The sequence below is a fragment of the Lathyrus oleraceus genome, chromosome 7 (assembly GCF_024323335.1).
Source record: "Lathyrus oleraceus cultivar Zhongwan6 chromosome 7, CAAS_Psat_ZW6_1.0, whole genome shotgun sequence".
Classification (NCBI taxonomy): Eukaryota; Viridiplantae; Streptophyta; class Magnoliopsida; order Fabales; family Fabaceae; genus Lathyrus; species Lathyrus oleraceus.
Genome location: NC_066585.1, coordinates 458,354,440 through 458,426,528, shown reverse-complemented (window position 1 = coordinate 458,426,528; position 72,089 = coordinate 458,354,440). Strand labels below are relative to the sequence as shown.

Here is a 72,089-nt window from a genome sequence, read left to right as displayed (position 1 = left end):
CAAAGTGAAAACAAGAATTTGTATCTCTAAAAACAACATTGTTAAACCCGCGGGTTTTATCCAGACCAGTTATTGGGGAAGTTTTGTTCCGTTATTTAGTCATCTCCTATAAAGCAATCAACATCATCCTCATCCAAGAAGTACACTCCACTCTGAGACCGATATATTTCACATCCAAAGCATTAGCCTGACTTGAAACATGCTACCAAAAGATAGAGAAAATGGTATTGACATTGGTAACTATATCAATGAAGTTCTGAGGATACCTCTTAGCCATTGCCATCGTTGTTCGCACTGATCTTCCTTTCAAACAAATCCTCCACAGTCCATTCCTTTTGGACGATTGACAAAATGGTATATGGAGATATGTGAGATTGACGTCTCTTTCACGTTCAGGAAAGTGTTGAAATCCCAGTTGTTCACGGACTTCATAGCAGAAATAACTGCAGACGTACCCGAACGAGCTCACACCTGGGTCGCATTCCCAGATGAGTCATCTAATAATAGAAAAAGTGGGACCAACCTCATATTGGAGAATAAAGTTGGGTTGATAACTGAAGTATCTATATGTTTTGAATTCCTAACTACCAAAAGTCATGTTGAATATGAAGCTTTCATCGCCAGTCTCTCTCTGGCAGACAAGATGGGGGAAGAAAAAATAAGTTGTGTACATACTCACAACTAGTGGTATCATAAGTGAATGGGGAGGCTCAAGCTAAGGAGCCGTTATTACAAAATTATGTAAACTTGATTAAAGAAAAGTTAACAAATTTTAAGTCTTACAAAATCCAGTACGTGCCAAGAGAGTTGAATATCAGAGAAGACATCATTTCTAAACTCTCCGGTAGAAAAAACTATGGCATCAACCACTCCTTCATCCTGGAAACCCTTGAGATATTCAAGCATTAAAATATCGAGGTGATGATGACAAGGGTGACCTAAAAATCTTGACCTTGTTGGATCATGTTCATCACGATATACATTTAACATTGCACACTTCCTACGAATCTCGTTGAAGAGGCTTATAAACCCATATACTAAATGCCTTAAAGGAATCAAGCCCATATACATCCTTGTTAAAGTGAATAAAGGGATTGTTGGGCAACACCTGAGAGGTCGGGCTCTATCTAAAAATATTTTTAGGTCTGAGTATTATTCGCCATTCGCGGTCCAAGACACCAAGGAATATGTGGAGAAGTGTGAACATTTCCAAAAGCACATGAATGTTCATAACACCCCCCCATCCGAACTACATGTATTGACATCACCACAACCTTTCTCACAATGGGACATGTAGATCCTTGTTCCCTTCCTTATGGCTCAAAGCCAATTTAAATTCTTGATTTTAGAAGATGATTATTTTGCAAAGTGGGTTGAACTAAGGCCTTAGCCAAGATCACCACAACCAAAGTACTAGAATTCTTTAAAATAAATGTTTTGGCCAAGCATGGGATCCCCCAAGCTATCATAACAAATAATGGGACGCCATTCACATAAAAAAATTGAAAAAATTGTTGGAGGATCTGAAGGTCAAGCAATAAGTCACATAAGTTCTGCATCACCATACAAACGGGCGAGCACAAGTAGCGAAGAAGGTTTTTCTATGGGGATTCAATAAAAGGCTCGAAGTAGCTAAGGTAATATGGTCAAAGGAACTGAGGTACCATGCCCTATTCAAATACCAATGAGACACCATTACGGCTTACTTACGAGAGTGAGGTAGTCATCCTGGTCGAGATAGGGGAACTGAGTTGGAGGATGACATGCCTGTTATCAAATAATACACAAGTCATTCAGGAAGAGGTAGACCTTCTGGAAGAAAAAGGAATTTTCGCTACCCTCATTAGCATAATCTTGAAATAGAAAACAACGACCTAGTAGAACTGTTGAGTTCAATTTAGGAGTTCCAGTCTATAAATATGGTATTCATACGAGCCAACGTTAGTGGGAAAATATCGGAGACGGGAAGCTCGCAAAAAATTGGGAAGGACCATACATGATCAAGGCTAGCACATGAAACATAATGTACACTCTAGAGACCCTACACGAAGATTCAATCCTAAGGACATGGAATACTAAAGTGATATTTTATCTTAGTTCCTATGTCATACAAATATGAGTTGATAACAGATGTCTGATGTAATACTTTGATAACAATAATGCAATAAACTTTTTGAATTATATAATTTTCATTTTCAAGTGAAGAACAATATATATGTTTAACAAGGCAAACAAAGTCGATGCTGGCACACCCCATTCTTGGTAGCTAGCCACTTTATAGAATAGATGGTGGATCCATACATACGTCAGCCTCGAACTAGGTTTTCACCCGGGGGTAGGGAAAGGGAGCCAACATTTGGCTGGACACGGTCCCTAGAGACGTCAAAGCAAAAAGGAGGACTAGCTCATCCACGCCATCAATACGGAGAAATATAATCTTGAAAGACTATATGATGAAATAAAAGCATAAAAGACTATACGATGCAATAAAATTGTGAAATATTATATGATGACATAAAATTATAAATGACTATACGATGAAATAAAATCGTGGACGGCGGTAAGAACGCATAAAGGACTATGTAGCAAAATAAAATCATGCAAAGTCAAACAACAAACAAAGATAAATGAAAATGAGGATGGAAGCGCATCAAAGCTATTTGGTGAAAGAAAATAGATCAATAATAAAGTAAAATTACAAAATATCCAAGAAATATCATTAAAATCAGCAAAACTAATTGAAAATTACAACTTTAATCAACACAACAATAAGGCTCATTCCTCGGTACCAACTAATTCCCCTTTCATGACCTCCTTCTTCGGCATAGACGGAGTCAAGTGGGTGGATATGGGGCATGTGCCTCAACTATATTTAAAAAAATTATATATCATCACTATACATTTATATAATAACTAATAAAAAAATATTTATCTAAAATAGTATATTTTATTAATTAATTGAAAGATATTTTTGTTATAGGTATATTGTTGTTTATGGTCCTCTTTAAGATGTTTGTGAGTTTTTTATTTTAACTTTTTTTAAACTAAAATATATTCACTAAAATATAATCAAGTTTATTTTGTGCTTAATTTCAAAACAAATTTTCATTATATTTTCATTAAAATTAAAAATTGTTTTATATATATTAGTTTTAACACTAAAATGTCATCACAAAAGATGGTAAACAACTACTCATACCATCATTAGTTACTTATATGTAGTTACTTATATGTTTTATATATATATTAATTTTAAATATCTTTTTTAAAAAATATCTCATAAAAATTAAATACGATAATATTTTTGTTTTAAAAAAATAAATAATAAATATATCCTATGTTACATATTCATATATTAATATAATGTCACCACAACTTAAGATGTTTGGCTCAATCTCTATTCTTTGGATCAAGCTTTTCTTGAGAAATCTCTATTCAGCATTACTTCTCAACCTAACTTAAGGCATTTTGAAAACCAAATGCATGGCATTGACGTTGTCGATGAGAGAGTCGTTAAGCTCCTTCTTCATCTCTTGATTTGAAAATAATGGAATCAAATAATATTTAAAAGTGAAACCAGTGGAATTGAAGTAATAGGTTTGATAAAAGATTATTTTGGCGAAAAATTAGTGTTGTAAATTATTCTTGTTACATATATAAAAGATTGGTTTCTTAATAATACTACTACTATTATTATTATTATTATTATTATTAATAATAATAATAATAATAATAATAATAAATAATTTAAAGTTTTTATATATCTGTTGAGCTACATGAATATAAGTTGTTGGTCTATTAGTCTTTAAGGGTAACATTTCTATGTGCCTATGATATTCAAAGTCAGATTTATTCTAAAGAGACACTGAATTAGATGAAGATAGACACACTTTGTTTTAAAAATTGTTGCGCTTTAATAACAATAATTTATTTACACTTGAATTATGGAAGGGAAAATCAAAGTAATAAAAAAAATAGATGATTGTATTTTGATTTGAAAATAATGAAATTAAATAATATTTAGAAAATAGAAATCAACGGAGTTAAAGTAACCGGCTGGATAAATGATGATTTCGGAGGAATAGAAATCAACAGAGTTAAAGTAACCGGTTGGATAAACGATGATTTCGGAGGAAAATGAACTCTTGAATTTAAAACTACAACTTGAAAATATGAGACATTATGATTCATCAATTCATCTACATGATCGTAAAATCATTTTTATTTTTTGAAAAACTTTAGTCTATGTCTGTTTTTTCATAAAAACTACGGTAGCTTTTAAAAATTGGCAGAAAATATTATAATATAATCTAAATTGTGTAGATCAAATCAGAAATTAATTGGAGTTTAAGGTTTGTTATTTAATATACAAGTTAGTTATATATAAATAAATATATTTTATAATTTAGTTAGTACAATCATAATTCAATAATATCGATTTGTATTTTTATTCTCTCACATTCTTTCTCTTCTCACTAAAAGTGTTTCATGAACTAAAAAATTGACATTTAGAGCTTCAGTTAGATTATTGATCATATTTTCAAGAATCACATGTCGGTGATCGTATTTCCATGATCGTGGGTTGTTAATCAGTCGTTGCAAAGATGAGTGATACTAATGACATTCTGAATTCTCTTCAAATCCCTGACGAAAAAAATTAGAACCGATGGAACAAGCAGATGAAGTCTTTGTTCGGCTTTCATGAAACCCAATAAGTGGTTACTAATATCATCCCCGAGCTTGCTGAGAATACAACTGATGTTTAGAGAGTCGCGAACAAGGAGACGAAGAAGAAAGACTACAAAGTCACGTATTACATTCAATTAGTAGTAGATTCGGTGAATTTTGACAAGATCTCTCATGTTGAATCGGAGAATGAAGCATGCGATATTCTTGTCAAGTATTATGAAGGATGTGAGAAAGTCAAAGCCGTCAAATTGAAGACTTTGTAACGGTATTGTGAATTGTTGCAAATGTGGAAAGATGAAAAGATTGCAGGCTATATGTTGAAGGTGTGGAATCTCGTCCATCTCATCAATGGTTCTGGTGAAACCCTAACTGATAAGATGATAGTTTAGAAGGTAATGCATATGTTGACCTCTCACTTTGATCACATTATCATAGTTATTTAAGAAGCCAACAATCTTAAAATCCTGAAACTGGAAGATTTGGTCGATTCGTTAGAGACGCATGAGATTAGGATTATCGAAAGGAAATGAGTTCAAGATTCGATACAAGTACTACATGCTCATGCTTGGAAGAAGCATGGTTTTTCTGACAAGTTCAAAGGAAAATGAGACAAGACTTATAGCAAGAAGTCTTGGTCGAACCCTCAAAAGCACAAGGTCGATGATAGGGCTTCTGAATCCTCGAAATGAGAATAAGGAAACTCCTATCAAAAAGATAAAGTGAAAAAAGGTGTGCAGTGTTGTAACTGTGAAAAGTGGAGTCACTTGGCCAAGAATTATTGGTATAAGAAAGACAAGGGAGTGACAAAAGGCAAGGAGGAAGGAGCGAACCTTGCACGCCAAGATTCATATGATTATAAAGATATGGTGGTTATGGTTGTAGTTATAGATGACCATGTCGACTCCAAGATCTGGTTCCTTGATTCGGGCTTCTCGAATCACATGACTGGTCAAAAAGTAAGGTTAGCAGATTTCGACTCGTCGAAGAAAAGCAAGGTCAAACTTGCTGATAGTAGCTTGTTGCAAGCAAAAGGTACTGACGCCATAATTATTTAAAGGAGCAATGGAGTAAAAGCTATGATCAAATATATACTCTATGTACCTGGAATGAAGTGAAATCTACTAAGTGTTGGACAACTGGTCGAAAAATGTTTCTTAGTGATTATTAAAGATGGATCCTTGGAACTTTTAGACACTTAGAATAGTTTGGTCTTGAAATCTCCTTTGTCGAAGAATAGGACATTTAAGACCATGATCAGTTCAATTAAGGTACAATGTATGAAAACAGTTGTCGACCACAAGAATAATTGCTTGTGGCAATTGAGGTTTGGAAATTTGAACTTTCGATCACTCAAGCAACCGATTACTCAAGATATGGGAATTGGTATACCAAGTTTTTAGATGCCCTACAAACTCTGTGAAGGTTGCTTAGTCGGAAAGCAATCCAGAAAAACTTTCATTTCGACTATGCCAATGAGATCCTCTTGCATACTAGAAGTAGTATATTTAGATGTATGTGGCTCGTTTGAGGATCATACCATTGGTGGAAACATGTATTTTGTCTCATTTATCGATGAGTATAGTCGAAAGCTTTGGATCTATATGATAAAGCGAAAGGATGGTGTATTTTAAATTTTTAAGAGATTCAAAATACTTGTCAAAAACCAGAATGAAAAGAAGATCAAGGCTCTACAAATAGATGGAGATGGAAAATATACATCAAAGATGTTTGAAGAATTATATGCAGAACATGGTATTGATCATGAGGTAACTTCTCCTTACATGCCTCAACATAATGGAATAACATAAAGAAGAAACATGACCATATTGGACATGGAGAGATGCATGCTGAAGTAGATGAATTTGCCAAAATTCTTATGGGGTGAAACTGTTTCCACTGTTGTTTATATTCTTAACAGATGCCCTATCAAGAAGCTGAAGAACAAGGTTCCTGAAGAAATGTGGAGTGGAAAACAATCATCAGTGAGTCATCTAAAGGTGTTTGGTTGTATTTGTTACAAGCATGTTCCTGATGCGAGAAGAAGGAAGCTTGATGACAAGAGTGAACCTATGATTCTGGTAGGATATGACAAAACTGGAGCATACAAATTATTCAATCCAAGCAATGAGAATATCATGATGAGACGATATATTATTATTTATGAAAATTATGCTTGGGATTTAAATTCTGGTGATCCAATTAACAAGCCATTAATGAGTTATGGCATCGACAAAGAAATCTATGAAGTCGAAGTTGAAGCAATTATCGATATTCCAATCGAAGCAGTTGCTGACATTCCCAAAAAAGTCGAAGTCAAAGAGGGTATGGCTAGTGTAACGGTAAATTCATGACCCTCAAGATATGGATAAGCTTGACGTCAATAAAACCAGAGTCGATAGCGCGCTTTTATTGTTTCGAAAGGAAAAGGGAAAAGTATGAACAAAACCCAAAGATAAGAAGTTTTCAAATCAAAACTAATAAAATGCCAGAGATTACAGGTAAGGGTTGGTTACACAGAGGGAAGGTGTTAGCACCCAAAAGTATCCTAGGTACTCCTAGGGAGCCCTTTTTTATGTGCGTATGTGTTTTTAGTATAAATGATGTTTGATAAAAATAGAGTGTAGGGATGAGAAAAGAATTCATTGATTATATTTTTGTGTTTGACAAGACCTTCGGACTTGTGCCTACGTGCCAACATAAAAATAAGGGATCAAAACCTCATAGTTTATGGTAAAAAATTCAAAGTTAGTGAATTGCTTTTAACAAAAGGTTTAAAAGGAAAGAAAAAGGCACAAAAGGCCCAAAAGTTGAATGAAGTTGTTAGTTCATTTTGTCTTTTGAAATTTTAAGTCAATATGGTTAAGTTTATTTACAAGTTTGATTTAAGAAAAAAGGTTTGAAAATTCATTGGCATGAGGCCAAAGTTTCTAATCATTTAAATAAAGTCTAAGTTTTAAATCACAAACAAAGAAGGTTTTTGAAAAGAGGGAGAGATTTTGAAATTTAAGAAGTGGGAGGAGATGAAGAGGATATCATAAGCACAAATTTGAAAGTTAAGAGTTGAAAATATCTGACCAATGGGATGCAATCCAACAAACAAGAATGTCATATAGAAAACCCATTTTCCCTTTGGACTTTGAATCAAGCAATAAACCATAAGCAATTAGCAATATTCAGACATCATGAAGATCAAGGCATGGAATAAAGATAGCCACATCCAAGCAAGCAATTCTCATAGCTAGGAGTATTCTTTGCCTTCTCATGTATCAGATGAATTATCCCTTGGTCAACTCAAAGCAAAGCATCAGAAACAAGGTCAAAATAACAATTAAGCACAAAGAAAGAGTTGCAGATGAATTCAAACTAATCCCAAGACTTGTATCAGATGAAAGATCGGTTCACAATAGCTTGGTCTCAAAATATTGGCATTGGCCAAGTCCTTTTTTGCACATGGAATGTTGCCTAGTTCTAAGTCCAAGAGTTCATATCAAGATCGACAGTCCATCATATGTTTTTTAGGGTTTTTGTTGTTATTGGATATTTTAAGGTCCTAAGACCACAAACAGAAATCAAAGTACACAAACAATATATACAATCACAAGATATGGCTCAAATGAGAAAAGTGAAAATGGCATAATCATAAACAAGTTAAATGTAATGTAAATGATAAATGACTGAAATTTAAATTGCATGAAGTAAATGACTTGAAAGTAAAGCAATATTAACAAGAATTAGTCAAATGTTAGTTAATGGTTAGTCCAAATATTAGTGGGTTTTTTAATTGATTAAGTCATTCTTTGGAGAACACTCAACCATTCTTTCGCAAGTATGAATCCTTAAACCAAGACATCTTTCATTAGAAGGTCTCCAACTTGGATAATTCAACAAGTATGCCACTAGCTCTCATGAAAGGAAAAAAGGTCAAGTTTCCACACAATACCATGAAGAATGAGAGACTTACAATCTCACTTACTAGAATGATATTCCATTAGGATCAAATTTAGCTCTATGCTAAGCAATCGTAATTGGACTTATGTAGAAGTCACAACTATCTGAGGTCGGGCAATAAAAATTTAGGTGTTAATGCATGTTAGAGATTTGGTATGAATAACCAAACTCCTAAAACATACCATACACTAAAAGAAAAGATCAAAAGGGATGGACATATCTCAGTCATACTTGTATTGGTTAATCTGACACAAGGCTATTGATGAACCAATTAGCCTTAAGACATTAAAGATTTCATTGGTCAAATGAAGGAATGGGAAAGAATATGGATGAAGATGAAGAGGGAGGGGAAGATAGAAACACAAATTGACCAAGGGAGGATTTTATCAAATCAAAACCATTCATTCATTTTGGGAGATGAAATGTATATTTCATCAATCCCTTAAATCCAATGGTTTTGATCCAACAAAAGTCAAATCAACCTTGACCAAGGCCCAAACAGAAAGTCAAACATCACAAGACCATAAAAATGGCTCAACATAATTTTTACACATTTAATCAATTAAAAATCCAATTAAAAGTGAATTAAAATAAATTTTTATTTGGTTAAAACCTAAAATCTCTTCAAAACACCAAATAAATGGCTAAGAGATTTATCCTAGGTCAAATAAGTTCAAAGGACCTTAGACAAAAAATTTCATGATTTTTGAAAAGTCAGAAGTATTTTTAAATAATTAAAAATATGCATAAAAACATTTAATTCATGAAAAGTGTCAAAATTAATCCAAAAAATATTTTTAATTTAGAATATGAAAGAGAAAAATATTTAAAGATTTTTTGTGAAAGTCTCATATTTTTTGGATTAAAAATAAAATTAATATGAACTAAACAAACTAAAAGGATTAAACATAAAATCAGAAATTAAAATAAAATAAGAAAAAACAAGGGCCATCAAATCTCTCTCATTAATTGAGGTGGTAGATCTGATGGCCACACGTGTGCGTTCCATGGTGGACTCAAGTCAACATGTTGTACGCGTGGTAATGCAAACCAAAGGTCCAGATTATAACATCCAAACATGATCAGATGGCCAGGAAGTGTGACAACACACCACCGGAGTTACGGCTCCGGTCATCTTCTCCGATGCCCTCCACCGGACTAGTCCAACTTCATCTCAATGGAAAATGAAAAACAAGGATACTATTTCAAAGAGAAAATGCTCAGAATCACGAATCTGGCCTCAATTTTCTCCAATTCCAAGTATATGGAAAGATACAGGGATTTGAATTTTGAGGATCATGAACTGAGTTGTTTCGATTTGACCTCAAAGCAAATCAATCTTGTTGCCTACATTGGTAGGACTTTGTGAAGGAGAATTGCCATCCAAGGCGCAACGGAATTTAAAAATTTCTCCATTTAGTGATCCTTACGAATGGGCATGGTCAGTGATAGAATCGTTACCTCGTGTGGCGATTCAAACCTTTGGTGCAGATCTCTTGTAACGATCAAAACCTTGGATACAAATCCACGGAGCGATCACGAACGTTGAACGATGATAACGTCTCTACTCAGTCCACACGAACGGGTTCCTTCAATCTCAGTGCTAGCTGGTACGAATGAAGGCTTTGAGTGAGAGAGAGAGAGAGGGAAACGAAATTTCAAGTCTTCACTTGAGTTGAGTCTGAGTGACAATGCTTCTACCCAAGGGGTTCTATTTATAGAACCACTTGTGTGGGCTTCAAGCTAAAAAGCCCACTTAAGTGTATTTTGGCCCATATCTTATAATATGCCCAAAATCACTTAAGTATTTGGTACCTTACCATATTTCGTATTCCACTTAAGTGCACCGTACCTTACGATGTTCCTTAGTTATTCTATCTCTTATCAATCCGTCCTTTGTGTGTGACCCTATAGGTTTTCGCGACGTTGGCAATTATATTAAATCACGCATTTAACATAATAAACAGTGAGCGGTATCTAGCAACACATCACTGCTACCCAAGACACGAAAATGTCATGTGATCTGACAAAACCTCTTGTGATAATAATTATGTGTATAATTACCCCTTTGCCCTTATGTCTATATTGAACACAAGGTATAGACCGTGTCATCCTTGTCCAGTTCAATATTGGGCCCATAGACATTTATCCTGTTACGCTGGATGGGAAAATTCCATCTAGGTCACTCATGTCCCTCAGCATGCTTCGTGGAGTACCCATCAACTGTCTTTATGGTTATCCAGTTACGAACAACGTTGGATCAACAACAAAGCACTCAACTCTACATCTAGGATCCATAGTGGTTTCACGTCGAAGAGTGGTATACACCATTATCACCATGAGAATAACTTATGACACTTTGCATAACTTTCTATATAGTATTCTCATAGCGGGTCAATCCGGTATAAATATTACTCTTAATATTCATACTTATGTTTAAGACTTGATAACTCTTTATCCATGATCCATGAGATGTGATCATCAGTCTACAAACATAATAGTCTTAATGCTTTAATGTTATCCCACTTCACAATAAAGCTCGACTACAGATACTTTAAGAATAGTGTCCTTATGTTTAATGTGATCTCATGATTAAGTCATACTTGATACATTAAACGGACTTGCTATTCTAGGGACTTTATTAAACAACCATAATAAAGAAAAAGCCTTAAATAATTCGATACAAGTACCAAAAGTATTGGCCTCTAGGGCTTACACCAACACTTCGGCCAACCAAAAATCACAAAGGATGGTGAATAATTGTGAGAGAATTGAAGAGATGAAAATTCTGGAAAATCACCTTCGAGGGAGCTTGAAACTTGCTTGATCTTGCTTCCAATTGGCCTTGGCTTGACTTCAGAAGCTTGCAGAAGTTGAATTGGATCAAGGAAATGCTTGGATTCTTGGAGTTTCAATCTTAAAAGAGAAGGAGATTTAAAACTCGATTTTCAAATGAAAACCTTCAAGATTGTCCTCTAATGGTGAGGGTTTGGATTGCAGGTTCAAAGCTTGGGCCAGGTGATCAGTCTCAAATTCTACTTGTTTTTTGACACTCATTCTACACAATTTCACGAAGTCGGTAACACATTAGTACACCTGTTTTGTCGTTCTGTTTAGTAAATTATATGTTTTGCATTGTTATTTCAATTTGTTGATTATATTTGGTTTGCATCATTATACTCCATTTTATGTCTCTTTGTGGTAGTTTTACTGGTTTCAGGTGTAAGCAAGAATATTTGAGGGATCGCCAAGGGAATCGGACGTTCCAGGCCCATCGGAAGAGGAATTGGATGACACAGTAGCTCTGGCACGGCCGTCCGTGTTGCCCAACACGGCCCGTGTCAGGAGAGGAGAGCCAGAAGCATAAAACAGAGAGCTGACACGGGTGCCCGTGTCAGCTGACACGATCCGTGTCATCCTCCCTGGAAGGGGCGTGTCAAGCATTGATGGCCAGACAGCCAACACGGCCTGTCGTGTTGCCTGACACGACCAGTGTTGGCTTGGATACCTCATTTTCCAATTTTTGCTGTATTTTGGCACGGCTGATCCCGGAGGGTATGTTAGACTTTTGCTACATCAAACTAGTGATCAGGAACTATTTAGGGACTTTTGAATACGGAGAGGAGGACTTTTTCACGATTATAGATTTGGTACGATAAAGATTGAAGTGGTCAAAAGCGGTGAAGAACGGAGATCCTTCAAGAGCGGATGCGATTGAAGATCAACGGAATTCCCTTACTTTTGTAATGTCTAAATTTTATTTTGTATCTTATTTGAATAATATGAGAGGCTAAACCCCTCAATGCCAAGGGGGTGTCCTTGAATTGATCGTGCAATGACTCTGAATTCATAATTTCCTTAATATATGATGTTTACTGTGAATTTCACTGTGCAATGTTCATAATGCTTTTTTTTATCAGAAAAATTAGGATTGTTATATGGTTAATAATTAGCAGGATTGCAATTTTTAAGTTTTTTTACAGTGAAACCATAGTAGATATCACCTAGGACTAGGGATACCCTATGGTTACCGGTTTATTCTTGTTAATTTGTAATTGCTTGGTTTCATCATAATCGCCTAAGGACTTAGAGATTAGATTTAATGACCAAAGGTTTCCCTCTGAGGTCTTAGGGGGAAATATTATTAAGATCCGGTAATTGAAACATGTTGCATTATTAAGGAGATATACACTCAAGGGTCATTGTAGGAGATATTATTATAAACTGTGAAAAGATTTATTCTATTTTACTTTCTCTTACAGTGACTTTTTACAAAACCCCAACTATCTGTTTTGTTCAATTGAGTAACAATTTACACTTATATTGCTGCGCAATTCTCGAGATTGATCTTTGGGAAACATCCCTATTATTACTACATTGGAAAAATAATACACTTGTTATTTTCTCGATTACCAGGCCTCTCCAATTCTGAGTAATGAGGGTCTTATTTATAGGCAAGGCAATTGCTTTCTACACATTTCAAAAATTGGCCAAAAATAGCAATCTTCTTTGCATGGATGCATAGGCGTGTGATAGGCCCATGAAGTGATGCAATCAGGTCCAAAATTCCTCATGTGCAATGCTGAAAGTGTGTCATGTGATCATGCAATGGTAAATGGAATGTGATCATGAATTTCATCCAAATGAACCCTTGTGAAGAAACCATGTGCAAGTCCTCTAATTCTTGGCCAAATGAGAAGATCTTGGACTTTTTGGAAAGGTGATATCAAGGGGAAAAACTTTCATGTTGAATACGTTTCCATTTGAAGCTTGGATCATGATGAATTTTGAGGTGGAAGTTTGGAAAATCAAACATATTTGAAAATTTTCTAAGTGCCAAGTCAAATTTTCTACGTACCAAGTTTAGAAGTTTGCATAACTTTTTCTATGGGTTTCAAATGGAAAACATTCCTTCATCAAAGTTGTAGCTCTTTCAAACATATTCAATTTTATCATAAATTTGACCCCATTTGGATTTGGCATGAAGGAGTTATGCATTTTAGAAGTTGAGGAAAATCACTTGTTCAATGGTAATAGCCCAAAATGACCTATAATGTTTCCTCTTGGCACATGCCTTTGCAAGTTGAATTTGAATTTATTACAAGAATAAAAGTTGGAGAGGACATCTTGAATTTGATCATGAAACTTAAATGGATTTAATCTCATAGAAAATGAGCAAGTTATGGTCCTTGGAAGTTGACCTCCTGAGTTAGGGTTCAGACAAAATGACCTATAATCTTTCACCATAAAAATGACTTTCCAAGAAAAACTAGATCTTGAATTCAAAATGAAAGTTGTTTGGAATTTAAGAATGAGTAAATTTTCTCTTGGAATCATTTTCATATGACAAAAATTGTAGGAGATAGGGTCTAGGGAACCCCGGTTTTGACCAGTTGACTTTCTTTGGTCAACCACCATGAACCATCTTGCAAACTTGAAGCTCTCTTGATCTCTTTGACTCATGGAGTATCATATATGTATAAGATGATGTAATATTAAATATTCCTTGAAAAGTTTGATCAAATGATGAAGAAATTTGTTGAGGAAGTCACACAAGATACCTAGATGAATTATGGCTTCCAAGACAAACCAAATTCAATCTCTTGATGAATTATTGATCAAAATGATATGTGAAGACCATGAGGATCCATATATGATGTCTAGAGCCAATGTGAACCATCTCTTGATTAGTCTCCTTGCATTGAGGGTCTTAATAGTAAATACAATAAAGATCACCCAAAAAGTAGCAATAATCATAACGCATGTAAGAATAATTTGGGGACATAGGTGAAAACAAGATAACTCCGAGAAAGAACTCCAATCTCCAATACGTGCACAACATGGAAAATGGTGAGAATTTTAATTTCAAAGAAAACAAATAAAGAATATCATTCTACGTCTTTGATAACAAATAAGAACCTTACCACCCAAGACCAGCATCTCGTCACCACGACGACAATGATGGGATGAAGGATTGTAATGGGAATTATGTTAAGAGAGAAGATTAAAATAGGGATAATTTTAACAAAATAAATACTAACACAAGACATAAAGGGAAAATTAGAAGGGAATTAATGTATCAGATAAGAGTAAGGAGAAAACCCATATTGAGTAGGACATTATCAACATTGATCCTTGAAAATGTTAGACTCCACATATGAATTTCTATAGGAGAAGTTGCTGTCGAATTGTTGTAGACTAGGATTAGGGTAGAGTTGGGTTTACTAACGGTTCTAGTGTTTCATCATATACTTAGAGTTCTCATGATTATTCATATAGACGTTTAAAACAATAATCAATGATTGAGTTGTGTTGCATTGTTAGCTTTAGCCTTTATGGTAACTAGCGTGTTAGTCCTTTTGAGTATTTTGAATTTGTGATGATTCTTTGTACTTTCATGTGTGCACATAGTTAGCCCTTTTAAGTATTTTGAATTTGTGATGATTCTCTTGTACTTTCATGTGAGAGATTATATGTAGTATACAAGTTAGGTTAGTTACTTAATTATGATTATAAAATAAATGACAGTCTCTACATCACTCACATCACAATCCCTAATTTCGTCACTTATGCAAATTCACGTAATTCGACGCAATAAAGAATTCTAACTATGAATACTCAATTCTCATTTTGATAGTTTCACAAAATGAATTTTTGACCGCTTATTTTAAATAAGATGATTTAAATCAAACTTGTAATACCTAATTGAAATTTAGATATTTATAAAAAAAAAATCATCACCCTCTCTTTCTAGATTATGGTTGTGATGATACATACCGTCTCCATATACTAATTCATTAACTATAATGTTTGACCTATTCACATGTTTCTATATATAGTATATAAAATGTGCCTTCTCATCTATAGTGGAATTCAATTCCATGTGATTGTAGGATCTAAATAAAATCTTTACCGACTAGACCAATATCTAATCTATGTGGGAGCATAGTAACCGATATCTAATGTGAAAATGAAAAAAAAAAATGGTGGTTGGCCCTCATTCATGACGGCAAAGGAACCTAGAAGTAAACCTTCCAATAAAGCATGACCTTGAGATTGGTACATGTCCCAATTTTGATACTTGTTCCCACTTGACAAAGCACATGATTCTTCAATGTCAAGGACCACACACATAAAATATCAACAAACAACTTGGTTTCTCCTCAGCCACACAAGTACCAAAACCTACCCCACTTTATAGCTGTTTTTCACACGTAAATTCAAATCCTTATCTTCATTTTCCTTTTCCACGGTCCAAAACACATTCATTCACATCACTACTCACGTTTTCACCCACCTATCAACGTTTTTCCCATTCTTTGGCTTGCAGAAAGTTAATAATAATCTTGAATTAGTAGAGTTATTGGTGGATCTTTGAAGGTGTGAGGAATTAGAGAAGATGAAAATTCAGTGTGATGTTTGTGAGAAAGCTCCTGCTACGGTGATTTGTTGTGCTGATGAAGCTGCTTTGTGTGCTAAATGTGATGTTGAAGTTCATGCTGCTAACAAACTTGCTAGCAAGCATCAAAGGCTTCTCCTTCAATCTCTTTCTAATAAGCTTCCCAAATGTGATATCTGTCAAGTATGATTTTGTTTTTTTTCGATCATTTAGTTTTGATTTTGATAAAGTTATGAAATTTGTAGAATTTCATATTAGGGTTTAAAGAGGGGAAAATGTGATATTTCAATTAGGGTTTATCTGATCATGTGGGTTTATGGAGATATTTTACAAACTAACATGATTAAATAATGATATTGTGAATGATTTGATTGGATACATGTGTATGAAATATTTGATGAACATGGATGATTTTTCTAACTTTTTGCTTGATGTAACTATAGGATAAGCCAGCTTTCATATTTTGTGTTGAAGATAGAGCACTGTTCTGTAAGGACTGTGATGAACCAATTCATGTAGCTGGTAGTCTTTCTGCAAACCACCAGCGCTTTCTCGCAACAGGTATACGTGTTGCTTTGGGTTCTAGTTGCACTCAAGGGAATGATAAAAGCCAAATTGAACCATCTAATCAAGATACAAAACAAGTTCCTTTTGAAGTTCCTGCACAGCAAGTGCCTAGTTTTGCTTCCTCTTGGGCTGTTGATGACTTGTTGGAATTTACAGACTTTGATTCTTCAGACAAAGTAAGGAAACTCCATTTCATTGTTGTAGGTTCAACTTGCAGTTATATGTGCTAGGAATTTGTTGTGCTTTTGCTGATAGAATCTAGAACAGTTACGGTTACTGTTACAATGTTCTGATGTTTACTTTACTGATTCTGCCATGTGATTCATGTTTATATGAAATTTTAAGGTCTTGAATCAATACTTAGAAGTTTGAACCATATTTGCATAGTATTTCGTTAAAAGGGCAACGGTAAGGAAATTTTTATCTTTGCCACTGTGATTTTCTAACAGTCGTATAATTTTATCCATCCTTCTTTACCTTAGTTTAATATTAAGAATTTTTTCATTTCTCTTTTTTCAGAAGCAATCCCTTGAATTCGGAGAGCTTGAGTGGCTATCAGACGCAGGTCTTTTCAACGAACAGTTTCCTCATGAAGGTTTAGCTGCGGCTGAAGTTCCTCAACTTTCAGTAACACATGCTAGCAATGTTGCATCATACAAAGCGCCTAAATCGTATATGTCTTACAAAAAGCCTAGGATTGAAGTCCACCATGAAGACGATGACGATGAGCATTTCACCGTGCCTGATCTCGGATAAAGAACATGACCATCTATATATGGATGAGTTTATATGCATACTTCTCTGAAGATACCAAGTACTAAAAAGTATGTTAACTAGCTGTGTGTAGTACCGCGTTTTAGGAGCTTTGAATCGATGAAGCGTAGAATTATACTTTAAGGGTATGAATTTTTGCATGGTGTTTGTGATCATTGTTTAAAGATGCTCACAACCTCCATGCAAAATATGCAAAATTAGATGGTTTATGTTGTGTGGTTTTTTGTCTTGAAGACCATTTTGGTATATTTGCTACAATGAGGGCATGCGGTATGGTATCCTTATTGTGATTTCTAAACTTGGAGAAAATAGTCGATTATCTTGACCTGTTCTTAAGGAACACATGGCAAAATTGCAATGAATACCATGGTTATCAAATTGAGATTCAAATCATGAATTTTGGATATTTTCTTAATCGTGAACCAAATCTTGTTATAAATGGTAAGACACATTGTCAATAAAAATATGTTTTAACAACATTATAAGTTGATTATTATATGTAAACCTCAAATAATTAAGTATACAAAATAAAAATGTGGTTGTCTACACGAGTTTGTTTAGATAGTGATTCATTCTAATAGCCACAAGTCACCATAATGTTGGATTTTGGCTCGGTTTTTCTATCTTGTGAGGTATTTTTGCTCCATTCAGCTTGTTGGGTTTAGGCTCTGAGCTTTTTAATCTTGTGAGGTATTTTCACTCCATTCAACTTTTGAAGAAGTAGCATGAAGCAACAACGTTCCAAATGACTCCGAGCATTAAAAATGTAAGGGGAATGCTCTTGCCATAGGGGTGCACTCCATACCTTAGTAAATTTGAAAATGTCGCTTTTTGTCCGTAGATGTTTCTCCGGCCACACCTAAAATCACATCAGTCCCCGTAATTCAGTCAACCATTCTATTTTGAACAAAATATGGTCTGAAGACATATCTTTGTATATTATTTGAGAAATGTATGGAGATGATATTCCTAACATCTCATGTACTAATTTTTGGTGTTTTTGTTCAATGAGATGATTTATTTAATAACTTAGGATGTTTCGGAGAAGCATATCAAGAAATGTCAAACGGGAAATTAGATAAAATATCACTTTTCATAATCTTCTTCATCATACCGGAAATAAACTTGACTCTCAAAACCCTCAATTTTCTTTTCCATTCTCAATTAACTTTTCAATACCAAAATATCATTCTTGTATTTTATCACATCGAATGGAGCAAAAGAAGCTGAAATTCAAGGTAAAATTTATTCATTTTATCTCTCATTCCTTGCATTAATGTGTTTCTTGAGTTGAAAATATGAACGTTGAGCCCAAATATGCATCTCCCGAGTCAGTTTCATTTGTTCCGGAGATGAATCTCAGGATTTGTCTGATAGAGTTTTTAAACTTTTTTTCTGATATTGTTGGTATTAGATATGGTGCACTCGGATATGTTTTCCAAAGTTATTATGGGGATGGATGTTAAATCCGGCGAAGTGAAGGATGATGTTAACCTGGATGTAGTGAATGATGATGTTTAACTAGATGAGTTAAATCAGGTGCACCATATTAGATATGGTGCACTCGGATATGTTTCCCAAAGTTATTATGAGGATGGATGTTAAATCCGGCGAAGTGGAGAATGATGTTAACCTGAATGTAGTGAATGATGATGTTTAACTAGATGAATTAAATCAGGTGCACCATATTAGATATGGTGCACTCGGATATGTTTCCCAAAGTTATTATGAGGATGGATGTTAAATCCGGCGAAGTGGAGAATGATGTTAACCTGAATGTAGTGAATGATGATGTTTAATCAGATGAATTAAATTAGGTGCTAGATCGGTTATTGTCAAGGTAGATGTTTGTGAGCAATTTACAAATAAACAAGAGTTTATTGTTCGTGAACATATACTACAATGGGTCCACATTGAAGAGATGTCGCTTTTTATGCACAAATACATTGATGTTAAAGGTGACTGCAACTGTGGTTTTTGAGCTATTTCATATTTCCTCGATAAAGGAGAGTAGGACCACCAATTGTTTCACCATCAGCTTATACAAGAGATGAGATGCATAAGGAATCATACACAAAGTTATACGGGACAAAAGAAAAATATGATGCAATTCTAAATGCTCTTGTTCCTTGTGTTAGTGGTTCGACACATTTTGAAAAATGGACGCGCTTCCCGAAAATAGAACATCTTATAGCAAGTTCTTATGATTGGGTGTGTATTTAATTAACACGATATGGTTTCTCGAAAATATTTTTTCAACTTGGGAGTAGGGCACCTCAAAATCCATTCAGTTGTTTCATTTATATTTGGTGGCTTTCAAAAACACAATGTTTTGTTCAAGTTTATATGAAACCAGGATGTCCTATATTAAAGACATCACCAGAGTGAACTACACATTTCATCCAAGATGTTGATACTTGGCCAAATCATTTTCTGGAAAGGATGGAAGAGTTCACTAAGTTGAGAGACATTGAAAGAGAATTAAATAAGGAACGGTCAAACAAGGAACCACTAATAGATTTAGGTAATGACACATGTTTTAATCTCCAATTAGTGTAAATAAGGGTCTCTCATTTCATGATCTTTACAAAAACCATAATGAGTACATGTTCCCATCTTGCATTTGTATATTTCAATGACACAAATTCACCACTTCAATTTTAGGTCTCGGAGGACATACTTCTCGTTGATCTAAAATCCAAAATGAATACTCTCCTGTGATATCCATAAAATCATAGAGTTGTCAAGCTCGAGTACCGTTCACTCTCAATTGACAACGAATGGAAGATATAGTTCATCATGCTCGATCTAAAAATGGATGAGAATTTAAAGGTTATGTGGAGTACATTTTACCATTACTCAACAAAGGGTCCGATGAAGTGGATGCGAGAATTGCAATATCGACCGAAGATATTCTAAGGATGTTGCAACGTTCTAAATCACCCGTTTATAATGAAATGTATTGTCAAATTTATGTTAATGTTAACGGTTATTTATGTAATGTTTATTTTCATATTAATTTATGTTGTTTTTTCATTATTCTGCAATTTCTTCTGGTTATTTTTTGTTTAACTTAACAAAGCATATTCTAGAGATGAATCTCAAAAAAACTAACTAAATATCAAACTAAGGGTTGTTATGGAGATGCATCTCCAGACTCACCCTAATGTGTATACGGAGATGCATCTCCAGACTAAATTTTAACAAAATAAGAGTGTCTCAGTAAATTCAGCTGACGTGTGTGTGAAAGTGGTGTGTACGGAGATGCATCTCTGGATCCTAAGGAAATTTGTGATTTTTCACCGTGGTGTGGGAGCACCATATAGGATGGGATGAGTATTTCCCAAATATAATAGGTGTGCTTGACCGACCAAAAGACCCAACTGGCCAAGGCTCAATCTAGCTCAAGCCCAAACTATTTGATCCAAAATATAAAAACAACTCACACACTATGAAAATATACACATTCTCTGATCTCCAATTTCACTTTACTCATCTTGAATTATGAAATGATTTGCACGTTGTAGTGATTGCCATGCAGGTCAACCTGGCGCCAAGATCAGAGCCACCGTTCAAGATCAACAGTTATCCACTTCTCATCATTTCAGGTTCCTTCACAGAGCTGGAACGTCTATTTTTGGTTCCCAAACAGAATAATAGGAAAAAATACGGAGAAATTATTTACTTAGTTCGACCATACATTTAGGGGAGAGAGTAACTTTTTGATTCAATATACTTCAAAATGTTATAATTGATTATAATGAATTACAAGAACAAACTCTATTTTCTACCTAAGTATTTTTAAATCTCTCCAACTCTCAATAAAAGAATCACATAAACCTAAGGTGTTTAAAGTGTTTCTAAAATTCCTTTGATAACCCTTAAAAGGTTGTGAGATCCCATAAAATCCTAAAAATTTCTACTTTTTGCTTCACACCAGGATCTCTACCTTATACATCACACGTTAATAACTAATAAGAGAGAATCATATTTATAATGTCAAAACCTTTACAGGCCTAGGATATGTTTCATTAAACAATGGATTTTTGAACAAACTCGAAAAATTGGCAATACCAAAATCTGATTTTTTTCTTTCTTTTCTCACTTGAGGTTTTAAGACATTATAGCAGTTCTCCACCTTGAATTTTAAACTGATGATGATGTTGATTTAACCACCCATCATCTTACTAATCTCTACAAAGCTTAAATTACTCTCCAACAAGTTTGATCAAGTCCAAGCAATGCTTGAACCTTGATCTTGGCAACAATTTGATGAACATATTCAGTGGATTTTATTTTGAGAACACTTTATGAACCTGAATATTTGTTGACTCTATGATACTCTTTATAAATTTTAAATGAATGCTAATGCATCTTGTCCTCTCATGATAAATATGATGATTGACTAAGTAAATGTCACTTTGACTATCACAATTTATCTTCACACGTTCTTGAATAATCCCTAACTTACAAAAAAAAGTCCCTAAGTGTCCAATCATGTCTTTCTACCATATGGATTCCCTGACCCTCTTCAAGAATGAAAATATATTTCTTCTGAATAATAGATAACACGACCACAAATTGTTAATTGGCCTTCCAATTTATAATTATCCCAAATAACGTAAACACAAAACCTAATATTAATTTTTTGGTTCTCACATTACCTGCACAGTCTGAATCTAAAAAACCCTCAAAAGATTCTTCCTCTTGAGTTGACTTTTTGTACTTAAAACCACCATGTAGAGAACCATTCAAATACATTAGTACCTGCTTCAAGGCTTCCCAATAAATTTGACCATAATTTGAAATAAACAAACTTAATATGTTGATTACATATGCTAAGTCTGGCCTACTACAAACCATAACATACATCTTGCTTCCAACTCCACTTGCATAGAGAGTACTCTCTAGTATCTTTTTTTATTCCTCAATTTAAGGGTATTGCTTAACCAAAAGCTCTGCGTGGTGACTCAAAGAAGTGTTTACGATTTTAGTATCTTACATTTTAAATCACTCCACCATTTTATTTAAGTAACTAGATTGAGATAAGAACAATTTACTCTTCTTGCGGTTTTTCATTATATCTACATTCTTCTTAATTTTGTCTACTTCTCTCATATGGCCTTTGGTTCCGAGTCTTGCAAACCCTTAAATCACATTCAAAGCATACCAAATAAGATCAACATAGTGTAGCACCTCAAATTTGCACCTATCATTGTACATACATTTTTCATATTAGGTCATAGCATATCATGGTCCACTGCATAGCATTGCATTGTCCCAGTTGCCTCAAGTGCAAGCAAGTCAAGAAATTAGGTCAAACTGATCAGGAGATCAGTCAACCAAGCAAGCAAGTGTGTTTTTCATTGAGCCAAGGCCCTAGGGTTGGTCCAACATGTTCACATGACTTGGAGGTCCATTTGAAGTGTTTAGGTCAAGGGTTGGATGTTCAGAAGTCATCAGTTCATGCACAATCAGTCAGAAACCCTAGAAAGTCAAAGTTGGTCAACTATGGTTGATTTTATGGTTTTGGTGGATGGATTTGGTTTGAGAGAGCTTATTCATGTCCCAATAGGCCTCATATATCATGGCAATCAACATCATTGAAGAATTTGAAGCCAATCAGAAAATTTCCCAAAATAGAAACTGGACCTGTAATTTTAACTGCCAAAAATGGAAACTTCTTGATCTTAAACCTATATCATGATAAAAGCTTCAAATGAATTTTTGCCCAACATGAAAGTTGAAGATCTTGTTCTCCCATTTCCAAAAAGTCTAAGAACTCTCAATTCCCATGTATGGTTGGCAAGATATGATCAATTCATTTTCACAAAATCTTGAACTTCAAAAGGCCATATCTCTCAAACCATTTGGCCAATTTTGGTGGGGTTTTTTCCTACAAACCACATTTCATCTCCTCTTTCCAAAAATATAAATTTCATGAGCCAAAACATTGCCAATCAAAATGGCACTTTTGGACCTAGCATGTTTGAATTTCAAGAGAGGTGCATTTTTGACTTTGTGAAATAAGCATTTTCCATTCAAGTGACCATTTGGAATTGGTTCATAACATGATTTCTGACTTGTGCAAAGCCCAATTCGAGCAGCATACCACTATCATACCACCTCCATATGCATTTTTGGTCAAAATGGCAAAATTAGCAATTTGGTTTCATTTTCATAAACAAGCTTAGCACTTCATTAAGGAAGGATAAACAGAAGTATTTAAAGTTATTTTCTGGCCATTCAACCCTAGCTAGCAGCTGCAAAAACCACAGAAACTCTCATTCTCTCTCAATTTGCATTTTGCACATTTTGTAAATTCTGTTAAAATTCCCAAAAGACTCGAGCCTCCCTTCATTGAATCATCACCTGACCATCACTTGGAAGAGATTTGGAGCATCAAAACCCTGTTGTAAGCAGCCCTGATTCGATTGTCATCTCCAAGCATCTCCCATGGCAGAATTGATTCAGAGCTGAATTGATGTGTTTCAAGCCAAAGTTCTTCACTCACTCTTCATTTGGGACCTTAAAGAGCAACTGTTTGAACATATCCAAGCCAGAAAACACTTAAATCTCCATCTGCTCTGCAACATTGGTACCCTTAGTTGCTTAAGTTCTTTGAACTTGCTTTGCTTTGCTATTTAGCAACTTGCTTGAGGTATAATTCCTTTTTCTTCATGTAGTCTGGAAGACCTGGCCTGTTACTTGGCCAGGCAACTGTCTGAAGTCCTCCTTAAGAGGCAATGTTTGTGTATGTTTAATTTGTCCTTGTACATATGAAAAGTCCTCCTAAGTGAAGAGGCAATTGGCAGAACCAAGGGATAAGCAACCTATCCCCTGCTATTCAGTGTGTCTTCTGCTTTGCTCACACCGCTGTGTTGATGCATTACAGATAAAAACCCAAGATCTTGTGCAATTGCACAGTTGAGTCAGTATCAAATGTGTAGAAGGGTTCCCACTTTCTGAACCCACACATTCTTGTCAAATGCTCTCCCTGGCCAAGGATAGAAGCAATGAGGCACACCCCTCATCTCCTTTCATCTGCTTCACCTTAGCCCCTCAATGGCAAGGTTAAGAGCAACACTCACCCCATTCCAGAGGTTTGTTTGTTGAGGTTGATATGACCCCTCGACTAAAACCTAGCCTTGTTTGAGCCCCTTGCTTGTGTATAGTGTGTGTTACCTGTGCTTGCATGTTTGTTCGACTTGCTTCCTGTGCAAGTTAGGTTTAGTTTAGAGTAATCCTTGTTTGCTTTCGCCCTCGTTGCGATCCTTTCTTTCGCCCTCGTTGCGATCCTTTCTTTCGCCCTCGTTGCGATCCTTTCTCTCGCCCTCGTTGTGATCCTTTCTCTCGCCCTCGTTGCGATCCTTTCTCTCGCCCTCGTTGCGATCGAGACTTTTCCTTTCTCTCGCCCTCGTTGCGATCGAGACTTTCCCTTTCTCTTGCCCTAGTTGCAATCGAGTCCTTTTCCCTCCGTAGCCGAACTACGGCAACTCTGATTCTCATGTCCAGATGAGATACGTAGGCACGAGATGCGATGTCTTGTCGAGTTTGACTAACCACTAACACTAATTCTTTTCTCTCGCCCTCGTTACGATCGAGACCTCCCCTTTCTCTTGCCCTAGTTGCAATCGAGACCCCCCTTGCTCCCTGTGCAAGTTAGGTTAGGTGTGGCTTGCTTCCTGTGCAAGTCATGTCTAGGATAGGTTGGCCCTTGTGCCATTTAGCTAGAAACCTTAACTTAGGGTTGACTTTGCATGACAACATCTAGGCTCGAGTCGTAGTCTCCCTAGTGTTGTGTCTCTCTCTGTTATCTGGTTAGGCTAGTCCTTTTTCCCTGCGTAGGGGAACTACGTCGCCCTGATCCTCATACCAGATGAGGTACGTAGGCAGGAGATGAGCTGATCTCTCCGGGCGCCCTTTTTTTCTTTTTTGTGTGTGTTGTTTGACAGTTGCTAGGCTCGAGTGCCTGACTCCTTAGCAATTTGTTGTCTGTTTGTTTGAGTGTGTGCTTGACAGTTATAGGCTCGAGTCCCCGACTCCCTATTAACTTGTTGTGTTGTTGTGTGCTTGGAAGCTGATGTAAGTCCATCGAGTGGCATTCGGGTTCCAGTGTGGGTTTGTTTGGTTCGGATGCTGACATAAGTCCAGTGATTGGCAGTCGGGCTCCACGTTTGCCTGTGTCTTGTTTGTTTGTGTGCGTGTCAGCCGAGCTACGAATGCTCTGATTCTTCTCTCGTCCGAGAAGATACGTATGCATGGGATGCGACATCCTAGCGAGCATGTGTCGTTTCCCCAGTCCGAACTACTTCGACTCTGATGTCTATGCCTGATAGACTAAGTAGGCCCAGGATACGATGTCCTGCCGAGTCAGTTTCAGTCTGTTTCTTTTGTCTTTTTCAGCCAGTGTGTGTGTGTTTGAGCAGTGTTTAGCAACCATTTTTCCTTCCTTTTGTGCGTGGATCCCGTCGAGTACGACGGATGCGTAGGGGTGCTAATACCTTCCCTTCGCATAACCGACTCCCGAACCCATTCTCTTTGGTCGCGAGACCATGTTCTTTCCTAGGTTTACTCTGAGCGTTTCCTTTCCCTCTTTTGGGATAAATAACGCACGGTGGCGGCTCTGTTGTTTCTTCTTTTCCCGCCGGTTTTTCGCGTAATGCGACAGCTGGCGACTCTGCTGGGGATATAGAGAAGTTGACCTATGCTGGTCCATCTTCCCTGAGCGAGTCTCTCCTAGCGCTCTCTAGGTTAGGGTTTTGGTTGCTTTGTGCTGTGTTTATTTATTGCATTCATTATTTGTTCATTTCATTTATTGTTTGCATTTATTGTGTGCATTAATGTTTGCATTCATATTCATTATTCATTCTGCCTGGCTGGTTGTCTGTTTTTCTTTGTGGGGTGGGAGTCAGTTGAGGTAAAAGGTCCAATACCCGAACTCGAGTGCCCTCTAGGATAGGAGAATGGCATAGTCTTGTTGACTGGTGTGGAGTATTCCTTAGCCAGTTGACTTGCGAGACCATTCACTTGGTGGAGGTCATGTTGAACTAATAATGTTACACAAGTTATTTGTGGTTAGGCATTATTCTTTCAATCATGTGCCGCAGAAGCCAAGGACCTTAGTTTACCAAACCCATCTTGGCCTTTTTTTTAGGACCGTAGTGCGGAGGTCGTTCAGATGTCAGTTCTGATACGATTGTTACGCGATACTACACTCATAAGAGTTTCTCTTGAGAATATTCTTGGAATACGAGTATTCGTTCCTCCGATAATATTCGAGAGATGGAACGATGATTATGGGAACCTCTGATAGAACATGTCTGGCAGGTTTAAATCCTAGTACACTCCCTTTGGGTGGTTCTTAACCGAGACTCCATGCTCGTGACTCTCAACAAACCCATGACTCGTGGTTGAGTCGTTCAAACATTGTTAATATCAATGGATCCCGGATCAGGGGTAAAACCTAAAATCCACCAAAGCGGCTGGTTGATATTAAGGATGTTTGAGCTGGTTCATGTACCGTTAATATCAATGGAACTTGGGTGTCGATAAGGTGAAAACCTAAATCCACCAAAATGGATGATTGATATTAGGGATACAATGAGCTTTCCCATGACCTTTGTTTGGCGTGCTTTGCTTGATCCTTGAGTGTGTTTGTTGCATTCATGCATTCATGCATTCATCTGCATCCATATCATCAGAAAAAAAGAAAATTTTCAAGGAACTCAAAGGAGTTTATCTGCAAAAAATTTCAAAACATGAAAAAACCGGGAAAATTTTTTCACCTGATATATCTGATGAGATATTCTCATATATGATCAAAAGGCTAAATATTTCAAAGTTTGTAAATAAAACCCTCGAGTTCCTTTGAAATAAAAACAAGCATATGCATAAACACTTCATGCATCATTTGCATCAGCGGGTGTTTTGTTCCGGTCTCCCGTCCTGTGGTCTGACCCTGCGATCTTCATTTATTTTGAAGACGCACTTTGCCGGTATTATACCAGAGCCGACTCTGCCAGATTGATGGATCATCCTGAGCAAGAGAATTGTGAACTCAGAGAGATATTTGCCAGACTTTGTACTGTTGATGGATTTATTCCTGGTTAGACGATCCTGGGCCGGCATTGACTTTTTTTCTGAGGTCTTCAATAAAGAGGGTTGTTCAGAAAACAGAAGCTGCTGATGCAAAAGATACTGACAGTTGTCATCCCCGATGGGATCTATCACAATTGGGTCACTGTGGGCTTTCCTACAGTTGTTCATAAGTCAGAGTAACAATCACTTTGTTTAAAAACCCTTCTCCCATGCCAAAAGGAGAAGTGATGACATTGTTGGCAATATTTTGTGCAATGATATTTTCATTCAAATAAATGCATGTTAAACATTTGTTTTTCCATTTGTTTTCCCTTTTCGCTTTTTGCATGAAATTGGTGATCACAAAAAACCTTTAAAAACAAGAATAAAAGCAATCTTTTCATCTGCATAACGATTGTCTTGTTTGATTTTCAAAGTGCTTTTCATATCAAAATCATTATGCAGGTTGTTTCTCAAACCCATTGAACATAATGATCGGACGTCATCTCCCAATTTTGAATTCCCTGTATTCGAAGCGGAAGAAGATGATGTTGAAGGGATTCCTGACGAGATTTCCCGACTTCTTGAGCGAGAAAAGAAGATCACACTCAGCTGCATCTCGAGAATCAGCAGAACAGCTAACTGGGGCATTATCAAAAAAAAAAGAAAAAAAAAAGAAAAAAAGAAAAAAGAAAGAGGAGGGTGCAAAATCAAAAGAAATCAAAAGAAAGCAAAATCAAAAGCAAAATCAAAAGAAAAAAAAACAAAAGAAAGATAGCACCCTCAAAGTCCCAAGTTGACTAATGCTGAATTCGACGGAAAGAACGAAAAGATCAACTGCCATGTGTCATGGTCAAGTTATATCAGCAGAGGGTGAAGAAAGCATTCGATAAGAAGATCAAGCCTCGTGTGTTCCGAGGGACCTTGTGCTCAAGAAAGTCTTGTCTTTCGTGCCCGAGTCCAGGGGCAAGTGGACTCCAAGCTATGAACGAGAGCCTCTTCAGGCAGTGTTTTGACGCTTACAACAATGGATGGAAGTTCACTCGTCCTGTGAACTCTGATGCAGTCAAGAAATACTTCGCCTAAACAAAAAAAAAGCAAAAGCTCGATAAGTCGAACACCCCAAAGGGCGACTTAGGCAAAAAGGAGCGTCTCGGTGGATTGAAAACCCGAAAGGGCGATCCAGGCAAAAGTTAGAGACATTGAAAAAAAGAATTTGCATCCCGCTAGATTGATCACCTCACACTGGGGCAATCTAGGCAAAAATTAGGGATTTGGCAAGTAACTGCATCTTGACAAGACTATGCTCTATATCTGTCATCCGTCAGGGATTCTCGATTCATCGTCGACTGAAGCTTTGAATACATCGAAAATTCAGAATGGTAGAGGAAAGGTCATTATGTTCAATGTAGCCTTCTCCAATATATATCACCGATTTCAAACTTGTACAGATCTATGGAGTCTCGCCCTTTGCAGACTACCATCCCATCACATTAATTTGAGCTTTTATCCAATTATTTGCACTCCTTTTTGTTTCAACTCAACAAATGTTTTGCATGCTTTAATTGATAAAGTATCATTGTTTTTCAAAATAAACAAAAAAAATTGTTCTTAAACAAAGTGAACATTCACAATGATGGAAGAATACTTAGGAGACCCACAGTGCTCTCCCGGGGGTGGTATGATTACCAGCAGGTAAGACAATTGTTCGTATCTCGAGCATGACTGTATCTTTGTCCTGCAGAACCTCGTATGGTCTCTCCTCAGTGAAGTTGCCCGATGCAGTGTCGTTTGAAGTTATTCATCTTCATGTTCCCGGCAGTACAGATTCTTCCTCCAAATCCCTGTTAGCTCTATTATGGGGCATCCCCAGTAGAGTGCTGTTTGAGCCCTATCGTGGGGCATCCCCAGCAAGTTTGCTGTTTCGGACATTATTGTGGGGCAGCTCCCCTAGCAGAGTGTTTACTGAAGACTTCAACTTTCGCCTCTCCAGCAGAGCAGTCTTCATCTCCCCCCAGCATGGGTGCTTTTCTTGGAAGATTCAGTATTTGGAGGATCGACATCCCCGTAATCCGGCATTCCCTCAGATAGATCCCCCAGTGGAGTTGTTCGCGTAAGGAGCTTTATCAATGCTTTTGTATTTCTCATCAGAGATCTGGTTGCTTCTCGGTATCTCAGATTTTCATCACGAGTTGTTGTGGCGCATACACCTGTATGTTGAACTCTGTTCTCCGGTTGTGACTGACGATCCCTCCGGAAGCCTCCGGTGGCCTTCCTCCCCTGCAGGATAAATGTTCCCTGATATCCCAGTCCCCAGTGGATTTTCTTTGCTCTCTGGTGGCTTTGGTTTTCTCTCCGGACGGTTGATTCCCGGACCTGCGTGTTGAGCATGTCTGTTTGTCAGCATTCATCATACATTCATCATGCATAATGCATACATGCATAATCATAGCATTCGGATACTCATGCTGCAGCTGTTGCCGTGTATCTGTTGATGGTTGTTTCCTGCTATTTGTTGATACAGATCTCTCCAGTAGATTTTCCTAACAGATGTGGGTGTGTCCGATCTCTCCATGTAGAGTCTACCCCTTAAGCAGAAAGTGTCTATCCTTTCTTGCCATTTCCCCCACTGAGATACATCCTCGTGGATGACGGTTGCTTCCGTTCCCTCCCTACACGGGATGGGTTTTCCCTATTGAGTTCGTTCCTCATTAGGATGAGTCTTGTTTCAGTTTGCCTTTTTGGATCAATCCTAAATTGGCTACCCGTTGACTGTCTCTTGTGCTTCCCTGGGGCATAAATGAATAGTCGCTCACTAACCGACACTCGTTCATTTCATCCTCAGCGGAATTTGTGGCCTCTACCTACAAACCGGTAGTTGTAAGTCCTATCTTTGTGGTTTTCTACCCACTAGCTGGTAGTTGTAAAATCCCACTTTCATCCCCTTGTTGGAGTTAACCGTTTGTGCTCATCCCGATGATGACTGGTTACTTTTCCATTGGCTTCTACCAACAAACCGGTAGTTGTAAGTCCTATCTTTGTGGTTTTCTACCCACTAGCTGGTAGTTGTAAAATCCCACTTTCATCCCCTTGTTGGAGTTAACCGTTTGTGCTCATCCCGATGATGACTGGTTACTTTTCCATTGGCTTCTACCAACAAACCGGTAGTTGTAAGTCCTATCTTTGTGGTTTTCTACCCACTAGCTGGTAGTTGTAAAATCCCACTTTCATCCCCTCGTTGGAGTTAACCGTTTGTGCTCATCCCGATGATGACTGGTTACTTTTCCATTGGCCTCTACCTACTAACCGGTAGCTGTAAGTCCTATCTTTGTGGTTTTCTACCCACTAGCTGGTAGTTATAAAATCCCACATTCTCCCCTTGGTGGAGTTAACCCTTTGTGCTCATCCCGATGATGACTAGTTACTTTTCCATTGGCCTCTACCTACTAACCGGTAGTTGTAAGTCCTATCTTTGTGGTTTTCTACCTACTAGCTGGTAGTTGTAAAATCCCACATTCCTCCCCTTGTTGGAGTTAACCCTTTGTGCTCATCCCGATGATGACTGGTTACTTTTCCGTGGTTTTCTGCCTACAAACCGGTAGATGTAATCCCCTCTTTGCAGTTATCAGTATCCGGTTTGCGGTATTGATATTCTTTCCCCTTTGGATACTTGCCTTGATCAAGCAGTATTGTCCCCATTGGGTCTTCCCCTTCTTTTTGGATATTTGCTCCGAGTTAGCAACGTTATCCTCCTTTGATTGGTCATCTTTTGCATACCTAGCCTGGTACCCTGATGCCTTTCTTTTCGGTCGATTATTCATTTAACAACCTACAACCCGGTTATGGATAATCTTCCATGCGAGGTTATTATCTACGTTTTGACGGCTATAGATAATATATCTCATGCACTCTTTGGTCAATTTTTCGATTGTTATCACCAGCAGAGTAAGATTCGTATTCCTTGTGGAATCGAATGCCCATCCTTTAACAAGTTTGCTTTCGCTCTCTTCAGGATGATGTCGGTCGATTATTCATTTAACAACCTACAACCCGGTTATGGATAAATCTTCCATGCGAGGTTATTATCTACGTTCTGACGGCTATAGATAATATATCTCATGCACTCTTTGGTCAATCTTCCGATTGTTATCACCAGCAGAGTAAGATTCGTATTCCTTGTGGAATCGAATGCCCATCCTTTAACAAGTTTGCCTTCGCTTTCTTCAGGATGTTTTCGGTCGATTATTCATTTAACAACCTACAACCCGGTTATGGATAATCTTCCATGCGAGTGTATTATCTACGTTTTGACGGCTATAGATAATATATCTCATGCACTCTTTGGTCAATCTTTCGATTGTTATCTCCAGCAGAGTAAGATTCGTATTCCTTGTGGAATCGAATGTCCATCCTTTAACAAGACTGCTTTTCTAGCCCTCTTCAGGATGTTGAGTGTTTTGGAACACAAACCAATTCACGCTTTGGTACTCAAGCCATTTTTTCCGGTTTTCAGACCGAAGAAGTTTCCGACGATCAGGTCGAGGTACTTATATTTTTCCGGTATTCAGACCGAAGAAGTTTCCGACGATCAGGTCGATGTACTTGTGTTTTTTCCGGTATTCAGACCGAAGTGGCGTTCAGGCCAATTTCCGATTTTCAAATCGAAGAATTTTCCTCCTCTCCGTTGGTGTCGATAAACGTGAGTCTCCCTTTCGTCCTATGACGTCTGGCTGAATTTTCCTCCTCTCCGTTGGTGTCGATAAACGTGAGTCTCCCTTTCGTCCTATGACGTCTGGCTGAATTTTCCTCCTCTCCGTTGGTGTCGATAAACGTGAGTCTCCCTTTCGTCCTATGACGTCTGGCTGAATTTTCCTCCTCTCCGTTGGTGTCGATAAACGTGAGTCTCCCTTTCGTCCTATGACGTCTGGCTGAGTTTTCCTCCTCTCCGTTGGTGTCGATAAACGTGAGTCTCCCTTTCGTCCTATGACGTCTGGCTGAGTTTTCCTCCTCTCCGTTGGTGTCGATAAACGTGAGTCTCCCCAGTCATCGGTAAATGTCTGGTCATTTTTTTGGTGTCGGTAAACGCCATTGCTTCGGTGTCGGTAAACATCGAGTCTTTCCTTCAGTCATCGGTAAATGTATGGTAATCCCCCAACAAAAATCCCCAGTAGAGTCATCGGTAAATGTCCTACCTGGTTTTCAGTGGCAAATATTTGTTTGTCTCTTCCCAATAAATTCCTCATTCCCAGTCATCGGTAAATGTCTGGTCATTCTTTTTGATGTCGGTAAACATCATCTTTCGATGTCGGTAAACATCGAGTCTCATCCCAGTCATCGGTAAATGTCTGGTCATTCTTTGTTCCCTTGTTAATAAAATCAAAATCCCCAGAAGTCGTCGGTAAACGGTTTGTCTGGTATCACCACAAAGATTTTGTTCCTCCCCAAGCGGAGATGCCATCGGTAAATGGCCCAGTTTTCTTCGATATCGGTAAATATCGAATTCCCAGTTGCAGCAGCCATCGGTAAATGGCCTTGATATCGGTAAATATCAGGTTTGCTTTGAAGCCACCATCGGTAAATGACCTTGCTTCCTCTCTACATCAATCTGTTTCCCAGCAGCCATCGGTAAATGGTCTGGCTGAAGTTGATATCGGTAAATATCAAGTTTTAACCATCGGTAAATGGTTTTGTTTTTCATCAATCTGTTTCCCAGCAGCCATCGGTAAATGGTCTTGCTGAAGTTGATATCGGTAAATATCAAGGTCCCAGTTTTAACCATCGGTAAATGGTTCTGTTTTTCTCAAGTTGTTTTCCCAGCAGCCATCGGTAAATGGTCTTGCTGAAGTTGATATCGGTAAATATCAAGTCTCCAGTTTTCCAACCATCGGTAAATGGTTTTGCTTTTCTGAAGTTGTCATGAAGTTGTCATCGGTAAATAACGTGGTTCTTTTGTATTATATATCCAGTAGGTGCAAATTTCTACGGTTCTTTTGTATTCAATCCCTGTTTACCCTGAAAGTCTGACAGCCGTTGCTATCATCCGTTCAGGTTCCCAGCTGATTGAATAGGGGCAGCTGTAGCACCTCAAATTTGCACCTATCATTGTACATACATTTTTCATATTAGGTCATAGCATATCATGGTCCACTGCATAGCATTGCATTGTTCCAGTTGCCTCAAGTGCAAGCAAGTCAAGAAATTAGGTCAAACTGATCAGGAGATCAGTCAACCAAGCAAGCAAGTGTGTTTTTCATTGAGCCAAGGCCCTAGGGTTGGTCCAACATGTTCACATGACTTGGAGGTCCATTTGAAGTGTTTAGGTCAAGGGTTGGATGTTCAGAAGTCATCAGTTCATGCACAATCAGTCAGAAACCCTAGAAAGTCAAAGTTGGTCAACTGTGGTTGATTTTATGGTTTTGGTGGATGGATTTGGTTTGAGAGAGCTTATTCATGTCCCAATAGGCCTCATATATCATGGCAATCAACATCATTGAAGAATTTGAAGCCAATCAGAAAATTTCCCAAAATAGAAACTGGACCTGTAATTTTAACTGCCAAAAATGGAAACTTCTTGATCTTAAACCTACATCATGATACAAGCTTCAAATGAATTTTTGCCCAACATGAAAGTTGAAGATCTTGTTCTCCCATTTCCAAAAAGTCCAAGAACTCTCAATTTCCATGTATGGTTGGCAAGATATGATCAATTCATTTTCACAAAATCTTGAACTTCAAAAGGCCATATCTCTCAAACCATTTGGCCAATTTTGGTGGGGTTTTTTCCTAAAAACCACATTTCATCTCCTCTTTCCAAAAATATAAATTTCATGAGACAAAACATTGCCAATCAAAATGGCACTTTTGGACCTAGCATGTTTGAATTTCAAGAGAGGTGCATTTTTGACTTTGTGAAATAAGCATTTTCCATTCAAGTGACCATTTGGAATTGGTTCATAACATGATTTCTGACTTGTGCAAAGCCCAATTCGAGCAGCATACCACTATCATACCACCTCCATATGCATTTTTGGTCAAAATGGCAAAATTAGCAATTTGGTTTCATTTTCATAAACAAGCTTAGCACTTCATTAAGGAAGGATAAACAGAAGTATTTAAAGTTATTTTCTGGCCATTCAACCCTAGCTAGCAGCTGCAAAAACCACAGAAACTCTCATTCTCTCTCAATTTGCATTTTGCACATTTTGTAAATTCTGTTAAAATTCCCAAAAGACTCGAGCCTCCCTTCATTGAATCATCACCTGACCATCACTTGGAAGAGATTTGGAGCATCAAAACCCTGTTGTAAGCAGCCCTGATTCGATTGTCATCTCCAAGCATCTCCCATGGCAGAATTGATTCAGAGCTGAATTGATGTGTTTCAAGCCAAAGTTCTTCACTCACTCTTCATTTGGGACCTTAAAGAGCAACTGTTTGAACATATCCAAGCCAGAAAACACTTAAATCTCCATCTGCTCTGCAACATTGGTACCCTTAGTTGCTTAAGTTCTTTGAACTTGCTTTGCTTTGCTATTTAGCAACTTGCTTGAGGTATAATTCCTTTTTCTTCATGTAGTCTGGAAGACCTGGCCTGTTACTTGGCCAGGCAACTGTCTGAAGTCCTCCTTAAGAGGCAATGTTTGTGTATGTTTAATTTGTCCTTGTACATATGAAAAGTCCTCCTAAGTGAAGAGGCAATTGGCAGAACCAAGGGATAAGCAACCTATCCCCTGCTATTCAGTGTGTCTTCTGCTTTGCTCACACCGCTGTGTTGATGCATTACAGATAAAAACCCAAGATCTTGTGCAATTGCACAGTTGAGTCAGTATCAAATGTGTAGAAGGGTTCCCACTTTCTGAACCCACACATTCTTGTCAAATGCTCTCCCTGGCCAGGGATAGAAGCAATGAGGCACACCCCTTATCTCCTTTCATCTGCTTCACCTTAGCCCCTCAATGGCAAGGTTAAGAGCAACACTCACCCCATTCCAGAGGTTTGTTTGTTGAGGTTGATATGACCCCTCGACTAAAACCTAGCCTTGTTTGAGCCCCTTGCTTGTGTATAGTGTGTGCTACCTGTGCTTGCATGTTTGTTCGACTTGCTTCCTGTGCAAGTTAGGTTTAGTTTAGAGTAATCCTTGTTTGCTTTCGCCCTCGTTGCGATCCTTTCTTTCGCCCTCGTTGCGATCCTTTCTCTCGCCCTCGTTGCGATCCTTTCTCTCGCCCTCGTTGCGATCGAGACTTTTCCTTTCTCTCGCCCTCGTTGCGATCGAGACTTTCCCTTTCTCTTGCCCTAGTTGCAATCGAGTCCTTTTCCCTCCGTAGCCGAACTACGGCAACTCTGATTCTCATGTCCAGATGAGATACGTAGGCACGAGATACGATGTCTTGTCGAGTTTGACTAACCACTAACACTAATTCTTTTCTCTCGCCCTCGTTGCGATCGAGACCTCCCCTTTCTCTTGCCCTAGTTGCAATCGAGACCCCCCTTGCTCCCTGTGCAAGTTAGGTTAGGTGTGGCTTGCTTCCTGTGCAAGTCATGTCTAGGATAGGTTGGCCCTTGTGCCATTTAGCTAGAAACCTTAACTTAGGGTTGACTTTGCATGACAACATCTAGGCTCGAGTCGTAGTCTCCCTAGTGTTGTGTCTCCCTCTGTTATCTGGTTAGGCTAGTCCTTTTTCCCTGCGTAGGGGAACTACGTCGCCCTGATCCTCATACCAGATGAGGTACGTAGGCAGGAGATGAGCTGATCTCTCAGGGCGCCCTTTTTTCTTTTTTGTGTGTGTTGTTTGACAGTTGCTAGGCTCGAGTGCCTGACTCCTTAGCAATTTGTTGTCTGTTTGTTTGAGTGTGTGCTTGACAGTTATAGGCTCGAGTCCCCGACTCCCTATTAACTTGTTGTGTTGTTGTGTGCTTGGAAGCTGATGTAAGTCCATCGAGTGGCATTCGGGTTCCAGTGTGGGTTTGTTTGGTTCGGATGCTGACATAAGTCCAGTGATTGGCAGTCGGGCTCCACGTTTGCCTGTGTCTTGTTTGTTTGTGTGCGTGTCAGCCGAGCTACGAATGCTCTGATTCTTCTCTCGTCCGAGAAGATACGTATGCATGGGATGCGACATCCTAGCGAGCATGTGTCGTTTCCCCAGTCCGAACTACTTCGACTCTGATGTCTATGCCTGATAGACTAAGTAGGCCCAGGATACGATGTCCTGCCGAGTCAGTTTCAGTCTGTTTCTTTTGTCTTTTTCAGCCAGTGTGTGTGTGTTTGAGCAGTGTTTAGCAACCATTTTTCCTTCCTTTTGTGCGTGGATCCCGTCGAGTACGACGGATGCGTAGGGGTGCTAATACCTTCCCTTCGCATAACCGACTCCCGAACCCATTCTCTTTGGTCGCGAGACCATGTTCTTTCCTAGGTTTACTCTGAGCGTTTCCTTTCCCTCTTTTGGGATAAATAACGCACGGTGGCGGCTCTGTTATTTCTTCTTTTCCCGCCGGTTTTTCGCGTAATGCGACACATAGTCATACCATTGAGGTGGTACAATCTCTCTCCTAGCTCTATCAAGAGCCGACTCATAATTAGGAACTATACTATGTTTCCCTTCAATAGTACTAGAAACAAGAGTCTCAACTATCTCTTAGTCTCTAGTTTCACTAGTAGGAACCTCCATCTCAAACTGAGTATTTCCACTATATATTCTTATTCTTTAACCTACGGGTCTTTGAACTTCATCTCCATATATGTCTCATAAAAAATAACATCACTACTTATGATAAATTTTGGCCCTCCATGATCCATCTTCCATAAATTGTAACTCTCCACCCCTTCAGGATAACAATGAAGACACCTTTCACAGCCATATCATGAAGTTTGTCTTGTTTGATATGATAAAACACCAGAACATAAAAAATATTTAAATTTGAGTAGTTTACCAATTTTCCACTGCAAAATTCCATAGGTGTTTTAAACTTTGTTCTTGTGGATGGACAATTGTTAATCAATTAAGTTGTTGTAGCAACTAATTCACCTCATAAACTCTTTTTTAACCCATATCTCAGTAACATGCACCTCAATCTTTCCAAAATGGTTTTATTCACGTGTTATGTTAAGCCATTTTTTGAGGTGTGCCAGCAACGGTTCTATGCCTCTTGATACATTGTTTCCAACAAAAACTCATTAAACTTCTCTGAAACAAAATCTTGGCCATTATCAATTCTTAATACATTCATTTTATCTTTGATTTGATTTACTATAATAGTATACCATTCATTAAATATTTCAAAGTGTCACTTATACTTTTAGAATGTGACTCCTACTCTTCTAGAGAAATTTGTTGGAGAATTTCCAAAATATAGATTTGGAAAATTATATTTTATAATGGTTAAAATATAGTCAATGTACATATTTGACATTGAAAATATTCATTCAATATATTCCAATTCACAACCTTTGAGAAAAAAGGCAACTAGTCATATGTTATACCTCAACCTTTGGACCATTGTAATTTATGTTATACCTCTTGAGCGCTGAAAGTAGATAATGTTTCATATAATCATCAGTTGAAAGAGTTGCACCCCTTTAACAATTATTATGAGTTTCTCTATAAATAGAGACATTTTTAGGCATCAAGAGACGAAAATTACAAGTTTCAAGAGGCAAAAGTTATATATAAATCATTATTTTATTTTTCTAATGCACAAGAATAATTTAGGAAACTTTATTCTGCAAAATATCGTTGATCAATATTCTTGATGTGAATATGTGATTCATATTAAGGTTTCCAAAGAAAGTATCCTAAAGGGGATTCGCCATATTACTGATAACTTCTCGGCAAGTTTTTTCTTGATAAAAAATACTAAAAGGTTGACTTCCTTATTTTCAGTCAAGGAGAGTCTAAAATGAATGGTTAGAGTGTCTGTTATGTGTATTTATCTCATTTATGCCTTTTTTTATCCTTCATACATTCTTCTATTTATAGGTCTCCATCTCCTTCATTGCTTGACTTCCCATATTCTTCATTAATACATCTTTTAATAACGTTCGACGTCCTTATAATTTCCATGTAACGTCTGTCTCTTCACTAAGTATAACTCCCCTAACATAATGTATCATCCTGTAACTGTTTCTTATGACCCTTAAGATGGAATCTTATCCGTGTCATCGGATCCGACTTACACTAATTGGATTATTCCTAGTTTACAGAAGTTATCTTTGTCTTGTTTATTCTGATATCCTTATCAGTTTCCGATTAGTGGATGGCATATCGACAATCCAGTTTGTTAATCTCACCATACTCGGTTATCATGTCAACTCGAACTCAAATAACTCATAAACTCAAATAGGCTTCATCGATCTCATACCTCGATTGGTCAACTAATTTTCCGAGATGTACAACAACCCCCCGAGCATGAGATCTAAAAGGTTGAAATGTTCGGACAAAAGAAGCCCGGAAATTTATCTTTTAAGTTTTCCCCAATACACTTATGTTGTGACGTGTTTTTTAATCATGACAACATATCTTTATCAAATTCTTTCCTTCCTTAGTAATGATAACTTTTTATAGGGATTTGATCCCTCTCAATGATCTGAAGCATTTCACACTTTTTAAGTCCTTTTAAGAAGATTTCCGCCTAATTAAAGCCATCTCTTTGTCTTCTGACTCGTCATTCGCCAGAAGAAATCTTTATTATTTTCTAAGTAACCTTCATAGCTCTCGTTTGTTTCTCAATATCAAGTATATTTTCTTTTTTCTTCTGCATTCTTTTACTCAATGACTATTGTTAATGCATGTGACGAGAATACAAAAGAATTACAAACCTTAAGCGCCCATGAAATAAAAGATCTTTGGGATTTTTATGTGAGAGGATGTAAAGATCTTCACCTAATTTTGATCGTATTGTAAAGGAGGCTTACGATAATATTTATGCCTCCTTTAGCCATTCTAATTCTGACTCTTCTTCATCAGGTTCATCGGTGGAGGTGTTGATAGAGATTATGGAGTCATTTAATCAAGAAGTAATGAGTTACGATCACAACTCCATATACGAGGTGGAGATAGCTAAACTTTGGTCTTTCAAGAATGCATCTGCTACTGGGAATGAAGACGTTATTATTTTGGAGCCCTATATTCCAGGGGAATGTGTTTTCATAGCTCGTCCTATGGGAGTTAAAGATGAATATTTCCATTTCTATGTCGGGGTATTGGAAGATTTTAATATCCATCTTCCTTTTATAGATTTTGAATATGATCTATTAAAAACCCTGAATGTCACCCCTTCTACACTTCGTCCCAATAGTTGAGGGTTTATCAAGGCTTTCGAAATAGTTTGCGAGGCCATAGATATAGAGCCCATCATAGGCTTATTTTTCTCCTTTTTTGAAATCAAAGGTGTTGAAAATGGTGGATAGGTGACCATTAGTGGTCTTCCCGATAAGAGTTTTCTCCAAGCTTATACCACTAACTAGAAAGGTTTCAAAGAGCAATTTCTTCGAATTAGGTATGGACTGAGATGTCATCAAGTAATATATGCGCTATATGAGTTTTATCGTTTTCCCATCTATTAGACCGGGAATCCTCTTTTGGTTTCCGGTTTTGACTTTGACAAGTTAAACAACTAGGGGGTTAGATCCTTGGCCATATTAGATTATTTCGTATGATGGAGGTCCGAGATCTATTATCTCTACCTGAAGACCAAATTCTTTCTTTCTTGGGTAATGATCATTTATTTTCTTTGTGTACCACTCGGGGTTTCATCCTGTATTCCACAAACTTATTTTCTTATTTTATCTTCAAAAATAATGACTGACATATCAGTGAAGGAACATAAAAAACTGATGTTGGAAGTTGAGCGACAAGGAGAGTAACCGGGAAAAATGATGCTAAATCGGACTTTTCCAATCTAGAAACTCGATTACTAAAGAAAAGAAAGGGATCCTCAAACAAATAAATTCCCAATCTCTCGGAGCCTCGACCTTTGACTTTTTCGCCATCGAATAGTTTTCGTCTGAGTTCTCCAAAGAAGATGAAAACTTTGATGAGTGGCGAAATCTGTAGGGCCAATTGGGAAATTTCATCTTTGATGTGTGAGACTGGTGGAAGTGATCAAACTAGATCATCCAATGAATTCAAATTCTGGAGTAATAGTTTTGACAGATTGAAATTTCTTTACAATCATCTAAATTCCACGGAAGACGTGAACAAGGTAAATACCATAGGGCGATAGAAACTAACCCAAAACTTTAGTTCTTATCTGACGAGATGTGTTGTTTTAACTCGCGGGCTATTTGAAGCTGATGATGACTGCAAACAAAATGAGATAAAACTGAACCAAGAGATCAATCAGCTAAATGAGCAATAGAAAGCGCAAGCGGTTAGACTATCCGACCTAGAGAAATAATTATCGAATGAGAAGATCAGAAGGGAGAAATCGGAGGCTATGAATTAGGAGTTGAAGTCTACCGTTAAAAAATAGTCTGAGGAAATGAAATTACTTAAAGATTCAAATGTCAAATTATGAAGCTCTTTACAAAAAGTCCAAATTGACATTCTCGACGCAAGCGATGCTGCCTTTGATACGGCAAATGATCAAGCCTTATGTATCTATCCCGATATTGACTTGTTTGAGATAGACTTCTTCAAAGTTGTGATTAATGGTCATCTTGTGGATATGGAAGAAGTTGAGCCCTCTCCTACTGACGATCCAATCCAAGAAGACCGTGTTGCTGTCAGTAACCCTGGAGTTAGGGGTGAGGATAAAGATGAAGAATAATTTTTAGTCATCCATTTTGTAATGTTTCTAGGAATATTGTTTTTTCCTTTTCGTTTTGTATCTAGGTCCTACTACAGCCTACACCATGACACTTCATATTTTGTTCAATGTTTAATCATTTTCCTTTATATTTACAACTTTTTTCCTGAGATGGTTTTTACGGAAGCTCAAAGTGCCGAGTTTTATGAATGCATGACTTATTCCCAAAAAAATAGGAGCTAATTTATGTATTTCTATTTTTACAAAATTGTAGGAAGTTTTAAGGAATATGTATGCATGTCATGAATTACTTGTAAAATTTAGATTGATGATCCGCGACCTTGTCGAGCACGACCAAAGATTTCACCTTGTGGTGATCTATAGAGAATAATGTATTGTGTATGGTGAAATCGGACATAGAAATCGGGAAGCCCCAACGGGATCTTATCTTGCTAATGTCCTAGAACACAGCGAGTTCTAGATATGGAGAATTCAGAAAGCTGAAGTGTATAAAAAGCAGGAAGAATACAATTACATTGAACACTCTTAAAGAGAGTTGGTCCATTGATGTTATTCAAGATAGTAGACTAGTCGACATCGTCATCACGTGATTCAAAATAATTGACTATGGCTTGCTGATATCCTTCTCAAAGATATGTCACAAAAAGACGAGCATTTTTCACTTCCCAGTTGGGGAAACGATAACTATATGTCATATCTTCTGCATATCCTCATCCAGGGACGTGTCTTTGACAACATGCAACTACAAAGAGAGGAAGTGGTGTAATTGATGGTCAAACTGTTCATATATCAGACTTGGTGAAGATTCTTTATGAAATTAAAAATATGATAAAGTGTGCAAGGTTTAAACTACTGAAGGACAAGTTTGAGAGACACTTGTTAACTATGAGTGTTACAAAGATGGAGGGCGGCGATACGGAAGCACGTAGAAGGCAGTGCTTCACTAAGGGTTGTGTAGGCTCCAACCCCACTTATTTTCAAATAAAAACATTATATATACACTCTACAGAATAAATGATTGAATAAAAAATGCACTTTCATTAATTAGAAAGTCAATTATTAGATTTTGATAGTATTTGATTTTTTGATTTTTACAATATGTAATAAAAATAATATATATATATATATATAAGAGAGAGAGAGAGAGAGAGAGAGAGAGAGAGAGAGAGAGAGAGAGAGAGAGAGAGAGAGAGAGAGAGAGAGAGAGAGAGAGAGAGAGAGAGAGAGAGAGAGAGAGAGAGAGAGAGAGAGAGAGAGAGAGAGAGAGAGAGAGAGAGAGAGAGAGAGAGAGAGAGAGAGAGAGAGAGAGAGAGATAGATAGATTAATTACTATGCACTATCAGTGTAAAAAAATTTACACTGTCGATTCATCATCATCACTCGTCTGCATTACTTTGTAAATTTTTAAAATAAAAGTCAAATTTGTTTCAATATCCAACCGTCATGATTAACTGACACTGTAAAATCCTTTTACACTGTCAATGTATTTCAATTAAATTTATATATATATATATATATATATATATATAATATATATATAATATATATATATATATATATATATATATATATATATATATATATATATATTATATATATATATATATATATATATATATATATATATATATATATATATATATATATATATATATATATATATATATATATTATATATATATATATATATATATATTCTTTTTCTTTTTATGGTAGTTAGCTAGGATTGGGTAATCCTATGAGCTTTGGGAGAGCTTTATTCAAACTCAACTCCAACCTTTTTAAAGGTTGGAAAAACAAGTTTGTAAGAGTGAGAGGACGAGATGGCTCCTCAACAGTCACTATTGGGACGGATGGCACTCCTAGATTTTTCTTTGCCTAGACGGATAATCTTTGGCGATTAAAGATTAAGAAATAAAGAAGGATGAGTTGATTCAACTATGGATGGCACAAGGTTATCTCGGATGTTCAGGTGAAAAGCAGCTCATGAAAGACACTGGTAATCAAATCGTGAAGGTTTTCTTGATGAATTCTTTTTATCAAGATGCTGAAACTGGTCGTCTTGGTGATATACGTAGTTTCAAAATGCATGATTTAGTACATGATATTGTAATGCAATTATCCAGAAGTAATTGTTGTCACTTGGATAGTACGACAAAAATACCTGTACGAAGTCCCAAGCATGTAATGTTGAAAAATGATGCTATTAATTTATTGGTATCATTTGATGCAAGTAGGACACAAAATTTGGTTTGTGTTGATACTTTACTTATGATCTTCATGTCAAATTTCAAAATTATTTTCTCTATTCTATATGACAGTTATTTGAATTGGTTTATAGTATGGTGTACTTTGGGATACACTTGCTCTCTTGTATGATTCGCCAAAATTATTTTCTTCACAAATTTTATAGTTACTTACGGTTATGTTTGTGTCATTGTAACTATCTAGATGATGACATCCAAAAGAATCTGTTTATTGTTACCTGAAATAAGTTGTTTTTACATTTGCATGAATGCTTATGGAAATGTAAATGCAATTGATCTTGTTGTCTCAACTTGCAAAGGTATATATTGTGAGGTGAATTAATGGATTAGTTCATATACCTGTATTTGAAAGTAGTTCACTATGTGTTATGGTGAGTGATATTTCTGTGTTGTACGACGGAATTGAAGTTAGATTTTCCATAAAAAAACAATGAATGATATGCATACCATGGAAGACATTGTTAACTGATTTGTAAATATTTTCTTGGTGAAGTCATTTTTTATTGGACCAGGAACGTGAATATAGATCAGAGTAGAGAGAAACACAAAAAAAAATTGTTCACATAGTTCAGTCAAATTGCCTACGTCCGCGTCTATATAGAAACATAGAAACTATAGTTTTGTCTTAATGATTCGTTCTGAATTACCTAAACTAGAGTTTTAGTGTTCCAAACATATATTTGAATACTAATGATCCAAATTACATTAATACCTATAAACCGTACTACGGGGACTTTGCCCCCCCCCCTAACAAAGACTTAGGCCAAACGCAAGGGCATCGGTCGTGACCGCTCACCAGCCCTGCCCCTGACACACTTGACATTACCTATGAGTCAAACTCAATAATCTTTACCTTGGCGAATATCAATATTTATGAAGATTAACTGTATAATGTCATATCTTGGCAACTGGGTTGTGTAGTTCCTACATAACACTGAGAAACATGTAACAAGTTCAAACATTGTTTGAACTTGTTATTGGTGAATGACTTGATCAACATATCAGCTGTATTCTCTGAAGTGTGATCCTTCTGAAGTAATATGTGTTTGGACGCCATCAACTCCATGATCTTATGGAACCTCAAATCAATATGTTTGATCCTAGCATGATACATCTGATTGTTCGCCAAATAGATAGCACTCTAACTCTCTCAATGCAACTGAACTCCACCTTGATCAACACCTAACTATTTCACTAGACCTGTAAGCCTTAATAATTCCTTGGAAGCTTAAGCTACTGCCATGTATTTTGACTCAGTTGTAGACATAGCTACTATGAATTAAACTGATGATGTCCAGCATATAGCCCCCCCGCAAGAGTAAAGATGCACCTTGTTGTAGATCTCTCATCATCTAGATCACATGCTTAGTCTGAATTCACATATCCCATAATTGATGGAACACCCTTCTCTATGATGAATATGATACCATGATTCGTTGTACCCTTCAAGTACTTTAGGAACCATTGACTTCTTCCTAATGTTGCTTCACTGGCTTGGACATAAACTTGCACGCTTGACTAATGGCTTATTTCAAATCCTGTCTAGTGCAAATCATATCATATATAAAAAAACAATTGCACTAATATAAGGAGTTTTACACATACCTTCAATCCCTAAGTCCGACTTCGGGCATTGTTTCAAAGAGAGTTTAAAATGATTCACTAATGGAGTTCTCACAAGCTTTTCTTTACTCATGTTAAATCTGCTTAAAACACCTCAAACATAGTTTTTTTGAGACAACCACAGTCTATTAGCTCCTCTGTCTATGTGAATTTCCATCCCAAGAATCTTCTTTGAAGCACCCAGATCCTTCATATCAAAGTCCTTACCCAACTTGGTCTTCAACTCATTTACATCATGAAAATGGTTGGCATCAATCAACATATCATCAATATAAAGTAATAGAAAAACAAAAGATTCATCATCAAGGCTTCTCACATAACACAACAATCATAATCGCACCTTTTATAGGAAATCCGGAGCATGTATGAATCAAAATGCTAGTACCACTTCCTTGGAGACTACTTCAAGCCATACAAAGTACTCTTCACTTTGCAAACAATTCTGCCATGTCCAATATCACGGAAATCCTCTGGATGCTCCAAGTAGATTTGTTCTTCTAGATTACTATGGTGGAAAGATGTTCTCACATCCATATGCTCTAAATACATATCCCTGTTGGCTACAAGGGTCAATATTGTCCTAATAGAAGTGTGTCTAACCATCGGACTGAAAATATCAACATAATCAACCCCCTTCTACTATGAATACCCTTTGTAACTAGGTGAGCCATGAACTTTTCCCTTTCTTTTTCTGTTACTGCTGACTTTTTCTTGTACGTCCACTTACAACCAATAGCTCTTTTTCCCTGTGACAGCTGAACAAGATCCCATGTCTCATTATTTTTTAAGGACTCCATCTCCTCCACCATAGCAATATTCATTTATCTTTCTTCTGGATAGCCATAGCATGTCGAAAAGTAAAAGGGTCTCCTGAACTGATAAGAAGAGCATATGATGTGAAGTCTTCAAATCCATATCTCATTGGAGGTGTATTACATAAGGGCTCCCTATCACACACAAGTGTATAGTCTTATACTTCATTTGAATCTTTCACTCCACCTGAATATGAGTTTGGTTCATCCTACTGTTGGGATACAATTTTCCTTTGACTCACTGGTGGCTTCTCAATGTCCACCTGAATCTTGTCCTGACTGAAACTTTTTACCTCAGTATCTGGCACAACTGTTATAGTTGATTGTTTCAACATCAATTCTTCATAAAATACAACATCTCTATTTACAACCACCTTTCTCTTAATCAGGTCTCATAACTTGTATCCTTTCACACCTTTATTGTAGAAAATGTTTTCTTTGCTTTGGCGCAGAAAATGTTACTTGCACGAGTTGGGACCCTGGCTAGAATCTTTTTCGACAATAGAAGATAGCGAGGCTTAAGAATCTGATTCTAACCTTGATGTTGATGCGTTACAATTTGTATATAGTATTGCATTAATTAATGAACTTTACAAAAGTAGATTAATGAAATTTTTAGCAGTGAAATAATAATGAAATAAAATAATATACATAAGGTAAATGTTACTACTTAAATTGGGATGCTGATGAATGATGATCACATCACAGTTCATGGTGGGGAATGAGACCTACCAAATTGTCACCATCTTGTACATTTTATGTGCTTTTATGATTCGTATAACAAGACGTGAGCATTAAGACATCTCCAACTGCACCAGATTGGAAGTGGTTAACCGAATTAATTGTGAATATAAGGAATAGAGAAATGATAGTTTGACATAGCACCTCAAATAGTCATTTAATTTTTAAGCAATTATGTCATATTCAACAACGATGATCATGGTGTTGTTGTACCAGAGATGAAAATGGTGTTGAATGACAATAAGCTCTACTTGTATTTTGGTGTTTAGGTGAAATCTATCCATCAAGTTATAAATTTCTGAAAGTTGCCATCTACCTTAATGTAATTAAAGAGGTGCAATTTACAATCCACTTCAATCAATTTCTTCCTCTAAAGTTTACTCAATTCACCTTCATCTTCAAGCAAGAGAACATGTAAAAATGGAAATATTTATAATATACACTATGGCCGTTGGCCACTAACAGACCAAAAAATGATCTCCAACTAAAATTAATAATTTGAAGCTGATTTCATACTTGAATACAAAGCTACCGTCACAGGTTCACATAGAAGCTTCAACTACTTGGTTCAAAAGGATTGCAGACATAGCATTCTTAACGTATGCAGTAATATAGACATATGATAAAACGAAGTATGTGATGGGCTTCTTCAATGCATCATCACACCTTTATTTTTACTCAACTTGACAACAAAAAATTTGATCTAATTTTATATCAAGAAATCTGGAATGAACTTAAAAGAGTCGCGAGAAAGAGTATGTTAAGACACCGAAAATTAGATGTCGGTGGCTTCAATGACCTAATCTATACACAATACACATTTGTATAAATTAAAAAAATTGTACTGAAAAAAAATCTAAAAATTATCCTCTGCTTGTTTTTCACTCTGTTCATGAACACCTCGTTCCTCTTGTTGTTTTCTGTTTTATATGGTAACGAATATGAGTCCCAATGAACACCTCTAAAAATCAAAAAGAGGTTGTAAGGACAATAGCACATGTTAGCCAAAAATTCCTAAGGGGAGAGAACATATGTGAAACAAAGAAATATGAAAAACAAACTATCACGACTCACAAGTCACGACAATAATTATGTTCTAAATTTCTAACAGCTTTTCTCAACTGATGCAGAAGAATGTTCATCAAACTGAAGTACTAATAAACATCAAATATTGTGTGGCATTTTGATTTTGAATACTAAAAGGAAGTAGGCAAATGTTTACAGAATTCAGGGCTTTATAAATTCATTGCCAGCTATGAGACAGGATGATCTAGAGAGCCGGGAAAAAAAACACTTCTTGATTAAATAATAGATAATAATAATAAGCATTACATATAAAACATATCCATATATAAGATCTAAAAGATAAGTTTTAATTTAAACTATTGTACAAAAAGGGAAAGCAACAGAGAACCAAGGTTAACAAAAATTCAAAAGAAAAAACGGTAAATTGTTCAGATATGTAAGAGTAAGACACTATCAACTTTCCAAAAACAAAACACAGTAAATCCATTTGAACGATAACAACACCTGGTATCTGCGTTTATTTTGAGAAACAGCATGACGTGCTTTAACCTGCACAGCTTTCACCGCATTCTTTGAAGAGTCAACCAGGCCCTTTGTGATAGTTCCAAACAAATTAGATTGTGCTGCTGGTTCACTGGGACTGTCATCCACAGGAGACTTTGGAGACAACCGCAATCCCAGGTTACTTGTAAGGCGTGCAAAGGCTGATTTCCCAACATTTCCACTAGAAGACTCGTCTTGGGATCCAGAAAATGACGGGGAAACTTTCAAATTTTTGGCCCAAGAAGATATGCCAGTGGGGGATAGCATAGTCGGTGCTTCACGGGCAGAATTATCTTGTCCAGATGCTACATCATCCTCATTAGCAGGATGTGTCGCAGATGGTACTTTCACAGGAGGTGGATTAGACACATCAGCTGGCACTGGATCCATTCTATTAAAAAGAATCAAACTTATGCATAAATTGAAAATCCTATCATTAGGTGGCACTGGCCCAACAGTATCTTTCTGGTTGAGGCTGCAAATGCAGACATAATGTTAGTTACTATAGAAAATAGTAATTATTTACATTGTGGAAATAGGAACATAATGTATTGTTGATCACTCTTGCATATTCAACTAAAAGATACTAAGTCATAATTCATCATATAAAAAAAAAAATTAAAATGGCAACATAGAAAACCGAAGTATGAGTCACAAACATGCATAGATTGAAACTCGGAAAAGGAATTACGCGCAGTATGCAAATCAAAGATTGAATCAAAATCAAAATCAAAATAATGGTTAGACTTTTATATGGTAACGAATGCTGATAACTAACTAACAGCAATGTAAGCTTAATAACAATGAGTTTTGACAGATTGATCATGAACAGTCAGACCATCTGTAACAGAGATACAGTTCGCAAACTTACCGTGGGCAAGCCTTTATTTCTAAGGTGAGCTACATGTGAAGCATAGGACTGAAGTTCTTTGTTTTCAGGCTCTATGGATAATGCAAACTTTGAATTATTCTGCCAAATTTTAAAGAACCAAAGTCAGATCTAAAGCTCATATGCTAAAAATAAATGCAGGAAACATACAGGATTAAATTAAAAAACGAACCAACGTATATTCATGACCGCAATATATACTTGTATCATCTGACAACGACATTATCTTGTTAAGTGAAGACAGCATCTGTAACACAGAATAAATTCTCAATAATTGGAAATAGAATGCCTTACAAAAGAATCAAGTATCTGACTTGACAGTGACACGATTAACGAAATAGCTAAATCATTACGACATTGCACTTCAGTAACCTATTCAAAAATCCACACCTAATATTCAAATACAAAGAATATAGACAGACATCATTTGATAAAGCAAAGAATTGTGTATCAATACCAACATATATTCAAAGTTGAAATACAAAAAACATTAATTAGCCACTAAATACTGTTATGTATTATAATAAAATCTGACAGTGATATTAACATGGTATTTTAGTACTTCATCCTTCATTTTTTTTCAAAACCCTAACCTCTAAAATCCTTGAATTCTTTCTCCTTCATCCTTGAACTCTGTTCGGTTTACTCAATGCATATTGATTATGAATCTGCAGTTGAGCATACATTTTGACCATTCGTTTTAGTATAATATACTTCTCTTTCTTCATCATCATCCGAATCCAACATGCTGTCTTCTTCTTCTTCTTCAGAATCTGATTCACTCATTGACAAGTTTCCATTTTCAAAGTTATCTTCGGATTCTGATAGGTCCGTCTGTGAGGAATCTGCTTCTGTTTCTGAAAGATAATAGCTACTCGAGTCAAGGTTCTTTTCACCATGATTCCTCTTTTCATAGGAGCTTCCACTTGGTCCGTCGAGTATAGATAAGGGATTGCGGTTTCTAGGGTCACCATAAAGTGCAACGTGTCTGTGATATAGCTCCAACTCTTTCTCTGCGATAGCAATGAAGCGTCTCACTGACTCGAGCGATTGTTTATACTTTGATTTTTCAAGTGCCTGCAAGAAATAACAGAAGTGAAATGAAAAGAAAGTTAGTCAATCATAAATCACTGGAAAAACATTTCCCTCCAAAAATCTGCATTCTCAATCGTAGATCTCGGAAAATAGTAGTTTATTCAAATTCCGCTACACGGTAGTGTTATATCGCCGCTATAGTTGCTATTTCGCAACCTTTTGTACTACATATTGTATCGCAGAACGATAAAAGTTTGTTCCAATTTTTTTTAAATGATATGATACAAAAAACTAAACTAATGATGAGATTCATATCAAAAAGCACAAAACACACCTTTTTCTTGGATAATGTATCTTCCGGCGACATAACCTCGGGTTGTATATAGTTCTTTCCACGATAAAATATTATAGTGTCATCACCAATGATGTGAATTGGAATACCGCCACTCAATCTGGCAAGTTCTTCTGCATACTCGTGTACTTGACCAGGTTTACAAGGCTTGCATATGCACTTAACGGTCTCGTGTTTCTTCCAATGCATATGCATATTGAGAATAACCCCTCCAAATAATCCTCTTGTTCCAATTTGTAAATAATTAGAACTCTTCTGAGCCATTTTCTTTAGATAAAACCGTTCCTCCCCCGTCAAGACGTCTGGTTTTACATTGGGACCATGTGCTTTAGCAACTTCATATCGTTTGAGTCTTTCAATGAGCAACGCTTCTTTGACTCTCGCCTGGGTTAAGATCAGAGTCAGGCAAAATTTTAGTACAATGACTAGGCAATTAGCATTTCAAGATGTTCTCATCGAGCACTTTAGGGGGGGGGGGGGGGGGGGGAATACAAGAATTTTACAATAGTCGAGTTATTTAAAATAGAGCTTCTCATATAAGCTGAAACTAACTTCTGCATCTCAAAATTTCAAAAACCCTTCCATGTAACTTCTCTAAATCCATTAAAGTTGGAAAAATTTACACTAGAGTGAGAAAATGTAACTTTTGCATTAGTTGAAAAAAATTTACACTTGAGTTTTGCATGAACTCGTTTTTGGAGAACCCAAACCACTTTGTATCAACAAATTAATTTTCAAATTCAAGTTCGTTTGCCAAGCAATTATCGAACACACATTTAATCATTCATGAGATCAACATATATTAAAACAGGCAAACGAAAAAGCCATTAAAATTAAACAAATGAAGAAGCGGTATGGTATGCTGCAAAAAGGTTGGCACCTATGTAACACCGACACTCTTCAAATTTAAAAGCATGGCAGGTGTCCCACACGGGACGGTGCCTATAACCAAAACATGTTATATTCGAAATCATTTCCAATTTTCAAATTATTACCGGTGTCTATGAATCAGTATTAGTGTCGAAAGAACATCAAACCAAAAGATAGAGCTTACATTATCAATCTTGAACTTGATTCTCTCTTCTGGACTAGCAAACTTTTGTTTCTTCTTCTTCCCTTTAACGCCAAGTCGACGAGGATCTCTCCTATTCTCCGCTTTCCTCTTCTCCTTCTCCCTCTTCCTCTGAATCTTCAACCTCTTCTTAGTCTTCCACTTATCTTTCCTAGGAGGCTCAACCTCATGAGTCTCAAACTTTGTCTTCCCATCCCTTATCACAAGATTAACCTTCCCATAACTCAACTCCCTCAAACCCCACCAAAAACCTTGCTTCTCAAAAGGCACACATAATTGACCCCTCCCAACTAACCTAGAACACACAAAAAAACCAAAACCACCACAATGGAAAACAAAGATAACCCATTTTAGCTAATCGAATATATTAACCATAACAATCATAAAAATTTGATTTTTGACATGTAAATTAACTATAACCAACAAAACATGTTGTAATGAGAGGAATGAGAAAGAACCTGGGAGAGAGCAAAAACGAGGTAGCAGCATACGAGGATTTGATAACAGTGGAACCTCTCTGAATAATGCGGAACAGCGAAGAAGCTGCCATGGTAAGAGATGAAGAAAAACTCGATGAATGTGTTGTGACTGTGTTGTTATGGTGCACCACCCGTATCGGATCGGGTCGTTATATCTCGGGTACTAATCTTAAGGGTCAGTATCCATTTAATAAAACACGTGTCAGGGTTTTATTGGGTCAATACACAATGTTGACTTTTTCAGAGATAAGAACCGATAGGATTTTGACACGTAAGAGAGACACTTGGGAACTATATGTGCCTTACCTTACCTAAATCTCTTCCTTTGTATTCTGGTGTTTCTCTCTGAAGCAAACCTCAACGTAGAATCATAATTCTAGCTTCCGATTTCACGATCATCGATTTTCTGAGTGAGTGTATTTTTATTGTTTAATTATTGTTTTTTTTTTTTGGAAATTCTATTGATGATTTTGATTCAGGTTGAATTTTAGGGTTTTTGTTTTCTTGTGAATTGGGGAAGAACTGTATAAGTAGCTGAATTGCAAGATATTGAATCTTCTTTGTTTATGTTTCTATGGTATTTCAAAGGGTACAGAGAAATTGACTCAAAATTGAAGCTTTATGTTTGTGTTGTTGTTTTTGTATGATAGAAATATGCTTGTGATGTTTTTTGGCACTTTAGAATAATATACTATACAAATTTGTAGATACTTTTGTAGAATATGTCACCTGAATACTGAAAATCTTATAGCATATTTTTTGTTCTTACAGTGGAGTTAGGGATTGATGATTCTGTTAATGACGATACATTAAGAGACGGTGCCATGGTTGAAGTGCATAGCATACCGGATGAAAACAGAGAAGAAGAAAGTTCTGTTGAACCAGCTTACAAACAAGACCAAGATGCTAACATGACTCACGATTTTTCCGGAGCGATAATAATACCCTCAGAAATTCTCCCATTATCGGTCGCGTCTGCTGACGAGCCCTATGTGGGTCAGGAGTTTGAGTCGGAAGCAGCAGCACATGCATTTTATAATGCATACGCAGCTGAGGTTGGATTTATCATACGCGTGAGCAAACTCTCACGGTCAAGGCGCGACGGAACTGCTATTGGACGCGCTCTTGTATGCAACAAAGAGGGTTATAGAATGCCTGACAAGCGCGAAAAGATCGTTAGGCAAAGGGCAGAGACAAGGGTTGGTTGCCGGGCAATGATTATGGTGAGGAAAGTCGGTTCTGGTAAATGGGTCGTTACGAAGTTCGTAAAGGAGCACACTCATCCATTGAATCCCGGAAGTGGTAGAAGAGATTGCATGTTCGAACAATATCCGGTCAGTTCCTATACTTTTCCATGCACTCTTATCAATTTGATTTCCCCTCCTACTAACAACCTCTTTTGTTTCATGTCAGTCTCAGAACGAACATGATAAAATCCGCGAACTATCTCAGCAACTGGCAATCGAGAAAAAGCGATCGGTGACTTATAAAAGACAACTTGAAGTGATATTTGATTATATCGAGGAGCACAATGTGAGCCTTTCCAAGAAAATACAGCACATAGTAGACAGTGTGAAGCAGATGGAACCGAAAGAAGAAGAACACAATCATTCGTAGGTTCACCTTTCAACTATCTAGTCCTTTTTAAATATCAATAATATTCAATCTACTGTCAGTATCCGAAATCGCTCGAAGTTGAGGTGTGCAATAATATCTGATAATAACTGCTGACATAGGTATCTGGTTTTAGTATCGAATGCTTCGGTTTTTCAGTGTGATACAATGGTATTCATTGTATTACTTTTTATTCTGTTGTATTTTGGTTTAGTTGAAGAAACTAGTTCAATCAAATCAAATGTATAGATTATAGGTCCTTTGAGCCATTCATATGAAGTTGCTGCTAACAATTGTGGTAACACATACAAGGCATTCAAATGCACTTATAAAGCTTGATTATTCAACTTCTCATTTTGTAAAATTTGGTCCAAGGTTGTTACTTCTGTAAAGTTTCAAAGTTACTAATACTATTGACAATCTATTTTTTTTGTATGGAATGAGACTTTTTATGAAATAGCGCAAATAAATTTATTTGAACTTTTTGATTAAGATCAGACAATTTATGTTTTATTTGTCTTTTGACCTGAACTTGTCGAAGTTGAAACACAAATCATCTGACCTTGATTTGATGGTTCAAATTATGTGTCTGTGTCAAAGTGATCGATTTCATAAAATTTCACCACCCAAAATACGAAATAGGAGAGGACCCAAATTCCAAAATACTTTACATAACATCAAAAGAAGACAAAGTGAAAAAAAAAACACCTCTCTCACTATCTTGTCCCGACTCAAAAACAAAATAAATATTAAAAAAAAAAACACAAATCTCATCTTATACACAGAAGATGTAAATTGAATGAATTGAATAACCAAAATGTTGGTGATGAAATGCATGCATGCATTTCTTACAATGCATTACATTTATATATGAATACATAAATATATATAGCTAGGCTAGGCTAAACATGTAATGAATTTTAGAATTATCCAAGAGCACTGAATCCTCCTCCTTTCATCATTTGCTTAAACTCTTTGTAATTAACCATACCATCACCATCGGCATCGACCTTCATAATCATCTTCTTACATTCCTCAACAGTTCTTCCTTGTTTAAGACCAAGAGATGACAAAACCACTCTTAGCTCCTCAACCGTTATGAAACCGTCTCCGTTTTGATCAAATACATTGAAAGCCTCCCTCATATCTTCCTCTTCGTCGCGTTCGTCCATGATGGATTGATACAGTTCTCCGAACTCGTCTAAATCTACACAACCGTCTCCGTTGACGTCGATTTTCTCGATCATTTGTGTTAACTCTTTGTCGGGTATAAAGATTCCTAAATTCTCCAACGAATCTGTTAGTTCTTTTTTTGTTATTCTACCGTCCCCGTTCTTATCGAACATTTGAAACACACGTTTTAGCTCGGTCGGATCCATTTTTTTTTATTGTGGTTGATTGTTTTATTTGATGAATTGAAGAACAAGGTGAAGAAAGAGTTTTTATGATTTTATATGAGGAGGAGGGGTTTCAGCTTGGTGTTTGGGACAAGACAATACAAGAGAAAACAAATGAAAAATGAAAAATGAGAAGTACAAGGTTGTAACTTGTAATGTAAAGAAAGGAAGGTATAATAATAATGATCCTTAGGAAAATAGGTGGCATTTGTGGTGTTTGTTTGTTGTTTTCCATTTTCTTGCTATGCCTTAGACTTTGGGAGAGAATTTTGGGATGAGATCTAAATAAAGGAATACACAAGATAAGATGAGATAAATATACATGGGAGTTAGTTCAAAAGACAATAATAATATTGTTCTAAATTTTTCTTTACACAATTTTTTTCATTAGTCTATTGTTCTCAATTTTATTTTTATTTTTAATTTTCTTTCTCCTCTTTTTATTATTTATTTGATATTTGTCTAAAAGACAATCTACTAAAAAAAACTAAGACTCCAAATACACACTTACATATTAACATCGATAATATTTTGAAAAAATAGTAAAATAAAATATAATCAAATATTTCAGTGTTAAATATTAACATATGAAATTTCAGTGTTAAATATGTCAGAAGTGGTGATGTTATTCACAACATATTTCAAACATATTTTTTATCAAAAAGATTGATGTTATTCATACAACAATAACATAATTTATCATTTTAAAATAAGTAAAATAAATATTTGAACCCTAAAAATTGTGAGTGTGTTGCTGCAAGTTGTTTGAATTTGAATATATTTTTGTTTTTATTTTTATAAAACTAGTTAGGAGTGAATTTGTAATCGGAGAAAAAAATTACATTATTAGTGAATAATACATTATATAATTATGAATTACATGTAACTAGTATTATTTGTATATGCACAAGGAATAATCGACTTTAATAAAAAAATTGTTTTAAATATAAAATAAAAGAGATTTTTTTGACGCATTCTATAAGTTTCTACTGCATCAGCAAATTTTCAAAAATATTTTCTGTTTTCGGGGATGTATCTCTGGAAGCATCCCAACACACACTCAAGTAAAACCATTTAGAGTGACGTCATATGGTTTGGTTCATTTTATTTCGAAGATGTATCTCTGAAAATTTCTTGTAGTTACATTTCTCTAAGTCAGACACATTAGTACCAAATCCAAAAACAAAAGGATTTTTTCAAATTAAAATTAAGATTCATAAAATAAAATTATGATTACATAGATGAGTTCAACACAAAATGCAAAATTACACTTTAATATTCAGGTGGACGCTTCAACATCTTCAGAATATCTTTAACGAATCTTGAAATCGTCGCTTCCAACTTGAGCAAAAAATTTGTTTCGAAATAAAAAAATGTATTTCACATAGCTCTTACATCCGCTGCGTGTTGAGCTCAAATTTACTAAATCCAATCTTCCCTTCATTGTCATCGACGGTGAACGGTACTCGGGCTTTTTAATCTTCCGATTATCTTCGTAAGGTGGGAGATAATGGATTTCGTCTTTGATATCATCGAGGGAGGTGAAGTCATTGAGCTTGAACGCGCGCTCGGGAGCTCCGTTGGAGAAGGAAATATTTGTGACATACTAATCAATGTTTAGTGGCGACATTTGAGACATTTTCAATTTGTGTGAAATATAACTTAAGAGAACCTTAGTTTGTATAAGACATAAATCAATATGGACCACTCAATGACTGACATGTTGATTTCGATGATATATTTCTAGAACCGCACCTTATTATCTTGTTCCAGAGATGCATTTTCAGAACTTCTCCTGAACCAATTTCAAGACAGAACCTATAACAGGACCTATGGATCCTCATCATAAAATCACATCTGAAATACATAAGGAATTTCTTAAAATGTTCCGAAGATGCATCTCCGGAATAAAAATAACTCAACTTATAGAATATCTCTTAGAATAACATTTGTTGTGTATGTAATAGGTATGTCCGAAGATGCATCTCCGAAAATATGAGTATTTTTGGAAATTCGCATAGTATAGTAGAAACATATAGGATGCGTAAAGAAGTTCCCAAATAAAATTAGATTTTAGATATGGAATTTGGTTTTCCAAACCAATACCAATCCAAAGGTTGTTAATAGGCTGCAAAAAAGTTGTAGGCAATCGCAGCCAATCATGGACCTATTTGTTTTAACTTTCAAAAAATATTTTTTTTTGTATTTTAAAAAATATTATAAGTTTTTTTTAATTTTTTTTTAAATTGAAAGACAAATTTTAACATAAATATATATTATTGAAAATCAAAACATAATTGAAATCGTAATTTTTTCAAAAAAATGTATTTTAATTTATTTTTTTATGAAAAACTATTTGAAATAGCTTCAAAATTAAGTGATTTTTTGAAATTTTGACATAAAAAAAAATTCAATAAAATGATAAAATACCAAAAATAACATTTTAAGAATAATTATTCAAATCAAATTTTCATTTGAACCTTTTATGAAAAGTTTTCTTATAATTTTTTTTTAATAAAGATATGTAACATTATAAAATTATTGTTTTTTTAAATAAAACAAACAAACCCTATTTAAATTCATGTTGAATTCGGATTTAGATCATCAGTAACTTAAATTGTCTACAATTTTTAAAATAAACAATAACCATTTAAAAACAAACACACATGGTCAAAAATGTCATGAAGATTATTCAAAAGATAATTAAAAAATATATTTACAATTGTCCGTAGAAAATTCAAATTCAATATGTATCATAAGAAAAGATTTAAATGCATTTTTTATCTCTTTATTTAGATGTTTTTAAATTTTTTATCCTTTTTTTTAAATCTTTTTTTTTTGTCTTTCAACTTTATTTTTCTTGGAATTTTTTAGTTCTCCATCCATTTTTACACATGTGGTCTCCTCATTTATCATGTGACACTGCTACAGTGAAATCAAATAAGCTTTTATGTCTTTTTAATTAAAAATATTTTTTATTAGATAATTATTAACACAATTTAATTGAGGCTATATTATATTTGAAACGCATAAGTGGGCCCAGGAAACATGCTCTCTCAAAGTGAATTAATCTTAATCCCTTTTCTCTTTTCACCTTCAATCTAATCCAAGCTTAAATTGATTCCAATCTCAATCAATATCGTAGCTCAATCGAATCCAAGCCTAATCACCATCTACGATCCTTGTAGCTCAATCAATCAATCAATCGTAGCTCATTCAACCATCAATGTTTGTTTTCTAGAATTCAAATTTTGTTCTTGTGAAGATAAGCCAAGCATGTTCTTAATTAGATAGCAGTGAAGAAATCAAGTATTATGTAAGGTATGTTTTTTTGTCCCTTTTGCAATGTCACCATGGCCCTAATTGTTTTCTTGTTTCATTTTTATGTTGTGGTCCACTATGGTTTTTTAATGTTAACTTGTGGTCTGACTTGTCTTGTTGTCTGTTTTTTTTGTTGCGGTCCCATTGCATGTTAATCTATACAAAAAAAAATCGATTAATTCGCAGGCAAACTAAGAGTCATAAGATTAGGTTAAGGTTACACCATGGGGGAGATTAGTTAAGGAACCTGTTAAATGGTATGTTTATGAGGAAGTATCTAAGATGAATTCGAAGTGGGATGTGGGACTACATGACATACATGGAGTTTGAGACTTTTATTAAAAGTGCAGTTATGAGGACATAAGGTGTATATGATATTGGAACCCTAATTATAGTTTTTCTCATGGTCTTAGACCCTTGAATAATGATCATGATGTTCTGTAATTTGCCAAGTTTGTCTAGGGTTTGTGGTAATAGATGTATAGGTTGAGAATAATGTATATAATCTTAAGATTGTGGATGCAAGTGAGTTAGGTACTAACCTTGATGACGATGATGATTATTATGATGACGATGATGATGATATACAATGCGCTGCTTTTAGAAGTGCAAATATTATTGTTGATGATGGTAATAGTGAACATGTTCAATAAGCAAATATTCCTAATGTTAATGTTAACAATGAACATGTTGAGGAACATAATAGTCTTAATGTTGATATTAATAATGAACATTTTGAAGAACATCATAGTCCTAATGTTGATGTTAATAATTAACATGTTGAAGAACATCATAATCCTAATGTTGGTGTTAATAATTAACATGTTGAAGAAGGAATTGATGAGGATTATGTTGCAAGTGAGGACAATTTTGAGGATAATGAGTTTTAATTTGGTGAATAATTTAAGGAGATGGTATGAACTAAAGTATTACCCCCCCCCCCCCCCCAAGACTCTATGTGAGGTTTCTAGTGGTAACAAAGACAAAGTACCAGTTGATATGGATCAAGAAGAATGTGAAGATTCTGACCATTTGTATACCCATCTATGAGTGATGATGATGAATATGAAGTGAAGTTTCTTACTTATATGAGTGGTGCTGCAACGAAGTTTCATTTTGAGATGATGTTTACCAATAAGGAGGTGATCATGGATGCCATCAAGGATTATGCCATGGAAAATATTTTTAAAAAAATTCATTAAGAAGAATGATTCCAAAAGGACGGTGATTCAATATATGGTTGGTTGTAGGTTCTATATGAGATTTAGCAAAAGGATTAGGCATAAATTTTGGCAAATCGTGAATTTTATTGATAATCATACATGCCACAAGACTGCACACAATAGGAATGCAAAGACTGTGTGGCTTGCAAAAATGTTTGCAAACATCCTTAGACACGATCCTTATATTAAACAAACAGGGCTCACATTCGAATCCATTCAGAGATGGGGAGTGAAATTATCACATGATCAGGCATATGGGGCAAAAAATAAGGCAATGAAGATGGTCAAGGTGTTAGGATTGATCAATTGACCCATTTTCAGAAATTATGCACAAGAGTTGTTGAAATCAAATTCGAATAGCAATGTTGTTATACAGTGTGTTAAAACTAATGGCAATCATGTATTATAAATGATCTATATTTGTTTAGAGGCTTGCAAGGTAGGATTTACAAAGACATTTAGGTCTCTTATATGTTTGGATGATTGTTTTTTTTGAAAGGGGACTATGGTGATCTTGCAGTATTTGGGGTAACCAATGGCATTGAGAGTTACTACGTTAATCTTGAAAAGGAAACATGCTCATGTAGAAAGTGAAACTTGTTAAAAAACTTGGTTTTCATGTCATTACATGTATATGGAACATCAAGAAACAACTTGGAGATTATGTGACTAAATATTATATGCATGAATGATAACATTGTCTGATTCTGTTTTGCTTTGTATGTATGATACCATGATTTGATTATGTTTTGGCTTTGTAGGAAATTAACATTTGAAAAGACTTGCTCAAACATTGTATTTCCAACAAATGGACCATAATTGTGGTCTACGATTGATCATATACCAATTTATCCATCTATGATGAGACGAGCAATTGGTCGTCTAAGAAAGATGAGAAACAAGATCGACGATGAATCAAGGAATCCTCATATGCTGTCAAGGAGACTTTCAACAGTATGTAGAAAATATGGAGAAACGGGACATAATAAAATGAGCTGTAAAGAAAAAAGAGCAACTTACAGGGTAATGCCAAATGGTGGTAACAAGATAAAGAAGGCTAAGACAAATAAGGGTGGATAAGGAAAAAAGACCAATGAAAACCAGGGCGAAATTTCACAAGGATCTCAATAACCTCAAGTTACTCAACCTAGTCAAGATTAAATGAATTAGTAAATTAAGTAGTTTAGGTGGTGTAATGGATGAATTAAGTAGTTTATTGATGACTTTTGTGATTTAAGTATTTTGCTATTTTACAATGATCATCTTTAGTAGTAACGAACATCATTGATTATGACATATAATATTTTGGTTGTAATGAACATCCTTCATTATGAAATATAAATATATCTTTGTTCAAAGAGAATTGCATTCTTTCTTTTTGTTGCCAAATCAGGTTGTCATTATGAATCACATTACGCATCCATTTTGTATGCAGGCCATACATTGTAAGTGCATTTATGCAGGCCTTGTGCACACTTTATGCATGAAATATTATACGCATTATGGTCATATTATGTAGATCTTGTGTACACATTTATGTTGACATTATGGTCCCATTATGCAGACCATGTGTATGTAATTTATGCAGGCCATGCGCATACATTATGCATACAAGAAATGCATGATCTGTGCATACATTGTGCAAGCAAGGAATGCAGGCCCTTTGGGGTGGAAAACGGGCACGGCCTATTGGACATGTCAGTTTTTCCTGTATTTTAATGTGGAAAAAGGCAAGGATTTAGACCTGTACCCTCTAATGTGTCTGTCCCGCTCTGCCTGTATGAGAATTAACATACAATTTTGTATTTTTAGACTTAAAAAGTGTAGTGCTTGATGTAACACATTGAATTCAATTAATTTATTTAATTGAATTTAATTACATTTATTTAATTATTTAAATTAATTTATATGCTTTTATTTGAATAATTGGTGAATCTATGTGTCTTGGTGGGTGTTGGAAAGAGTGAAGGGAATGGTAAAAATTAATTATATTTATTTTAATTAATTTAAGTTGAGTGCAATAATTAAAAATAAGGTGATTGTAGAAAAATAAGAGAAATAGTAGAATTCAGTAAAAAATTGAATTATTAGAATTAAATAATAAAAAATAAAAGAAATTAGAAGTTAGTAAGAGGGATATGGGGAAGAGAGAGAATATGAGAGTAAGCTAAGGATAATAAGGGAATAATCTAATTAAGGGGAATTAGGTTTTGGTTTAAATAGAAAGAGTGGGGGCTGAACCTCGACAATGCGTATTATTTTGGAGAACAAGAGAAAAGAGACAAAGGTGGCAACCTAGGGTTTGGGGAGAAAACACCATTGTTGAGGAGCTTAGAGTTTGATTTGTTGGAAATCCAAGGTAAGTTGGGAGATTACTCTAATATGGGTGAATATTGTTTGAAGGGTATAAAGGGATCCTCACCCTCCTATAGGTTTTATTAATTTAACCATTATTGTGTTTTCAAAGCTTATCATATGGTTATGAACATTTGATGATAATAATGATTCTTGATGTGTGATTATGTGTTAATGAAATAATAATTTCAGAATTTGGTATGTGAATTATATGTGAGGTTGGATTTGATGTTATTTTTGATCATGTGTTTGATGGTGACGAACATAAAGATAATTTCCATGGTGAATTGATGTTAATGTGTAAATTGCATGAAAATTGGTGTATTTATTGCCTACTATATGCTTATTGATGTTGGAGTTGCAGTATAAAATGTTTATGTATTTTAGGACATGTTTGGATGAAGTTTGAAAGGGATAAAGATTGCTGAAATGTGATTAAAACTGGATTTTTTGGAAAAAATAGCAGTTTCAATCAATTGACACCCTGGGATAATCGATTGATGTTAATCAATTGATTCTCCCAATTAATCGATTGACACGGTGCTGAAACCAGAAAATTGCCGTTTTAGTATTTTTGCCATAACTTTGGTTTCGTAAGTCCAAATGAGGTGAGGTTTAAAGCATTAGAAAGATAACGTGTATGGATATCCCGTAATGATGAATTAAGAGGCTAGATAGGTGCCAGAGTTTGTGAAAATTAAGTGTTTTACTTGTTACATAATAGTTGAGAGTAACAAATGGACAATTAATTGTGTAAATGAATGAACCAATGATGAAACAATGTTATGATGATTTAAAATGATTGAGTGTTGTGTGGATGTTCATTAAATGTGTGAATATATGATGTGAATTTCAAGTATAATCATGTGAATGGTTGTAAATACTTGCTGATGATTGTTGAATGATAATTGATCTACTTACATATTGATGTTTATATGGTGTAACAATTGTATGGGATGCATATGATGTTGTTTGTGATGTTGTATGAGGTGAATACGATTGATATTATTGTGAAATCCATGATTAATACGGTGATTAATTATGTATGTTTTATGTGATGGTGAATAGTTCAGAGGGGGGTATTATTTGTATGCTTGTATGCATTGTTGCTATGATTGTTGGATAGTAATTCAAAAGGGGGAATTACTATTGTGTGTCAATGCATATTGTTTATGATTAGAAGGGGGACCATAAGCATTGTTATTGTTGTTACATAGATTTGAACTGACATGCATAATTGTGTAGTGTCATTGAAAAAGGCATCTACGCTAGTTCAGAAAGGGGGAATAGTGGCTTGTCCCAAGCTCATAAGGGGGACTCATGAGTTCAGAAGAGGGACCTGATTCCTAAGAGAACCAAACGTTGAGTTGGTACCACATGAATATAGAGTCGAGGTGTTGTCACATTGCATATAAGTTGACATTTATGAATTGATGATTGTTGTGTGAATACATATCTACATTGAATTTGAGTTAATGGTTGATATGAGTTTATGAGAATGAGTAATTGATTATGTGAGTTTATTGGAGGGTTTTGTATGATTTTATGCTATCATTGATTATTGTGTGAATAGATTACCTATTGATGATTGTTGTTGTTGTTGTTTAGGCTACCCTTCCTGATATTTTGCATCGCTAACATATTTGAGCTTATTCTCACCTCATTGCTTTATGTTGTCCACCATGAATATCTTGCAAATAATTAGGAGTCGAGTTTGGTTATTGTGAGTGGAATATAGCTTCTAGGAGCTCATCTTCATTTATTTTAGCGTTATCATTTTAGTCTATTAAATGCTTTGATCTGTAGCATCGGGAACGAGTCATTTTTATTATGTTTTGAGTTAATGCTGAATTATGTGGTTTAAAGTTCAATACTTTATTTGCAAAAACTAATTTTGAAATTGTTATGATATGATTTTTTGTTGCATGTTGTTAAATGTTTTTGAAAGTTTTTGGATAGTTGTCATAGTGACACCTTAAATTGTCGAGTAATTCTTTTTATATAAGTTTCGAGGTTTATGGTGTTACATAATGGTATCTGAGCAGGTCGGTTCATCCAGCTAGATTTTTGTAATTATGTTTTTCCCCTGGTATGTGACATGTGTGTGAAACACTGTGGGTACTCATTTGTTTTTCTAACCGTTTCTCAGCAGGAGAGGGCTTGAAACAAGTGGGGAGAAGCTTCAGCTTTTCTGAGATGTTTCAGGTGTGGATGTTTAGTTTAGTGAGCCACTGATTGCAATAGTGCATGTGTTGTTGGGGCTATGTTGTTTCTTGAATCTGAAGGGAGTATGGAGTCGAGTTTCATGACCACGAGACAAGTATGAATGTCCTTGGGAGAGTGCTCAAGTGTTCATGGTGTTTGCATCGTTGAGAGGGGGAAGCTAGAGAATAATTACAAATCCATTTATTGTGTGTGAGTTTCTTGAAGTGTTCCCAAATGACATTAGTGGTTTTCTGTTAGAGCGTGATATGAAGTTTGCTATAGACTTAGTACCTGGTACTAGTCTTGCGTCGATGATGATGTATATTGTAAGGGCATACTGATGTGTTTTTCAGACTGTCCAAAACTGTAGGCTATGAGTCGACGCATAGACCTGCTATGGTCGACCATTCGTGCGCAAATTCAGTTTTTAAGTATTTCTCACTCTGTTTGAAAAGCTGTTAAGTGGGTTGGTTAGTTTGTTACTATAAATAGAAGTTTAGTTACTTGTATCAACTAACATTTGACAAATTGATTCAAGTGTACAAAGAACAAGAAAAAGTGAAATAGGTGTCCAAGATTCTTCATCTTCATCTTCAACATCTCACAACACATCAATTACACACAACCATTTTTGAAGTGCTTTGTGATTGGTTAAAGGTGATAACGTTCGAAGCCGAGATTGGGGAATCTGGTTCGGGTTGAAGCTTGCGACAGGTTTTTTCTTGAATAAAACCTTTAGGGTTTTGTCCTCCAAGACTGGTTTGATTTTGGGGGTTTTTGGACGAATTCTTCATCAATTTTCAGCTGAGCGAAGGTGATTGAGAAGAGGAAGTCTTCATCAATCTAGTAGCGGATTCAATGATATTGAAGGGAAGATTTCGGGTTCGATTTGTTGTAGTTGAGATCAGTCGGGCCGAGGGTTTGAAGAATTGAGAGTTATTCAACAAAGGGGCTGGAATCGGAGGTCTATCAACAACAATCGAAGGACTTGATTCACCTTGAATCAAGGAACAAGGAGTGGAAGCAACATTCAACGTCTTGAGAATTCTGTTGTAAAACTGCTTTTCAATCCTTGTATAAACGGTTATACTCAACAGGTGATATCTATTAAAGCAATCTCAATTCTAGTTTTAGAATTGAGGACAGACGTACCCCGAAGCGAGGTCGACGGGGGAACTGCCTCATCAAATCTTTGTCTTCTCTATTTTTAAGCATATTTGTTTTTAGCTTAAAAATAAGTGATTTTTGTATAAGCACTTTTATCAAACCTTGATATTAATTGAGTAAGAAGTTAAAACTCCGTTTCTGAATCCAAAGTATAATAAAATATTGTACTAGACTAATTGGAATGACTTACTCAACATAAATATCACTTGAAGTGTTTTTGCACACCAAGTGTTTGATAATTTGCCTAAACCAAAATTATCTTAGTTGTGTATCTAGTTTGGTTTGCTCTTTGAATCATTGGAACTAGGAATCCTAGCAAGTGAAATAAATCATTGATAGTGTGACTAGTGTAGTGATTCTTATTCTACATTATCACTAATCCATATGCTAGACGCATATCCGGTTTTCCAATAACCGTTCGTTTTAGACTATATTTTCCTCGGCTGCTTCCGCACTTAAAACAAATTTTCAAAACCAATTTTTAATTGGTAGCGCCGACTCAATTTTTAATTGGGATCTATTCACCCCCCCCCCCCTTCTAGATTCGTGCCAAGTGGTATCAGGAGCACCGGTTCACTCCGTGCTTCAAAATATAACTTTGATAGAAAATGGCTAACGAACCTAAAGGGGCTTATAATAGAGCTCCCGTTTTCAATGGTGAAAATTATATTTATTGGAAAGACTGTATGCAGGTGCACATAAATTCCATAGATAGAAAAATATGGAACGTTATTCTCAATGGTCTAATTGAAATAACCATGACCAATGAGAATAATGAATTAGTGCCAAAGCCCGAAGCACAATGGACTGATGATGATGAAAGAAAATACAATTATGATTGGAAAGCCAAAAATATCCTAATCTCCTCATTAGGTGTAGATGAATACTATCGTGTATCCCATTGTCCTACTGCTAAGGCCATGTGGGATTCACTACAAATCGCCCATGAGGGGACGAACGATGTTAAGTTGGCAATAATCAACACACTAACATAAGAGTTTGATCTCTTTTTCATGGAGCAAGGGGAAACCATTGCTGACACGCAAAAGAGATTTACTCATCTCATCAATCGATTATATTCATTAGGTAGGCCGGTTTCCAATGATGTTGCTACTAATAAGATCTTGAGATGTCTTAACAGGGAATGATAGTCGAAAGTGACCGCCATCAAAGAAGCAAATGATCTCACCATATTAGACTTGACAACATTATTTGGCAAACTACAAGAGCACGAACGAGTACTCTTGAGCCTAGAACAACACGAAAAGAAAGAAAAGAAGGACAAAACAAAGGTGAGTGAAAAGAAATCTATAGCTCTTAAGACTTCCTCCTCGAAGTCTCAAGCAAAAGAGCAAAGTGATTATTCCTCGAGCGACGAAGAAGAAGAGGACAAGAGCGAAGATATGGGGTTGTTCGTTAAACGTTACAATCGTTACGTGAGAAAGAACGACATCCAACATTCCGAGAAGAACTTGGTAAACTTCCGGAAACAATCGAGGTACTCTAAAGATGATGACTCAAAAGGCAAAAAGACTAGAGGGTCGTGCTACACTTGTGGGAAGCCCGGTCATTACAAACTGGACTGTCCGATGAACAAGAAGACAAAGGAAAAGGAATCATACAAATCACACAAGAAATCATCAAAGCCAAGGAGAGCATACATAGCTTGGGAAAGCGATAGCGACTCCTCCGATGATGAAAGTTCTAGTGATGAAGATGAAGCTGCAAACCTATGCCTCTCTGCTCATCAAAAGAACAAAAAGAAACAGGTACGACATGCTAAATATGAAAAATCCTCTAGTATGTCTCATCATGAATTACAAGCTGCATTTGATACTTTACACTGTGAAGCTAAAGAGGCCTTTAAAAGGCTTGCCTCAAATAACCAAATTTTTATCCATTTGGGACAAAAAATTCGAGAATCCGAAAGGAAACTTGAGGCACTCAAAGCTTCTATGGTAGAAAGCACAAAAGCAGGTTGTGAGGACCTTAGAAATACAATAATTAACTATGGGTGTGATACTTGTTATATTTGGCAAGGTGAAGTAAGAAACCTAAAGGCCAAACTTGACAAGGCTCTTGAGTCCAAGATTACCTTTGCAATCGATAAATCAAACTTTCGAAAAAGTATGGTTAATCCATATCAAAAATATAAATATGTTATAAAGGATGAAGATAGCAAAGGCAATCAAAATGTAAATTTCTCTTGTCTTTATTGTTGCAAGAAAGGCCACTCCATTGCTAAATGCAGGTTTAGGAGATTCTTAGTTCCTAAAGGCATTTATCAATGGCTGCCCAAATGCAACCATTTCGTTACTCACCATTCAGGACCCAATAAGCCATTGGGTACCTTCTCGTGTTAATTGCATTTCCATAGGTACAATGTCTCGAGACCACCGAGAGAAGATGGGTTCTCGACAGTGGATGCTCAAGGCACATGTCAGGAGACATATCACTCTTCATTGACTTCGTGACTAAGAAGAAAGGATATGTAACCTATGGTGACAACAACCGTGGAGCAATACTAGGTAAAGGTAGTGTAGGTAACCCTTCTTCCACTACTATTTCTGATGTATTGCTTGTCGAAGGTCTTAAACACAATCTACTTAGCATCATTCAATTATGTGACAAAGGATACAATGTATCTTTTTCAAAAGATTGTTGCAAAATTGTACATAATGATGATAAGAAGAGTATGTTTAATGGCCCGCGAGTGAATAATGTCTATATGTTAGACTTGAACGAAGTATCATTAACAAGTGACAAATGCCTTGTAACAATGAGTGAAGATTCATGGTTATGGCATAGGCGTTTAGCACGTGTTAACTTTGACTTACTAAATAAAGTAGTCTCAAAAGATCTAGTCTTAGGTCTCCCCAAAATAAAGTTCACCAAGGATCACCTTTGTGATGCTTGTCAAAAAGGGAAGCAAACGAGGATCTCATTTAAATCCAAAAATATCGTTTCAACAACGACACCTCTCGAACTTCTTCATATGGACTTATTTGGGCCGTCTAGGATTAAAAGTCTAGGAGGAAATTATTACGGTTTTGTAATAGTGGACGATTTTTCTAGATTTTGTTGGACTATCTTTTTAGTAAGCAAGAGCGATACGTTCGCCGCCTTTGAAAGGTTTGCTAAGCTTTCTCAAAATCAATTAAATACAAACATTGTTTCAATTAGAAGCGACCATGGGGGTGAGTTCGAAAACCATTTATTTGAAGAATATTGTGGTAACCATGGTATCGATCATAACTTCTCCACTCCACGTACTCCTCAGCAAAATGGGGTTGTGGAGCGTAAAAATCGAATTTTGGAAGAATTGGGAAGAACAATGATTAACGAAAGTGGTTTACCGAAATATTTTTGGGCCGACGCCATTAGTACGGCGTGTTATGTTTTGAATAGGGTGCTCATTCGCCCCATTCTAAATAAAACACCGTATGAGCTTTTAAAAGGGCGAAAGCCAAATGTTTCTCACTTACATGTTTTCGGTTGCAAATGTTTTGTATTAAATAATGGAAAGGAAAACTTGGGCAAATTCGATTCCAAGGCCGACGAAGGTATCTTCCTCGGATACTCTCAATCGAGTAAAGCATATAGAATATATAATAAACGATTACTTGCTGTGGAAGAGTTTGTACATGTCACTTTTGACGAATCCTATCCAAGAAACGTCGGAAAGGGTAGTGTTGTTCATGGTGCAGGTACATCTACGGAAGACATACTCAAGGGTGGCGAGCCGGGGATTGATCAACCCGACAAAGTCAAAGTTGAGGAGGATAAAGATGTACACCATGAGGAAACCGAGGTAGCTCATCCGCCTTCAAACGATGATCTCCCTCAAGCTTGGAAGTCTCCCAAAGACCATCCAATTGACAACATTCTCGGAGATATCTCAAAGGGTGTTACAACTCGATCGAAGCTAAGTAATTTTTGTTATCACTTCGCTTTCGTTTCACAAATGGAACCTAAAAACCCTAAAGAAGCCCTACTCGATGAACACTGGTTTTTGTCAATGCAGGAGGAACTAAATCAGTTCACTAGAAATGAGGTTTGGGACCTTGTCCCTCCTCCGCGAGGTCATCGAGTAATCGGCACCCGATGGGTGTTTAGGAACAAGTTGGACGAAAACGGGGTAATAACCCATAACAAGGTGCGTTTAGTCGCGCAAGGGTATAACCAAGAGGAAGGCATCGACTATGAGGAAACTTATGCGTCGGTTGCCCGATTCAAGGCTATACGCCTTCTCCTTGCCTTCGCTTGTGCGAAAGACTTTAAACTATTCCAAATGGATGTTAAGAGTGGGTTCCTTAACAGTTACATAAATGAAGAGGTCTACATCGCACAACCTCCGGGTTTTGAATCTCATGAGTATCCCGATCATGTTTACAAACTAAAAAGGGCTTCATATGGTATCAAACGAGCTCCTAGAGCTTGGTATAAGCGACTAAGTAAATTTTTACTTGATCAAGGTTACTCAAGAGGAAAGGTTGACACAACTCTCTTTATTAAACGTCAAGGAAAGCATTTGATATTAGTATAAATTTATGTTGACGATATTATATTTGGGTCTACTAACATGAATCTCGTGAGAGAGTTTTCGGATCTTATGCAGGGTGAATTCGAGATGAGTATGATGGGGGAGCTCACATACTTTCTCGATTTGCAAATTAAACAACTCAAAGAAGGAACATTCGTGAGTCAAACAAAGTATTGTTTGGACCTTATCAAGAGATTTGACATGGCAAAAGCCAAGGCCATTGACACCCTCATGCCAACATGTGCAAACTTGAATAAAGATGAAAACGGTAAGGACGTAGAGGTAAAAAGGTATAGAGGTATGATTGGATCACTTCTCTATCTTATGGCTTCTCGTCCCGACATTATGTTTAGCGTGTGTATGTGCGCAAGATACCAATCATATCCCAAGGAATCCCATCTATAAGCTGTCAAACGAATACTTCGATACCTATCCGGTACTCCGAAGTATGGACTATGGTATTCCAAAGGTAATGATTGATCATTGGTAGGTTTCTCCGATTCTGATTTTGCCGGTTGCAAATTGTTGCATCCGCGAAAAACAACCGGCGGGAAAACAAACAAACAGAGCCGCCACCGTGCGTTATTTATCCCAAAAGAGGGAAAGGAAACGCTCGAAGTAAACCTGGAAAGGAAATGGTCTTACGACCGGAGATTACAAGGATCGGGAGTCGGTTACGCAAGGGGAAGGTATTAGCACCCCCTCACGTCCGTCGTACTCGACGGGATCCACGCTCAAAAGAGTAGAATAAGGTTGCTAAATAACTGCTCAAAGAATGCAAACACACTGGAATAAAACACAGATGGAAGAAGAGGGGAACGGGCTCGCTAGGATATCGCATCCTATGCCTACGTATCTCATATGGAATGAGAATCAGAGCTACCGTAGTTCGGCTAACGCACGCCGAAACAAAACACACACAAAGACGCTGAGACGTCAGGGCGAACACACAACTGGAAACGGACTGCCAATGGCTGGTCTTATGTCCGACTCCAAACAACAAACACAAACAAGGAAACCGAATGCCAATCGCTGGACTTACATCAGACTCCACACACACAACCCACAGGAAACCGACTGCCAATCGCTGGACTTACGTCAGACTCCAAGCACACAACAAACAAACAAGGAAACCGAATGCCAATCGTTGGGCTTACATCAGACTCCAAACAAACAAACACACACCAAAAAAGAAAAAGGGTGCCCGGAGAGATCTCGCACGATCTCCTGCCTACGTACCTCATCTGGTATGAGGATCAGGGCAACGTAGTTCCCCTGAACAGGGGAGAAATTTCGATCCTAACCAGAGACTGGGAAATGACAAACTAAAAGGGAGACTGACTCGAGCCTAATAGTTATCATGTAATCCATAATAGTCCTAGGTTGAGGTTTCTAACAAGAGTTTGACTCACACACCAGTGAGTCAACTCAAGTCTATCTCTACGTACATTCAACTTCCTCGAAAGTTGATCATACGATTCCTACAGAAAGGAGATGAGAAGCTAAGCAGATAAACATCAAAAGCAAATAGCACACACTATACACAACCAAGGGGGCTCAAGCAAGGTTGGGCTTTAGTCAAGGGGTCATATCGACCTTGACAAACAAGCCAAATACTGGGATGGGTAGTCAGGCTCTTAACCTCTAACATTGAGAGTTAGTGTGAGCAGATGTAATGGAGATGAGGGTTATGCCTCATAGCTCTTAACCCAGGCCTGGGTGAGCTTGAATCAAAGAATATGTGGGAGTCCAGAATGTGGGACTCTATTCCACATGACTTGACACAACAAGATTTTGGGTTTTTATTCAAAGTGCATCAACACAGGGTGTGAGCAAGATGAATGACACAACTGAGTAGCAGGGGATGGATTGCACATCCCTTTTATCTGCCAATGCCTCTTCACTTAGGAGGTCTTTACATGTACAAGGCACAATTATAAACAAACAAAAACGTTGCCTCTTAAGGAGGGCTTCAGACAGGTGCTTGCCAAAATAACATGACAGGTCTTCCAGACTACATGGAGAGTAGGAAGTTACCTAAGTGGTATGCCAACCACAAGTGAAGCAAAGCAACTCAAATAATGAGTTAAAGCGGCTAAAGTACCTGTAAGAAAAGCTAAAACAGTCAATATTTATGTTCAGACAAACTAAACAACCAACAACAGTCAGACAACCAATTATCAGACAACAATGGTGCAAGGCATAAG

At 36.4% G+C, this 72,089-nt stretch overlaps 5 protein-coding genes across 8 annotated transcripts; 2 read left to right on the top strand and 3 right to left on the bottom strand.

The window, feature by feature from the left end:
• The first annotated feature begins 15,807 nt into the window (after nucleotides 1-15,807).
• On the top strand, nucleotides 15,808-17,755 carry LOC127100585 (B-box zinc finger protein 24). The gene is made up of 3 exons (XM_051037816.1): nucleotides 15,808-16,219; nucleotides 16,480-16,779; nucleotides 17,123-17,755. Exons 1-3 carry the CDS (start codon nucleotides 16,037-16,039, stop codon nucleotides 17,357-17,359), a joined length of 720 nt encoding a protein of 239 aa, XP_050893773.1. The 5' UTR covers nucleotides 15,808-16,036; the 3' UTR covers nucleotides 17,360-17,755.
• A 28,944-nt stretch (nucleotides 17,756-46,699) lies between these two features.
• LOC127100839 (phosphatidylinositol 3,4,5-trisphosphate 3-phosphatase and protein-tyrosine-phosphatase PTEN2A-like) lies at nucleotides 46,700-49,785 on the bottom strand. Of its 3 annotated transcripts, none has more exons than XM_051038128.1 (5): nucleotides 49,713-49,785; nucleotides 49,292-49,366; nucleotides 49,102-49,200; nucleotides 48,192-48,705; nucleotides 46,700-46,729 (listed from the first exon to the last, which is right to left on the bottom strand). In XM_051038128.1, the coding sequence occupies exons 4-5, from the start codon at nucleotides 48,618-48,620 to the stop codon at nucleotides 46,715-46,717; spliced, it is 444 nt and encodes a 147-aa protein (XP_050894085.1). In that variant the 5' UTR covers nucleotides 48,621-48,705; nucleotides 49,102-49,200; nucleotides 49,292-49,366; nucleotides 49,713-49,785; the 3' UTR covers nucleotides 46,700-46,714. The 3 variants fall into 3 exon arrangements, with proteins under 3 accessions (XP_050894085.1, XP_050894084.1, XP_050894083.1); XM_051038127.1 differs by lacking the exon at nucleotides 46,700-46,729 and adding an exon at nucleotides 47,399-47,581; XM_051038126.1 differs by lacking the exon at nucleotides 46,700-46,729 and adding an exon at nucleotides 47,497-47,622.
• LOC127100837 (uncharacterized CRM domain-containing protein At3g25440, chloroplastic) lies at nucleotides 49,430-52,204 on the bottom strand. Its single transcript, XM_051038123.1, has 4 exons — nucleotides 52,037-52,204; nucleotides 51,561-51,873; nucleotides 50,489-50,890; nucleotides 49,430-50,196 (listed from the first exon to the last, which is right to left on the bottom strand). Exons 1-4 carry the CDS (start codon nucleotides 52,126-52,128, stop codon nucleotides 49,780-49,782), a joined length of 1,224 nt encoding a protein of 407 aa, XP_050894080.1. The 5' UTR covers nucleotides 52,129-52,204; the 3' UTR covers nucleotides 49,430-49,779.
• A 115-nt stretch (nucleotides 52,205-52,319) lies between these two features.
• On the top strand, nucleotides 52,320-54,018 carry LOC127100838 (protein FAR1-RELATED SEQUENCE 5). 2 transcript variants are annotated; one of them, XM_051038124.1, is made up of 3 exons: nucleotides 52,320-52,467; nucleotides 52,829-53,391; nucleotides 53,471-54,018. In XM_051038124.1, coding segments are annotated over exons 1-3 (768 nt in total). In that variant the 5' UTR covers nucleotides 52,320-52,466; the 3' UTR covers nucleotides 53,675-54,018. The 2 variants fall into 2 exon arrangements, with proteins under 2 accessions (XP_050894081.1, XP_050894082.1); XM_051038125.1 differs by having other exon boundaries at nucleotides 52,337-52,467; nucleotides 52,809-53,391.
• Nucleotides 54,019-54,452: 434 nt separating this feature from the next.
• On the bottom strand, nucleotides 54,453-55,257 carry LOC127100836 (calmodulin-like protein 7). The gene has a single exon (XM_051038122.1). The coding sequence runs from the start codon at nucleotides 55,048-55,050 to the stop codon at nucleotides 54,598-54,600; it is 453 nt and encodes a 150-aa protein (XP_050894079.1). The 5' UTR covers nucleotides 55,051-55,257; the 3' UTR covers nucleotides 54,453-54,597.
• Nucleotides 55,258-72,089: the final 16,832 nt, after the last annotated feature.

What these genes read in the sequence shown, in the direction of transcription:
- LOC127100585 (XM_051037816.1), top strand. Translation starts at nt 16,037, where the DNA reads ATGAAAATTCAGTGTGATGTTTGTGAGAAAGCTCCTGCTACGGTGATT. An exon ending in CCAAATGTGATATCTGTCAA is followed by an intron (nt 16,220 to 16,479) that starts GTATGATTTTGT and finishes ATGTAACTATAG; the next exon opens with GATAAGCCAGCTTTCATATT. An exon ending in ACTTTGATTCTTCAGACAAA is followed by an intron (nt 16,780 to 17,122) that starts GTAAGGAAACTC and finishes CTCTTTTTTCAG; the next exon opens with AAGCAATCCCTTGAATTCGG.
- LOC127100839 (XM_051038126.1), bottom strand. Translation starts at nt 48,620, where the DNA reads ATGGATCCAGTGCCAGCTGATGTGTCTAATCCACCTCCTGTGAAAGTA. An exon ending in AAAATAAACGCAGATACCAG is followed by an intron (nt 47,623 to 48,191) that starts GTGTTGTTATCG and finishes TTTGATTTTTAG; the next exon opens with AGGTGTTCATTGGGACTCAT.
- LOC127100837 (XM_051038123.1), bottom strand. Translation starts at nt 52,128, where the DNA reads ATGGCAGCTTCTTCGCTGTTCCGCATTATTCAGAGAGGTTCCACTGTT. An exon ending in TCAAGTTCAAGATTGATAAT is followed by an intron (nt 50,891 to 51,560) that starts GTAAGCTCTATC and finishes ATCTTAACCCAG; the next exon opens with GCGAGAGTCAAAGAAGCGTT. An exon ending in ATACATTATCCAAGAAAAAG is followed by an intron (nt 50,197 to 50,488) that starts GTGTGTTTTGTG and finishes TATTTCTTGCAG; the next exon opens with GCACTTGAAAAATCAAAGTA.
- LOC127100838 (XM_051038124.1), top strand. An exon ending in GCATGTTCGAACAATATCCG is followed by an intron (nt 53,392 to 53,470) that starts GTCAGTTCCTAT and finishes GTTTCATGTCAG; the next exon opens with TCTCAGAACGAACATGATAA.
- LOC127100836 (XM_051038122.1), bottom strand. Translation starts at nt 55,050, where the DNA reads ATGGATCCGACCGAGCTAAAACGTGTGTTTCAAATGTTCGATAAGAAC.